The 71,210-nt window shown below is 51.9% G+C and overlaps 2 protein-coding genes across 7 annotated transcripts in view; both read left to right on the forward strand.

Moving 5' to 3' along the window:
- Positions 1-9,164: 9,164 nt before the first annotated feature.
- LOC139258360 (immunoglobulin superfamily member 1-like) lies at positions 9,165-45,523 on the forward strand. 5 transcript variants are annotated; one of them, XM_070874726.1, is made up of 9 exons: positions 9,172-9,443; positions 11,746-11,778; positions 12,404-12,712; positions 15,656-15,952; positions 29,782-30,084; positions 34,361-34,396; positions 37,579-37,659; positions 42,165-42,193; positions 44,399-45,523. In XM_070874726.1, exons 1-9 carry the CDS (start codon positions 9,413-9,415, stop codon positions 44,543-44,545), a joined length of 1,266 nt encoding a protein of 421 aa, XP_070730827.1. In that variant the 5' UTR covers positions 9,172-9,412; the 3' UTR covers positions 44,546-45,523. The 5 variants fall into 5 exon arrangements, with proteins under 5 accessions (XP_070730826.1, XP_070730829.1, XP_070730828.1 ...); XM_070874727.1 differs by lacking the exon at positions 37,579-37,659 and having other exon boundaries at positions 9,171-9,443; XM_070874729.1 differs by lacking the exon at positions 29,782-30,084 and having other exon boundaries at positions 9,171-9,443.
- Positions 45,524-69,373: 23,850 nt separating this feature from the next.
- rpp21 (ribonuclease P 21 subunit) overlaps positions 69,374-71,210 on the forward strand; it is an 18,947-nt gene continuing 17,110 nt past the window's right edge. For both annotated transcript variants that reach the window (XM_070874731.1, XM_070874730.1), the window contains exon 1: positions 69,374-69,472. The gene's annotated coding sequence lies outside the window, so the exon portion shown is untranslated. The remainder of the gene's footprint in view (positions 69,473-71,210) is intronic.

Genomic DNA, 71,210 nt, shown 5'->3' on the forward strand with positions numbered 1-71,210 from the left:
GTGTGTGTGTGAGTGTGTGAGTGTAAGTGTGAGTGTGAGTGTGTGAGTATGCGAGTGTGTGAGAGTAAGAGAATGAGTGAGTGTGCATGTGTACCCCCGAGCGGGAGCTGGGCCCACCCTGGGCGGTGCTGTCTCTCACTGGGTCTGGTTTGCTGGGTGACCCAGAGCTCGGACCATGAACCCACTGTGGCTGCAACTGAGTGAACCTTTGTTGTGTAACGGGGCGGAGACAGAGAGAGGCAGACGGCAGTTTAAACAATCTCAGTCCTTTATTGTGGTGTATTACAGTTCGACCCCGGGGTCACGACAGACCGACAACGACCCCCGACCCCAGGGTCATGACAGACAGACCCCGCCCCTGACACCGGGGTCACGACAGACCGCCAATGACCCCCGACCCTGGGGTCACGACAGACCGACAACGACCCTTGACCCCCTGGTCACGACAGACCCACCCCGACCCCTGACCCCAGGGTTACAAACTTCAACAACAGGGTCTATTGACCTCGAGTAGGCGGGGGTCCGTGTGCAGGGCACAACGATCTTCACACAGCACGGGAAGCGTGTGGGTCGTCTCTGCCGGGAGGGGGGGGTGCTGGCTCTCCGACCTTTCTTCCCCAGGCCCCCCCCCCACTGACCCCTTCACCCTCTACCCCCCCCCACCGACCCCTTCACCCTCTACCCCTCCCGCCTACCCCCACCGCAAACAAGTGTGCGCAAGGCCCCCTTTTAAATGTACGGAAATAGATCTTCCCCATTTCCCCCCCGCCCCAACCCATCTCCCCCACTCCCCCCCCCGCACTTCCCCACCCTCCCCAGCCCATCTCCCCCCTCCTCTGCACCCTCCCCATACCCACTCTTCTAAACCACTCCCTCTCCATCGCCCCCCTCCCCCTCCCCAGTGCGAGCTCGTTGAAAATATTTACATTTGGCACAACTCACTCCAATTCAGACTCTGGGTTTTGTTACAGAGTAAACAACCCACAGTTTCCGACCTGGGCTTCCAACACCCAACCCCCAAGGCCAAAGATTCCCATACCAGTCCCACGCCAGTGAATCCAATACTGCCAGATACAGAGTAAAGCTCCCTCAACACTGTCCCATCAAACACTCCCAGGGCAGGTACAAGGGGTTAGATACAGAGTAAAGCTCCCTCGACACTGTCCCATCAAACACTCCCAGGGCAGGTACAGCACGGGGTTAGATACAGAGTAAAGCTCCCTCTACACTGTCCCATCAAACACTCCCAGGGCAAGTACAGGGGGTTAGATACAGAGTAAAGCTCCCTCTACACTGTCCCATCAAACACTCCCAGGGCAGGTACAGGGGGTTAGATACAGAGTAAAGCTCCCTCTACACTGTCCCATCACACACTCCCAGGGCAGGTACAGGGGGTTAGATACAGAGTAAATCTCCCTCTACACTGTCCCATCACACACTCCCAGGGCAGGTACAGCACGGGGTTAGATACAGAGTAAAGCTCCCTCTACACTGTCCCATCACACACTCCCAGGGCAGGTACAGCACGGGTTAGATACAGAGTAAAGCTCCCTCTACACTGTCCCATCACACACTCCCAGGGCAGGTACAGGGGGTTAGATACAGAGTAAAGCTCCCTCTACACTGTCCCATCAAACACTCCCAGGGCAGGTACAGGGGGTTAGATACAGAGTAAAGCTCCCTCCCCCGACTGCCGTCCCCCACCCTGGGTTGAGAAGGGGGAGGGTATCGGGACCAGGATCTCCCCGCCCCTCCCCTGCCCTTCCCCCTCTAGCGACACAGCGCGTGCTTCACGCCGGACGCCTGCGTGTTGCGGTACTCCCCGAAACCATTGTGGTGGGGCAGCGGGAGGTCGGCGAGGGGGGCAGGGGCCGGCCAGGGTCGCGGGGTCGTGACCCCGGGCGATGTCTGGTTCCACGCAAGCTCGGTCTCCGGGCTGAGCTTTCCGTTCTGTGAGGTGGGAACAAACAACATGGTGGTCAGGTCAGCGAAGTGCCCTGTTACCCCGCAACATCACCCCGGCCCCCCAACCCCCTCCCCCTCACCCACCTCCCCCCCTCAACCCCCTCCCCGCCCTCCTCACACGTCGGATCTGAAAGACAGCATTTCCAAAAGCGCTCCCTCAATACTGCCCCTCCGACAGTGCGGGGCTCCCTCAGTACTGCCCCTCCAACAGTGCGGCGCTCCCTCAGTACTGCCCCTCCAATAGTGCGGCGCTCCCTCAGTACTGCCCCTCCATCAGAGCATCCCTCCCTCAGAACTGCCCCTCCGACAGTGCGACGCTCCCTCAGTACTGCGCCTCCAACAGTGCGTCCCTCCCTCAGTACTGCCCCTCTGACAGTGCGACGCTCCCTCAGTACTGCCCCTCCAACAGTGCGTCCCTCCCTCAGTACTGCCCCTCCGACAGTGCAGCACTCCCTCAGTACTGCCCCTCCGACAGTGCGGCACTCCCTCAGTACTGCCCCTCCGACAGTGCGGCACTTCCTCGGTACTGCCCCTCCGACAGTGCAGCGCTCCTTCAGTACTGCCCCTCCGACAGTGCGGCACTCCCTCAGTACTGCCGCTCCGACAGTGTGGCACTCCCTCGGTACTGCCCCTCCGACAGTGCGGCACTCCCTCAGCACTGCCCCTCTGACAGTGCGGCGCTCCCTCAGCACTGCCCCTCTGACAGTGCGGCGCTCCCTCAGTACTGCCCCTCCGACAGTGCGGCGCTCCCTCAGTACTGCCCCTCCGACAGTGAGGTGCTCCCTCAGTACTGCCCCTCCGACAGTGCAGCACTCCCTCAGTACTGCCCCTCTGACAGTGCGGCGCTCCCTCAGTACTGCCCCTCCGACAGCGCGGTGCTCCCTCTGTACTGCCCCTCCAACCGTACTGTGCTCCCTCAGTACTGCCCCTCCAAACCTCCCTGTAATCCCCTCCAGCCCCTACAATTATCATCCTGTTCAAATCCCTCCATGGCCCCTCGCACCTCCCTATCTCTGTAATCCCCTCCAGCCCCACAACCCCCGAGACGTCTGCGCTCGTCTAACTCTGCCCTCTTGATCATCCCTGATTATAATCGCTCCACCATTGGTGGCCGTGCCTTCAGCTGCCTGGGCCCCAAGCTCTGGAACTCCCTCCCTAGACCTCTCCACCTCCCTCACTCCTCCTTTAAGACACTCCTGAAAACTGACCTCGTTGACCCAGCTGTTGGTCACCTGCCCTAATCTCTCCTCATGAGGCTCGGTGTCAGATTTATTTCTCTTCTAACGCTCCTGTGGAGAACCTTGGGACGTTTCACTCTGTTAAAGGCGCTATACAAATACAGGTTATTGTTGCTCTTATAATTGTTGCCCTCTTGGCCTCCCATCCTGGCGAGCTGCCAAGTGACCATGTGACGTCGCCTTGTTAAACCACAGAACTCTTTATTTGGCCTGTCCCTTCCTGCGACAGACCACAGAACTGGTAACTGGAGGAAAGGGGAAGGTGAACATGACCCAATCATTCTCCTCTTCCAGCTGCTCACCCTCCGGAGTACGGGAACTCGAGCTCACAGTCCCACCACAGCTGGAGTCCTTGGGCTCTGTCCCCTCCCTCGTGTTGGAGACCGAGCCGCCTGGATCCACAGAGTCACAGCCCGATACAGCACAGACCCAGGCCCATTCGGCCCATCGTGCCTGTGCCGGCTCTGAAAGTGCTGTCCATTCGTTCCTGGGACGTGGCCATCACTGGCCAGGCCACCATTTATTGAGTGTCCCTAAGTCCCACTCCCAGCACTTTCCTCCCCAGCCTGGTTATGTTTTTTATCCCGTTTTAAGTCAAGATGAGACCACACCTGGAGTATTGTGTGCAGTTTTGGTCTCCTTACCTCAGGAAGGATATACTTGCCATAGAGGGAGTGCAGCGAAGGTTCACCAGACTGATTCCTGGGACGCAGGACTGTCGTATGAGGAGAGATTGGGTCGACTAGGCCTGTATTCACTGGAGTTTAGAAGAATGAGAGGGGATCTCATTGAAAGGTATAAAATTCTGACTGGGTTGGACAGACTGGATGCGGGGAGGATGTTTCCCCGGGCTGGGAAGTCTAGAACAAGGGGGTCACAGTCTCAGGATACGGGGTAGGAAATTTAGGACTGAGATGAGGAGAAATGTTTTCACTCAGAGGGTGGTGAACCTGTGGAATTCTCTACCACAGAAGGCTGTGGAGGCCAAGTCACTGAATATATTTAAGAGGGAGATCGATAGATATCTAGACACAAAAGACATCAAGGGGTATGGGGAAAAAACAGGAATATGGTGTTGGGATAGAGGACCAGCCATGACCATATTGAATGGCGGTGCAGACTCGAGGGGCCGAATGGCCTACTACTGCTCCGATTTTCTATGTTTCTAAGATCCGATGCTATTTGGACAGTCACCATTGAATCTGCTTCTATCACCATGTGAGGCACTGCGTTCCAGATCACAGCAACTCGCTGCGTCAAAACCAATCTCCCCGCTGGCTCCTCCCTCAATTACCTTCAATCCGTGTCCACTGGTTACCGACCCTCCTGTCCCTGGGAACAGTGTCTCCCCATCCACTCGATATAAACCCTTCATGATTGTGAACATTTCTATTTGATCTCTCCTTAGCCTTCTCTGCTCTGAACAAGCCCAGCTTCTCCAGTCTCTCCCCATCCCTGGGATCATTCTGGTCAATCTCCTCTGCACCCTCTCCAAGGCCCTGAATCCTTCCTGAAGTGCGGTGACCAGAATTGGATAATACTCCAGGCGAGGTCAACCAGCGATTGGTAACCATTTAGCACAACTCACCTCCTTTTGAACTCGACGCACCTATTTATTGGGCCATGGATACTGTAAGCTTTTTTAACAGCATTCACAACTTATCCTCTCAACATCAAAGATTGGTGCACATACTCCCCAGGTCTCTCTGTTCCGGCAACCCCAACACAATTGTATAATTTACTTTAAATTGTCTCTCCTCATTCTTCCTTTCAAAATCCGTCACTTCCCAATGCAGTGAGTAGGGCAGCAAATTGTATATTTCATTTTCAGGCAATGTTGCACTTAACGTGTTGTGGACAGTTTCAAGATGTCTGTTAGGCCCCTGTGTGAAAGAGACACTGGACCTTGGAGAGGGTACGGAGGGAGATTGACCTGAATGGTCCTGGGGATGAGGGACTTCAGTGACATGGGGAGACTGGAGAAGCTGGGCGTGTGTCCTTCGAGCAGAGAAGGTTCAGGGGAGATTGACCAGAATGGCACTCCGTCTTAAATGGGCGACCCCTAATTCTGACACTATGCCCCCTAGTTCTAGATTCCTCCCAAACTAATTGTAGCTCCAGCACTCACTTAAGAAAGGTACACACAGGGAACGTTTCACAATGTTACTTCCTCAGAAACATCATTCGCCTGTTTCTTAACTTCTCACTTTATCCACCACGTGATATCCAGGCCACTTATTTCCGTTCTCACAAGATCTGGGCACATTTATACTTAACCCGGTCCCCGGTCAGAGAAATAACCAGAAGATCATCGCTTCACAACCGCTGCCTGGGGTCTGAGTTCCTTTTCCCAGATGGTCTGCGTCTACATGCTCCTGATGCTCGCTAAGTCTTCCCCTGGTGTGAGAGGCTGGTGGAAACAAGCAGCAAGGAAGGTTTCTTCATCTGAACAGCCGCGCTGTTGGGATGTTGGAATGAGGAAGTTCCAGCTGCTGTTTAACAGATATCTCAATATTGCAGCTAAACCCAATTACTGCCTTTCTGCAGTTTACAAAGTGACCTGTGACGTGTTTGCGATGGTCATTGTATCTCGACTATCCCAACTCTCTGCTGGTCGGTCTCCCATCATCCATCCTCCGTATCTTCAGCTCATCCGAAGACCCGCTACCCAAATCCATCCCCTCCATGGCCCCTCGCCCCTCCCTATCTCTGTAACCTCCTCCAGCCCCTACCATTCTCATCCTCCTGTTCAAATCTCTCCATGGCCCCTCGCCCCTCCCTATCTCTGTAACCTCCTCCAGCCCATACAATTCTCATCCTCCTGTTCAAATCCCTCTATGTCCCTCGCTCCTCCATATCTCTGTGACTCTCTTATATTGATGGCCTCCAGTTATGCTCTTCCCCACAAGTGGAAACATTCTCTCTGTATCCACTCTAACAAAACCTTTCAGAATTTTACAGACCTCTATTTGGTCACCCCTCAGCCTTTTTTCAAGAGAAAAGAGACCCAGCCTGTCCATCTGTTCCTGATAGGTATACCCTCGCATTTCTGGTATCATCCTTGTGAATCTCCTCTGCACCCTCTCCAGTGCCTCTATATCCTTTTTATAATATTGCGACCAGAACTGTACACAGTATCCAAGTGTGGTCTAACCAAGGTTCGATACAGGTTTAATATAACTTCATTAATTTTCAATTCTATCCCTCTCGGAATAAACCCTAGTGCTTGGTTTGTTTTTTTATGGCCTTGTTAACCTGTGTCACTCCTTCAGGTGATTTGTATAATTATACTCCAGGATCCCATTATTTGTGGTCTCACCCAGGTATATGGAGACCAGAACTGTGCACAGTGCTCCAAGTGTGGTCTAATCCAGGTATATGGAGACCAGAACTGTGCACAGTGCTCCAAGTGTGGTCTAACTCAGGTATATGGAGACCAGAACTGTGCACAGTGCTCCAAGTGTGGTCTAACCCAGGTTTGAGACCTGAACAAACTCTCCCTTTACTCTCGTATCAGTGTCAGAGTCTGTCTCAGCCGTGGCTCAGTGGGCAGCACTCTCGTCTCTGAGTCTGAGGTTGTGGGTTTAAGGCCCACTCCAGAGACTTGAGCTCATCAATCTAGGCTGGCACTGCAGTGCAGTGCTGAGGGAGTGCCGCACTGTCGGAGGGGCAGTAATGAGGGAGCACCGCACTGTCGGTGGGGCAGTACTGAGGGAGTGCTGCACTGTCGGAGGGGCAGTAGTGTGGGACCACCACACTGTCGGAGGGACAGTACTGATGGAGCGCCGCACTGTGGGAGGGGCAGTACTGAGGGAGCGCCGCACTGTTAGAGGGGCAGTACTGAGGGAGTGCCGCACTGTCGGAGGGGCTCTACTGAGGGAGCGCCGCACTGTGGGAGGGGCAGTACTGAGGGAACGCCGCACTGTCGGAGGGGCATTACTGAGGGAACGCCGCACTGTCGGATTGTCACGACTGAGGGAGTGCTGCACTTTCGGAGGGACAGTACTGAGGGAGCGCCGCACTGTCGGAGGGGCAGTACTAAGGGAGTGCTGCACTGTGGGAGGGGCAGTACTGAGGGAGCGCCGCACTGTCGGAGGGGCAGTACTGAGGGAGCGCCGCACTGTGGGAGGGGCAGTACTGAGGGAGCGCCGCACTGTTAGAGGGGCAGTACGGGAACTCGAGCTCACAGTCCCACCACAGCTGGAGTCCTTGGGCTCTGTCCCCTCCCTCGTGTTGGAGACCGAGCCGCCTGGATCCACAGAGTCACAGCCCGATACAGCACAGACCCAGGCCCATTCGGCCCATCGTGCCTGTGCCGGCTCTGAAAGTGCTGTCCATTCGTTCCTGGGACGTGGCCATCACTGGCCAGGCCACCATTTATTGAGTGTCCCTAAGTCCCACTCCCAGCACTTTCCTCCCCAGCCTGGTTATGTTTTTTATCCCGTTTTAAGTCAAGATGAGACCACACCTGGAGTACTGTGTGCAGTTTTGGTCTCCTTACCTCAGGAAGGATATACTTGCCATAGAGGGAGTGCAGCGAAGGTTCACCAGACTGATTCCTGGGACGCAGGACTGTCGTATGAGGAGAGATTGGGTCGACTAGGCCTGTATTCACTGGAGTTTAGAAGAATGGGAGGGGATCTCATTGAAAGGTATAAAATTCTGACTGGGTTGGACAGACTGGATGTGGGGAGGATGTTTCCCGGGCTGGGAAGTCTAGAACAAGGGCTCACAGTCTCAGGATACGGGGTAGGAAATTTAGGACCGAGATGAGGAGAAATGTTTTCACTCAGAGGGTGGTGAACCTGTGGAATTCTCTACCACAGAAGGCTGTGGAGGCCAAGTCACTGAATATATTTAAGAGGGAGATCGATAGATATCTAGAAACAAAAGACATCAAGGGGTATGGGGAAAAAACAGGAATATGGTGTTGGGATAGAGGACCAGCCATGACCATATTGAATGGCGGTGCAGACTCGAGGGGCCGAATGGCCTACTACTGCTCCGATTTTCTATGTTTCTAAGATCCGATGCTATTTGGACAGTCACCATTGAATCTGCTTCTATCACCATGTGAGGCACTGCGTTCCAGATCACAGCAACTCACTGCGTCAAAACCAATCTCCCCGCTGGCTCCTCCCTCAATTAGCTTCAATCCGTGTCCACTGGTTACCGACCCTCCTGTCCCTGGGAACAGTGTCTCCCCATCCACTCGATATAAACCCTTCATGATTGTGAACATTTCTATTTGATCTCTCCTTAGCCTTCTCTGCTCTGAACAAGCCCAGCTTCTCCAGTCTCTCCCCATCCCTGGGACCATTCTGGTCAATCTCCTCTGCACCCTCTCCAAGGCCCTGAATCCTTCCTGAAGTGCGGTGACCAGAATTGGATAATACTCCAGGCGAGGTCAACCAGCGATTGGTAACCATTTAGCACAACTCACCTCCTTTTGAACTCGACGCACCTATTTATTGGGCCATGGATACTGTAAGCTTTTTTAACAGCATTCACAACTTATCCTCTCAACATCAAAGATTGGTGCACATACTCCCCAGGTCTCTCTGTTCCGGCAACCCCAATACAATTGTATCATTTACTTTAAATTGTCTCTCCTCATTCTTCCTTTCAAAATCCGTCACTTAGCAATGCAGTGAGTAGGGCAGTAAATTGTGTATTTCATTTTCAGGCAATGTTGCACTTAACGTGTTGTGGACAGTTTCAAGATGTCTGTAAGGCCCCTGTGTGAAAGAGACACTGGACCTTGGAGAGGGTACGGAGGGAGATTGACCTGAATGGTCCTGGGGATGAGGGACTTCAGTAACATGGGGAGACTGGAGAAGCTGGGCGTGTGTCCTTCGAGCAGAGAAGGTTAAGGGGAGATTGACCAGAACGGCACTCCGTCTTAAATGGGCGACCCCTTACTCTGACACTATGCCCCCTAGTTCTAGATTCCTCCCAAACTAATTGTACCTCCAGCACTCACTTAAGAAAGGTACACACAGGGAATGTTTCACAATGTTACTTCCTCAGAAACATCATTCGCCTGTTTCTTAACTTCTCACTTTATCCACCACGTGTTATCCAGGCCACTTATTTCCGTTCTCACAAGATCTGGGCACATTTATACTTAACCCGGTTCCCGGTCAGAGAAATAACCAGAAGATCATCGCTTCACAACCGCTGCCTGGGGTCTGAGTTCCTTTTCCCAGATGGTCTGCGTCTACATGCTCCTGATGCTCGGTAAGTCTTCCCCTGGTGTGAGAGGCTGGTAGAAACAAGCAGCAAGGAAGGTTTCTTCATTTGAACAGCCGCGCTGTCGGGATGTTGGAATGAAGAAGTTCCAGCTGCTGTTTAACAGATATCTCAATAGTGCAGCTAAACCCAATTACTGCCTTTCTGCAGTTTACAAAGTGACCTGTGACGTGTTTGCGATGGTCATTGTATCTCGACTATCCCAACTCTCTGCTTGTCGGTCTCCCATCATCCATCCTCCGTATCTTCAGCTCATCCGAAGACCCGCTACCCAAATCCATCCCCTCCATGGCCCCTCGCCCCTCCCTATCTCTGTAACCTCCTCCAGCCCCTACCATTCTCATCCTCCTGTTCAAATCTCTCCATGGCCCCTCGCCCCTCCCTATCTCTGTAACCTCCTCCAGCCCCTCAATTCTCATCCTCCTGTTCAAATCCCTCCATGGCCCCTCGCCCCTCCCTATCTCTGTAACCTCCTCCAGCCCCTCAATTCTCATCTTCCTGTTCAAATCCCTCCATGGCCCCTCGCTCCTCCCTATCTCTGTGACTATCTTATATTGATGGCTCTAATTATGCTCTTCCCCACAAGTGGAAACATTCTCTCTGTATCCACTCTATCAAAACCTTTCAGAATTTTACAGACCTCTATTAGGTCACCCCTCAGCCTTCTCTTTTCAAGAAAAATGGGACCCAGCCTGTTGACCTTTCCTGATAGGTAAACTCTCGCATTTCTGGTATCATCCTTGTAAATCTCCTCTGCACCCTCTCCAGTGCCTCGATATCATTTTTATAATATGGCGACCAGAACTGTACACAGTATCCAAGTGTGGTCTAACCAAGGTTCGATACAGATTTAGCATAACTTTCAATTCTATCCCTCTCGAAATAAACCCCAGTGCCTGGTTTGCTGATTTTTATGGCCTTGCTAACCTTGCAACTTTTAGTGATTGGTGTATTTGTACTGCGCGATCCTTTTGTTCCTCGACCCCACCCAGACTCACACCTCCAAGCAATAAGTGACCTCCCTATTCTTCCTAACATCATCATCATAGGCAGTCCCTCGGAATCGAGGAAGACTTGCTTCCACTTTGAAAGTGAGTTCTCAGGTGACTGAACAGTCCAATACGGGAATTAGTCTCTGTCACAGTTGGTTGAAGGAAAGGGTGTGTGGGGAGTCTGGTTTGCCGCACGCTCCTTCCGCTGCCTGCACTTGCTTTCTGCATGCTCTCGGCAACGGGACTCGAGGTGCTCAGCGCCCTCCCGGATGCTCTTCCTCCACTTCAGGCGGTCTTTGGCCAAGGACTCGCAGGTGTCGGTGGGGATGTTGCACTTTATCAGGGAGGATTTGAGGGTGTCCTTGAAACGTTTCAACTGCCCACCTGGGGCTCGCTTGCCGTGTAGGAGTTCCGAGTAGAGCGCTGGCTTTGGGAGTCTTGTGTCAGGCATGAGAACAATGTGGCCTGCCCAACGGAGCTGGTCAAGTGTGGTCAGTGCTTCGATGCTGGATACTTCGATGTAAGAGCTCACATTTATCTGTGTTGTCTTCATTTGTCAATGAAATGCCCATTCTGCAAGTGTTCTGTGATCTTAGTAAGGTGCTATGTAGATTGGCCATTACAGGCCCACTTTTATAATCTATGGGGGAGGAATTCGGGGGGTGGTAACGGGACCTGTCACAATCCTGGAACTCCCTCCCTAACAGCACTGTGGGAGCACCTTCACCACACGGACTGCAGCGGTTCAAGAAGGCGGCTCACCACCACCTTCTCCAGGGCGATTAGGGACGGGAAATAAATACCGGCCTTGCCTTTTGGCTAAGATCTGCATAACTAACCTGACCAGCCACCATGACCTCCGGGTGGTTTCTCCCTGGTCAGGAAGGTATATGCTTACATTTTTGTAAACAGGAGGTGGGTGGGATGGCTTGACCCATCCACCTCCACGGAGGTGTGTGGGGGACCTGACCTATCCACCTCCATGGCATGAACCTGGTATTGCAGTACTTCCAGGAACGGTGCAGTGGCTCTAGGCCTTTTGGCTAAGAGCATTGGCGCAGAGTGATCCTTGACTGGTGCAGGGTGACCTCTGGCGTTTGACAAAGAATTGTAACGATTGGAACGATTGGACACGAATTAAAAAAAAAAAAAAAAATAAAATAAAATAAATAAATAAATACCGGCCTTGCCGGAGACGCCCACATCCCAGGAACCAATTATTTAAACAATGCTGGTGTTGTTATTTTCTAACAGATTTCTTCTCTGTTTTGTTCCCCTATCTCTCTGCTCCATCGCAGTGTTCGCGCTTGGTCGCAGCAGTTATCAAGTCCGTGAGTATCTCACCTTCAGTTAAACTCTCGCGCCAGTGAATAACTGAGTGCAGCGCTCCCTCTGTACTGCCCCTCCAACAGTGCAGCACTCCCTCAGTACTGCCCCTCCGACAGTGCGGCGCTCCCTCAGTACTGCCCCTCCGACAGTGTAGCACTCCCTCAGTTCTCCCCTCCAACAGTGCGGCTCTCCCTCAGTACTGCCCCTCCGACAGTGCGGTGCTCCCTCAGTACTACCCCTCCAACAGTGCGGTGCTCCCTCAGTACTACCCCTCCGACAGTGCGGCACTCCCTCAGTACTGCGCCTCCGAGAGTGCAGAGTTCCCTCAGTACTGCATCTCCGACAGTGCGGCGCTCTCTCAGTACTGCCCCTCCGACAGTGCGGCGCTCTCTCAGTACTGCCCCTCCGACAGTGCGGCGCTCTCTCAGTACTGCCCCTCCGACAGTGCGGTGCTCTCTCAGTACTGCCCCTCCGACAGTGCGGCGCTCTCTCAGTACTGCCCCTCCGACAGTGCGGTGCTCTCTCAGTACTGCTTCTCCGAGAGTGCAGCGTTCCCTCAGCACTGCCCCTCTGACACTGCATCGCCCCCTCAGTACAGTGTGCCTGACATTTTCTTCTATTCTGCAGATGCCTTAGCCAAGCCGACCCTGACTCTGGATCCACCTGGAGGTGTTGTTCTACTGGGAGAAGAATTTTCCCTCACCTGTCACTTCCCTCTCACCCACTGCAATGTTGAATTATACATTAATAAGGAAAGTCAGTACATTGATCATTCCAGTGAATCAGACTACAGCGCCACCTTTAAGATTGATGAAGATGGAACCAGAACATTGAAAGGTCGCACCAACTACACCTGTCAATATACAAAATACTTCGAGAATAACCGTACCTGGGCATATTCACCACGCAGTGAGCCTGTGTGCTTAACTGTAACAGGTAAGGGAGATGCTCCCCCATTCTCAGTGCTGAAGTAACTCTAAGGGGGAGAAATTCGGGGCGTTTGCGGGGCACAAACGACATTTTACCTGTGCGCAGGGCCCCACGAACGACTCCCACCAAATTTACAGCACGGAAGGAGGCCTTTCGGCCCATCGTGTCCGAGCCGGCCGACCAAGAGCTATCCAGCCCAATCCCACTTTCCAGTTCTGGGTCCATAGCCCTGTAGGTTACAGCACTTCAAGTGTACATCCAGGTACTTTTTATTATGTCTGCAATTACCATTGAATAACTCCACGAGGCCTTGTACTGTGAGTAAGAGCTGTGTGACTTCAGTCCATTTAATATAGCTGCATAGTGAGGGGCAGCATGGCTGGCTGCCTTTTATATGCCCGTGCACACCAGGACAGGAAACCCTGGACCTCCAACAACAGCGCCCTCAAGTGGTACATCATACATAGTTACACAGTGAAGACAAAGAGTTTGCAGACATGACACTTTTTAAATGTGGTGAGGTTTCTGCCTCTACCACCCTTTCAGGCAGTGAGTTCCAGACCCCACCACCCTCTGGGTGAAGGAATTTCCCCTCAAATCCCCTCTAAACTCCCCCCAATTACTTTAAATCTCTGCCCCGTTGTTTATTGACCCCTTTGCTAAGGGAAATAGGTCCTTCCTATCCACTCTATCCAGGCCCCTCATAATTTTACACACCATTATCATAGGCAGTCCCTCGGGGTCGAGGATAACTTGCTTCCACACTAAAAATGAGATCTCAGGTGATTGATGAACTACATGTTGAAGGGTGACGATGTCTATGGGTGGATTTTTTAACGTGGGGTGGCCGTTGCACACCAGCCACCACACGGCTTGACGGAGCCAGGTCTTGGTCCAGTGGCGAGGGTTAACCAGGACGACTGGAGACCTGCTCTGCTGCATGTGCCAATACATACACACACACTGAAACATACTCCGACTGTCCTCCTTCCGTCCTCCTTCCCACAGGACCTCTCTCTACGTGGGATTCATCGTCCTCAATGTGAGCCTCACCACCTCACAGCCTCACTATTGGCCCGTGCTGGGCCTTCCATGATCTAACTGAATGACAGAACACTCTCCAGGGGATGAATAGCCTACACCTGTTCCTATGTTCCATTAAAACTCTCCTCAAAACCCACATCTTTGAACAAGCTTTTGCTCATCCCTCCTAATGTTTCCTTAGTTAGCTCGGTGTCCATGGTGTGAAGCCCCTTGTGCCAATTTTCCAGCTTAAAAGTCCTATATGAATGCAATTTGTTGATGTTCAGTGATTGCACTAACAGTAATGTAAGAAGGCCTGTACAGACAAACAATGCAGGAAGTTCACTGGGTGAGCCTGTAGTGTCTGTGACCACCAATGGTGGCTGTATGTTTGCTGCTGGAAAAGCGAAGGTGCCAATGAAAAAAGCACACCTCTTGACGTGTCAATCTGTGTCACTGGGAACACGAATGCACCTCATTGATATTACAAAGCTGTCACCAGAGATAGTCTGACTACAACAGCAGTGCTGTAATATAAATGTAGTGAGAGATTAGTCATCCTTTCAGAGAAGTTGCGATTAAAATAGTAAAATACATTTTCCTGATCAGTTGGCAGCCCTTTTAAGTGGGGCAGATGTGGATGAGGAAATCCCACGTTACAGACTATTATATTATTCTCCCCCATTGTTTGATCTGTGCCTTTTTTTTGCCTTGTCTGTAAACTCCTGTGTACTGGTGTTCTGTTCTGAGAATTATTATTTGTAAAGGGATATTAACCAGGCTTTACAACACATCAAGCCTTATGTGGGAGCCTTATAAACATTCATAAATGCTCAGTGAGGAAAAAATAACATTTAAATATTTTCAATCTAAAAATAAATCATGACCTTTAATAATTCATGCAGAGGAGTTCTTGTTTGGATTTGCAACTTTTAACCAATGTTGGCATCCATAAAAATAGCTGCGGGTGCTCTGAAATAACAGATAATATTCCCAGTGTACCTCATTCAGGTCTCCCCTCAGCCTCTTCTGTTCCAAAGAAAACAAACCCAGCCTATCTAATCTTTCCTCGTAGCTAAAATTCTCCAGTCCCGGCAACGTCCTCGTAAATCTCCTCTGTACCCTCTCCAGTGCAATCACATCCTTCCTGTAATGTGGTGACCAGAACTGCACGCAGTACTCCAGCTGTGGCCTAACCAGTGTTTTATACAGTTCAAGCATAACCTCCCTGCTCTTGTATTCTATACCTCGGCTAATAAAGGCAATTATTCCATGTGCCTTCTTAACCACCTTATCTAGCTGGCCTGCTACCTTCAGGGATCTGTGGACCTGCACTCCAAGGTCCCTTTGTTACTCTACACTTCTCAGTGTCCTATCATTGGATGTGTATTCCCTTGCCTTGCCTTCACGTTGGATCACGGGATCCGTGCCTCGATCTCACAGCCCAGCACTGCACATGAACCCACGGCTCATCGCTCCCCGGTGGTCCAGATCGGGACCCATTTCTCCGCCCGTAGAGTGGACTGCTAGGCCCCTCCCCCTTTGATGAAGAGGAGGGGCCTGTCTATGCTGCAGAGCTCCGACCCCATCCCCCCCCTCAGTGAACCATTCCTTCTCCCTCCCACCCCGCAGAGTAGGTGGAGCGATATTTTCTCAACCTGCCCTGCCACCTTCAGCGATCTGTGCAAATATCCCCAGGTCTCTCTGTTCGTGCACCCCCTGTAGGATTGTACCCTTTAGTTTATATTGCCTCTCCTCCTTCTTCCCACCAAAATGTTTCACTTCGCACTTTTCTGCATTAAACTTCATCTGCCACGTGTCCGCCCATTCCACCAGCCTCTCTCTGTCCTCTTGGTCTGTCACTCTCCTCCTCACTGTCACTATCCGTCCAAGTTTGGTGTCACCTGCCATTTCTTTCTATTCCAGATACACTTCCAAAGCCCACGATGTCTGTGGACCCACCCTCGGGTGTAGTGACGGTAGGGGAGGGGATTCAGATTACCTGCATCACCAGCTACCCAGCCCACAGGTCCGGCTTGTACAGAGGTCACAGCGATATTATTGACACACGGCATGTCTCAGGCTCCGAGGGGTCAGTCACATTCCCCATCACAGACCTCGAGCCCACGGATGGAGGAGCCTACATATGTGTCTTTGAGAAAACGGTAAAAGGGAGAGTATATCTCTCGCCCCTCAGTGACCCGGTGCAGGTAACTGTGACAGGTGGGTGACATATCGTTACCGGACTTCGTTCCTTGTTACCCCGGCAACAAAGGGTTCTTGGTCCTGTCACAATAACTTCCATGTGACTCGTGCCTCGGTGGTTATTCAACAGCAAGCTTCAACATCCATGTCAACCGTGGCTCAGTGGGCAGCACCCTCGGCTCTGGGTCAGCAGGTTGTAGGTTCAGGTCCCACTCCAGGGACTTGAGCTCATAAATCTAGGAGGAGCAGTACTGAGGGAGTGCCGCATTGTCACAGGAGCAGTACTGAGGGAGTGCTGCACTGACACAGGGGCAGTACTGAGGGTGTGCCGCATTGTCACAGGGGCAGGATTGAGGGAGTGCCGCACTGTCGGAGGGGCAATACTGAGGGAGTGCCGCACTGTCACAGAGACAGTACTGAGGGAGTGGCGCACTGTTGGAGGGACAGTACTAAGGGAGTGCTGCACTGTCGGAGAGGCAGTACTGAGGGAGTGCTGCACTGTCGGAGAGGCAGTACTGAGGGAGTGCCGCACTGTCGGAGAGGCAGTACTGAGGGAGTGCCGCACTGTCGGATGGGCAGTACTGAGGGAGTGCTGCACTGTCGGAGAGGCAGTACTGAGGGAGTGCCGCACTGTCGGAGAGGCAGTACTGAGGGAGTGCTGCACTGTCGGAGGGGCAGTACTGAGGGAGTGCTGCACTGTCGGAGGGGCAGTACTGAGGGAGTGCTGCTTTGTCATGGGCAGTGCTGAAGGAGCGCCGCAGTGTCGGAGGGGCAGTACTGAGGGAGCGTTGCTTTGTCATGGGCAGTGCTGAAGGAGCGCCGCAGTGTCGGAGAGGCAGTACTGAGGGAGTGCTGCTTTGTCATGGGCAGTGCTGAAGGAGCGCCGCAGTGTCGGAGGGGCAGTACTGAGGGAGCGCCGCACTGTCGGAGGGGCAGTACTGAGGGAGCACTGCACTGTCAGAGGAGCAGTACTGAGGGAGCGCCGCACTGTGGGAGGGGCAGTACTGAAGGAACGCCGCACTGTGGGAGGGGCAGTGCTCCCTCAGTACTGCACTGGGAGTGTCAGCCTAGATTTATGTGCTCAAGTATCTGGAGTGGGACTTGAACCCACAACCTTCTGACTCAGACGTGAGTGTGTTACCCACTGAGCCACGGCTGACACCATATTCTGAAGATTTTCGAACCGATGTTTAACTGTATATCTGGGGCTTGCTAGCATATCCAACACAAGAATGATAATGTGCTGCCTGTAAAGATTGCGGAAAGTGTTAAATGTTGGTGTTGGGAGAGATTGACGTGTCTTCGTACAGGAAACACAGGGAGTTAGTGGCAGGAACAGCCAGCAATTAGGGAGGCAAATGGCATGTTGGCCTTTATTGTAAGTGGGATGAAGTCGAAGAGTAAAGGGGGCCGAAATTCAGCCTCCCGAAAAGGGTCATGACTTCAGTTACCCCACTCCTGCTTTCTCTCCTTACCCCCTGATCCCTTTAGCTGTAAGGGACACATCTAACTCCCTTTTGAATGTGTCCAACGAACTGGACTCAACAACTTGCTGTGGTAGAGAATTCCACAGGTTCACAATTCTCTGGGTGAAAAAATTTCTCCTCATTTTGGTCCTAGATGGCTTACCCCTTATCCTTAGACTGTGACCACTGGTTCTGGACTTTCCCAACATCGGGAACATTCTTCCTGCATCTAACCTGTGTAAGGGGTTTTCACAGGGTTGTTGTTGTGCCTTGGGTGTCTCTCTCTGGGCTTCTGCCCTCACAGCTTATGCCTGGCCTGTGAGGTACCCTGAGTGCTGCAAGAGCACCCCTGGAGAGACTGTGTCCACAGCTTATGAAGGGGGTTTTTGAGACTCGTGCGTCCCCACAGCTTATGCCTAGCCTGTGAGGCACCTGTGAGTGTCAAACACTCCTAACCCCTTCTTCCCTAGCCTGTGACACACAGTTGAGCGTTTTCGAGGCGCTCCTAGCTTCCCTTACACGGTTCTGACATAAGACTCACGATCAGGAGATGTAATACAATAGAACTGAGACAAGGTGATTCCAAGAGGAACTTTAGGCTTCCAATTTATTTGGCAAGGTGTAACTCAACAAACAGCAATACACCAACAAAACAATCCCCCTAAATCCCACTAAACGGACACAACGAAAATCTTTACACCAGTTTAGCAGTACAATGCCCAACCTCCCACCTTTCCTGGCCTAACTGAGTTGGGAGTTCTGGGGACCAGAGGTTATACTCACTACTGTGCCTTCTGCAGTCTGGTGGTTTGTTTCTTCTATCTTCGGTGTCTTCGGACACTGGTTTTCCTTCCGTGTCGAGAGGCCTGTGGTTGTGGTTGTTGAATCACCAGGGCAGGGAAAATCATCACTCCTCTATTCCACTACGTCAGAAACCCTTTTTTATAGCCAGATTATCCAGTCCGCCTCTCCTGCTGAAGTCGATTCTTCTCATTGGTGGACTTTTGATTTTGAAAAATGCAGCGGTTTGAGGTTTTTAGGTTTTTTTCCCACTGATCTTAACCTACTCAAGGTTTGAGTGGGTGTTGATTGCATTGGCCTCCTGTAGCCATTGTGCTAGTCTGGCCTGAGCCAGATATTTCTATGCCTGATGAAAAAGGTGTTGGAATATGTATGTGGCATTGTTTAAATGCTAATGTTTTCAAGGGGCAAGTTTCGAGGGTATACAGTTCCCAGACAATTTGATTAGTTCCAATGTCCAAACTGGCCCTTTTGATATTGACTCCACCCCTTTTCTTGCAGACCTTTAAAAAAATCCCAAATTCGATTAAAGTTCGTAGTTTCTTCCATGTGCACTTTAGGATTTAAAACTTTCTGGTAAATAGTTCCAAATTAAATTCCCTTTCCTATGAGTCCAAACACTGAGGGGGGGGAGGGTCTCCATTTGTGTCCCAAAGTTTTCCTTCCATCGGTTTCAATTCACAGCACAGACTGATCCCACAGCCCTTTTCCTTCTGGGTAAAATGAGGGGGTTTTCGCCCTCCCCTACATAATCCCCCATCTGACACAGTCAGACACCACTCGAGTGTGTCAAAGTTCAGGGTGGTGAGAAAACCCTAGGTCTCCCAAATTGCCCAACTTTCCCCAGTTTAACTCTAAACTGATCCCGTCGATATATATCGTAATTCCTTTTAACGCGGTACTAAACACAGAAATCCAACAGGTTACAATACACGACAGCAACACCCATATATGTACTTAAGGTTACAGCAGTAATTGTACATTGAGTCTCATTTTGGTCTCAAACGTAAAACAAAGAAACCTGCCCTGCAAACTCCCCAGGAGCCATGTATGAAAACGCAGTCATCCCTGGAAATAACAAAACCGCCTAAGTGTCGCGGTCAAGCTTTGTTTACACGCCTTGAGTGTTTAGCAACGGCTCTCCTGGCTGTGTAGTAGCCTGAGGAACTGCGTTCTTTTTCTTTTTCTCCTGAGCTTACAGCTTGTAACTAGCAGATAAGCTACAATCAGGAGTTGGCCGATTACTAAGGCATGCGATCCCACCCGGATCCATGCAGGTATGTCTGCACGTATTCCCAAATCCCACCATGCTGGGGGTTTAATCTGGGCAATCTCCCCTGCTAGAATTTCAGTTTTCTGCTCCATGGTGTAAAAATGTTTTTGAGACAAATCCACTGCCTGGAGGAGGGCTGTAAGTTTCTCAGGTAGTGGGGCAATGGGATAGCCAAACTGGGCGACATATTGTTGTAGATGGCTGAGGTTGATTTGTACCGTGAGGTGAATCGTGGAAGGTTCAGGGATGGGTGTGATTCTGGTGTGTGCCACTTGAACCTCTGCCCTGGGTTTAAAGCAAAAGCTGCTGTACGGAATTGGACACCACCTTCCCGGTCCGTGTTCATACCGTTGGGCACTTGTGGTGACACAATATGTCCCACCACCTACATATGCTACCTGTGGAGGCATGTGGTTAGGGGCCATTACCTCCATTGTGCAATTGATAGGCTCTGCCCCAGCAGTGCTGAACCCGCATTGTGGCCTTGCAAAAGCGTTCAAGTGCTGGGGGCACAGGATTACCTGTGCTCCCCTGCTCCGACAACCCGAGAGGTCTGTACCTGTCACAGTGTGCTCCCACATTGTGACATAAGGTGGGACCTCTTGGAATCGAACATGCACCTCTCCACGAATGACTCCCACATTCTCCACTCGGTACAGGGGTGCTGGTCGTGGGGACACCCCCATCACGGGCATCCTGACCACCACACCCATGATGGTATGGTTTGACTTTCCACAGTCCACCGGTACCGGGTAGGCTTCCGACGCTACACGAAGTTGGCAAGCACTCAAAACATTATCGTAAGGGTGCAGTGCTGCTAAGTGCTGGTTGCTGATCCAGGAGGGGACCTGTCCCTGTCTCAGATCCTCGAGGTTACTCCGTCCCTCTCCCAGAAACCAGGCCCCATAGAGCACGAACACCTCATTTTGGGCGGCTTGATCGGAGGCGTTTCTATCCTCCCGCATCAAAGCGTTTACAGCCCTGGCCTGCGCCTCCAATTGAGAGATAATCTCCTTTAAGTGAACTGTCATTGCCACCTCTTCGTGGAGCGCGGATCCCACTACGGTATTCTCGTCCCCCAGGACTTTGCGCAGCTGATTCTTTAACCCATTTATCTGGAGGGCCAGCTGCATGTTATCCAAACTGTTTATGGCGGACGCCCCGGTGTTAAACCCCGTAAGAATGTCATTTCAAGTGCCACGCCTCTGCCTGCCCGGTTCGGCCCTATCCCACTGTTTATACAAGTCTGTCACTTTGACATCCCCGAAGTCCAGTTCATAGAACTTCCGGAACACCTCCCGCAGCAGAGCCTGGTATAACAGCTCGGTTTCCCGGGGACACCACGTAGGTAGGCGGACTTCTGTCAGATTTAGCACCACTGATGTCACCGTGCAGTGTACCCCCTGATAAAGTAGTTTCTCGGTAGGGACCAACACTAAACCATTCCCCGGCCCCCTGGTTGTTGTCAGGCACCAGTGTGGGACGGTGGGCTTGGCCGTGGGTGGGGGCTTCCTTTCCCGAACTACAAGTTCAGTGGCATTTACTGGTACCCGGGGATTAGGGATCACACACGCCTCCCCGCTGCGATCCCATCCCACCCCATCCCCGACATCCTGCCCCCACCTATAGAAAGCAATGGAGACCCCCTCTGAACACACGCGAGTGGATCCCCACATACACAAATAAATTCCTTGGTCGTACGCCCACCATTTCTCCCAGCACACCGTTACCCCGCCGGATGACCCCATGATGGTTCGGTAGGTATCATTATCCAGACGTTCCCAGTCCGAGTGTCGGTCTCACATGTCCCTCTTGAGCTTTCTGAGCCACCACCACCGTCCCAGAGGTATGTCCCCTTGGCAAGTTAGGCAGACCTTCCTGCCTTCTGTCACTCTCACTCTGGAAGTGGCCACAGTGATCTCCGGGCAGGGGATGGAGGCCTCTCTGTAGGTAAAGTCCTTATGGTTGGAGTACTTGGTGGAGTTCGATCCCAACCACCCAGGCCATCTCCCCTCGTGGGAGTAGGTGACCCGGCCATCCGCCGCCGGAGTCCCTTCTCCTGTGGTCACTGTCGGCGCTCTGCCCCCGGAGCATCCGAAAACTAGGGAGTCCTCGGTGTCCCCTCGGTGCCCGGTGCAGATCCTTAGCGATACCAGCATCACTAACGTCCAGTAGGGAGGTGTTGACATCTGAAAGGCAAGAAGAACATGGGCTTGCCTTGAGAGACCTCTCCAGGCTCAGCCCGCTTAACATGTTCCGAACATAAAATGCTGTACCCAACCGTCACTGCCTTACCTAAACACATATGCACACAACACAAAGTAACAAAACAGGAAGGGAAAATATACACACCGCCACCCGTCCCCGGGTGGCCAGGCTATATCCTGTCACTGTACAGGCGTCGTCGACCACTTGGCTGACCGTACCCTGGGGACCAGGATGTCCTCCGCTGAGGGTCCCGAGCCCCGGATAATCAGTGGGAGACCCTTGCTAGTGCAACAGAGCACCCTCCCTGTTGTCTTTCGCCGTATCAGTCTGGGGCGGGAGGCTAAGTTAACAGGGGACCACGGCGCCCTGGGCTGTGGCACTCTGTTACTCCTCCTTACTGTCGGTGCAGAGTCCCACGTTATGGGCTGCAGTGCCATCTCCTCCACCTCTTGGGCTAGCCCCAGCTGATCCACCATGGGAGGTTCAGCTTCCCCTTGAACCTTGCTAATGGTAGAGCCTTTCTCCCTACTTCTGTTAGTGGGCTGGGAACCTCTACCCAGTGGTGGGATAGCCTTACAGGAGCAGTGAACCAGCCCCGGCTGTAGAGCTTCAGGGCCCGCTGCCTCCTCCGGAGCCTCCAAATCCAACGGGGCCTGTTCTTCCCCCAGTGCCTGATTCCCTTCCCTTGCTCGTCCCCTCTGTTTTTTATCTCTTTGGGGTCAAACAATTTACACTGATTAATGTGATACCACTTCACCCGGCGAGGCAATCGAACCGCATAGACCATAGGGCTAGCCTTGTCGACTATGCTGTATGGTCCCATATATAATGCTTCAAAAACCCCGACCCGAGCATAGTTTCTCACCATGACCTGGTCCCCTATCTCCCATTCGTGGTGTTTGCTGGGTTCTAGCAGCAATCGGTTACTCTGATGCTGTCTGCCCATGTTACTAGCAGCCTGCCAGTGAATCTGTTTCAGGTGTTCAAACAGATTCCTGACGAAGCGGTCCCGGTTCACCTCTCGGAGCTGCCCTTCGGTGAGAACCGGCGCCAACACATGCACTGGGGTTCTCATGATCCGGCCCGTCATCAGCTCATGGGGTGAGTACCCTGTGCTCTTTGACTGACTGGCCCGGATTCCCATGAGGACCAACGGTAAGACCTCCACCCGCTTGTTCGGTGAGTCTCCCGTCTCCTTGCGCAGCCTTTCCTTTAGGGTCCGGTTCAGGCGTTCTACGGGGCCTGAGGACTGAGGGTTGTAGGCGACATGCCATTTGGCTCTTATCCCCAGTACCTTTAGGGTGGCCTGCATCACCTGGCCGGTGAAGTGGCTTCCTCGGTCGGACTCCACGATTTGAGGTAGACCCCACCGAGAGAACACCTCCCTCACCAGGATTTTTGCAGTCCCCACCGCGGTAGCTGTTCGGCAAGGGAAGGCTTCAACCCACTTGGAAAACACATCCACCAGGACAAGGCAGTATTTAAATCCTCCCTGGGCGGCCGGTAGGGGTCCGATGTAGTCGATCTGGATCGACTGCCATGGTCCCTCTACCCGCCTGACGTGTCCCATAGACGCCTTCCTTTTCTGAGGGTCTGGATTGTTTGCAGCGCAAACCAGACAGCCCGCACAGAAGTTGCGGACGTCTTCCCGGAGGTCTGGCCACCACCCTGCCTTTTCTACCCGTTGCCAGGTAGATTCTGGCCCAGGGTGTCCCGCACCTGGACCCTCATGGGCCAGCTGAAGGAATTCCCTCTGGTGTTGTGGCGGCACTACCCATTTGTCCCCTTTAAACAACATGCCTTCCCGCACAGCAATATCTACAGCACTGTATGGGCCCTCTGCCTTTTCCCCCCTTTTGATAGCAGCCAAGGCAGCCTTCAGGATCGGATCTTGCATCTGGACTACTTTAAGGTCCGGGGCCGCAGCCGCCCCTACGCTCCCTTGTGTCCCTGGCTTGCTTCTTGCTGCTGCTATCCTGCCTGCCTCATATGGGTCCCATGGGCGACCTGTGCGAGCACCTTCCTTTGCCAGCAGGTCTGCCTGCTGGTTACCTTCCCCCCGTGGCTCAGTTTTGGAGTGGGCCTTTACCTTATGGATATATACATCCCCGGTTTCTCCCACTGCAGCCACGATCTTTTCTAGCAGGGGTTTGGTCACAAGGGGCTTCCCATCTGCAGAGGTGTACCCCTGGCGTGACCAAATCGCCAGATACTCTGTACATGAATTGCAAGTGAACATGCTGTCTGAGCAAATCGTGTATGGGGTAGGGAATTCCTCGGGGTGTGTGACCACATACATCACCGCCGAGAGTTCCGCCTGCTGGGCGCTCAGGGTGCATGGGAGTTTAAGAGCGAAGGCAATTCCTGCCTTGGGGTCCCAAACTCCGCAGCCCGTGAGTCTTGTACCCGCGGACACTGAACTGGAGCCATCAACATAGATCTCGCGGCCTGTGGGGTGTATCCCTGCCCGAAATCCAAAGTTAATGTCCCATACTCCCTCCACAGAGCATCGATGCGGCTGCCCTGGATAGATTAAATTTGCTGCGAGCCTGGTCTCGCAGAGGCCCTTGACCTTTAAAGTCATTTGGGAGAGGAGGAGGGTCCAGCGAGTGATTCTAGCACTGCTCACTGTCCCGTCCTTAATCCTCCCGTCCAACAGCATCTGCGTCGGGGTATGATGGGTGAGGAGTGTAATGGGGGATATTCCGGTAAAGATCTGAGCTCTCTTTACTGCCCAGTGGGTGGCAAGCAAGTGCCTCTCACAATTAGAGTATCCCTTTTCTACCTCCGTGAGGACCCTGGAGGAGTACACCACTGGTCTCAGCTGACCGTTTCGCCCCTGGAGCAACACTGCACTTAAGCTGTCGCCACTGGCTGCCACCTCCAGGAAGAATTCCTCCCCCCCATCAATTGCCCCTAGGGCTGGTGCTACCTGCAGGTCTCTCTTAAGACGGACAAATGCTGCCTCACAGCCCTTGTCCCATTCCCACTCGACCCCCTTATGTAGGAGTCTGAGCAGAGGGGCAGCAGTGGCTGCATAGTCCTCGATGAAGTCCCTACAGTAGCCAGTGATTCCCAGGAAAGACCTTACCCCCGACACATCCCTAGGGACAGGGAGTTCCTGCACTGCCTTTCTTCTAGCCTCATCAATGGCCCTTTCTCCTGCCCTTATCGTCAGGCCCAGGAATTTTACCTCTCCTAGACCTATCTGGGCTTTCTTGGGGTTAACTTTAAAACCTCCTTCCTTCAGTAAGACCAGCAGTTCGGCCAGCAGTGGACCATGTTCCTCACTGCTGTCTGTGAACAACAACAGGTCGTCCACATACTGGACCAGCTGGTGTGGCTGGCTGAAGCCTTTTAAGCAGTTCGCCATGCATTGGTGAAAGATGCTGGGACTATTATGAAAGCCCTGTGGGAGGCAGCTCCATGTATACTGCTGTTCCCGGAAGGTGAAGGCAAACTTGTACTGGTCTTCCCTCCGTACAGGGATAGACCAGAACCCGTTGGATATGTCCAACACTGTGAACGTGGTTGCGGATGCAGGGATTTCCCCGATCAGATCCGCAACCGCCGCTACTGTGGGGGCATAAGCTGGGATGTTTTTATTGAGCACCCTATAATCCACCGTAGCCCTCCAAGAATTGTCCGGTTTCCTAACCGGCCAAAGCGGGGAGTTGACATGGGTGGCTATGGGTCTCAAAACACCCTGCTCGACAAGCGAGCTTAAAGCTGTCTCCAAGTCTGCTTCTGCCTCTCGGGGAAAGCCATACTGCTTTTGCGGGCGCGACATGGGATCCCCATCTATTCGAACCTCCACTCCTGTGACTCTCCCACAGTCGTGTTTATGGGTGGCAAATGCTGCAAGATTTGCTTGCACATAGGCCCGGTACTCGGCCGGGGTGTTACAGACCAGAACCTCCAGGTCGTAACCCCCTTTTGGCTTCATTGTACACAGAGTCCCTTTTCCCTGTTTCTTATCAATAACCATGACTTCTCCCTCTGCTCCCGTGCCCACTGTGCCCCATAGACAGTGATTCCTCAAGTCTACTAGGATCTGGCGAGCGATGATAAAATCAGCCCCCAAAATCCCTTTTCCCACCTGCTCCCAGTTCATCAGGACGCACTTCCATTGTGTTTGGAGTGCTCCTAAACGAACTGCAAGCGGGACTGAGAAAAACCCAGCCTTCTCATTACCTGTGAACCCAACTAGTTGATACGGCACCCCATTTGATAGAGGTGAGGTTGCGGGGTCCTCCGAATGGACTATCGTGCTGGAAGCACCAGTGTCCAAAAGGTAGGTACCCAATACACCCTCAACCTCCATCTTGACCCAGGGTCGTCCCCAGGGGTCATATTCTAGTGGGCACAGGTATGCAGGCTGGGTCTGGGCTAGTCACGGCCTCTGTACTGGCAGGGTTGCTGGTGCTTCCCTGCCTGTTGCCGTGGCTACCTTCCCAGTCCCCTCCAGCGCTGTCCTCACTGCAGCTACTATCTGGTCAAGGGATAGTGAGGAGCTCACTCCACTTCCCCCACTCTGGGCGGCTCCTGAAGGACTTCTCCCCCCATATCTCTTTACTGGGCTCCTGCAATCCCTTTTAAAATGCCCAGCTTTCCCGCACCCGTAGCACACTCCCTCCTTATCAATCGAGCGGCCACCCTCCTGGTGCCATTCCCTTTTGGGAATCGAGTTGGGTTTTACTTAATTTACCCGACCTTTGGAGGTTTTCTCCTCCTCCCCTCCTCCATTCCGTTGGACCAGTGCCAGTTGCCTGACCACTGCTTCCTCGGTGAGGTTGGGGTCCCGGGAATCGAACCACAGTTCTGCCCTGGCCTTGAGCCGGGGCAAGCAGTTTGCCACCAGCATCCTCAGCCAGCGGCCAGTCTGTACCGCGGAAAGATTCGCCCGGTCGAGGAGCTCCCCACAGGCTGCATGGTATACCACCCACAGCCTGTCCGCAAATGCCTGCGGGGTTTCCCCTGCGAGCTGCCTTGTCCTTTCGACCCGTTCGAAAGGACTGCCGTCATCGAAGCCCATAGCCTCAAGGACGGCCCTCTGGACCTCAGTAAATGTACGCTGTCCCCTCCGGCATTCTGCCGGTAGGGCCTGGTACAATTTGCTGTCCAGAGAGAAGAGCAGCAGCTTGGCTGTCTCTTCCTCGTCGCACCCATTAATATCCCCTGCCTGCATCACCTCCATGAAGTGGATAGATGGGTCCCCACTGCGAGTGAGTTTGGCCAAATGGGCCACCATGGCCCTGAGTGATTGAATTCCATGGGGAATAATAAAGTCGCTTTCCAGCGCTCCCCGACCTTGGCCACCTCCCTGTGGAGGACCGTACTTGCGCTGCCTGACCGGGCACATCCGCCCTGGTTCAGGATCTTTCTGCGCTGGTCCCTCTACCTCCAGCTATCCCATCATACCCGGTGCAGCAGACAGTGCCTGGTCGCCTGATCCAGCCTTTAACTGACCCTCGGCTGGAGCCTCACATCCCTGCTGCCGAGCGGGACACATTGGTCCTGCCCCCAGCCCTGGGAATGCTACTACCTGCATGCCCCGCCCCTCCTGGTACCCCACCAGACAAACCACCGGTGCCTCAGGAGGTGGTCGGGCGTCTCTTGCCTTTGGATTCTCCTCTACCCCCCAATACTCTCCTTTGTCCCCTGTGGACCCTCCAGGTCCTATCAGGGCGACCATCCCCTTTGCCTGGGATAGAGCGTGGGTGAGAGTTTTAATCCTCTCCTGGCAGGGACCGTGATCTGCGAACTCACTGCTACTGGCCACTTTATAGGCTGCCTGTACGTCTTTTAATTTATTCTCCAGTTCCCAAATTTTCTGGGTGTGCCGAGAATTCTGTTCCCGGAGGGACCCCTCACTACCCTTGGCCTCAGTGACCTGACACTGAAGATAGTCCCGGCTATTTCGGAAGGTCTCCTCCAACTGCCGGTTCCTTTGCTGCTCCCCAGCTAATTCGGCCAGCAGGTTGTCCCCAACCGCAGCCCGGATAGCAGAGAGCTCCTCTGATTTCTGAAGACTCTGTTCCAAGTCCTTCACCCGCTGGTCGAGCTTTCGGACTTGGCGGGTGAGGCAGATAAGCCAGATGGCCTTTTCCACCTTGTGGTTGTGGTCCTTCCCTGCTGTCCACTGGGCAGCAGCATCCACTGGGCGCTCTGCCCGAGTGAGGGCTTGCACCCAAGGTTTGGTGAGGTTCACCTTGCCAAAAATGTATGAGGAAATTCTCTCCTCCATTTTAGTTTCCTCTCTTATCACCTCATCTGTTATATTAACATCTCCTGTTTGCTTATGTCCCATCTGGGTCGCCATGTTCTGTAAGGGATTTTCACAGGGTTGTTGTTGTGCCTTGGGTGTCTCTCTCTGGGCTTCTGCCCTCACAGCTTATGCCTGGCCTGTGAGGTACCCTGAGTGCTGCAAGAGCACCCCTGGAGAGACTGTGTCCACAGCTTATGAAGGGGGTTTTTGAGACTCGTGCGTCCCCACAGCTTATGCCTAGCCTGTGAGGCACCTGTGAGTGTCAAACACTCCTAACCCCTTCTTCCCTAGCCTGTGACACACAGTTGAGCGTTTTCGAGGCGCTCCTAGCTTCCCTTACACGGTTCTGACATAAGACTCACGATCAGGAGATGTAATACAATAGAACTGAGACAAGGTGATTCCAAGAGGAACTTTAGGCTTCCAATTTATTTGGCAAGGTGTAACTCAACAAACAGCAATACACCAACAAAACAATCCCCCTAAACGGACACAACGAAAATCTTTACACCAGTTTAGCAGTACAATGCCCAACCTCCCACCTTTCCTGGCCTAACTGAGTTGGGAGTTCTGGGGACCAGAGGTTATACTCACTACTGTGCCTTCTGCAGTCTGGTGGTTTGTTTCTTCTATCTTCGGTGTCTTCGGACACTGGTTTTCCTTCCGTGTCGAGAGGCCTGTGGTTGTGGTTGTTGAATCACCAGGGCAGGGAAAATCATCACTCCTCTATTCCACTACGTCAGAAACCCTTTTTTATAGCCAGATTATCCAGTCCGCCTCTCCTGCTGAAGTCGATTCTTCTCATTGGTGGACTTTTGATTTTGAAAAATGCAGCGGTTTGAGGTTTTTAGGTTTTTTTCCCACTGATCTTAACCTACTCAAGGTTTGAGTGGGTGTTGATTGCATTGGCCTCCTGTAGCCATTGTGCTAGTCTGGCCTGAGCCAGATATTTCTATGCCTGATGAAAAAGGTGTTGGAATATGTATGTGGCATTGTTTAAATGCTAATGTTTTCAAGGGGCAAGTTTCGAGGGTATACAGTTCCCAGACAATTTGATTAGTTCCAATGTCCAAACTGGCCCTTTTGATATTGACTCCACCCCTTTTCTTGCAGACCTTTAAAAAAATCCCAAATTCGATTAAAGTTCGTAGTTTCTTCCATGTGCACTTTAGGATTTAAAACTTTCTGGTAGATAGTTCCAAATTAAATTCCCTTTCCTATGAGTCCAAACACTGAGGGGGGGGAGGGTCTCCATTTGTGTCCCAAAGTTTTCCTTCCATCGGTTTCAATTCACAGCACAGACTGATCCCACAGCCCTTTTCCTTCTGGGTAAAATGAGGGGGTTTTCGTCCTCCCCTACACCTGTCCAGTCCCGTCATAATTTTATATGTTTCTATGAGATCCCCCTCATTCTTCTCAATTCCAATAAGCCAAGTCGATCCAGTCTTTCTTCATATGTCAGTCCTGCCATCCCAGGAATCAGTCTGGTGAACCTTCGCTGCACTCCCTCAATAGCAAGAATGTCCTTCCTCAGATTAAGAGACCAAAACTGAACACAATATTCAAGGTGAGGTCTCACCAAGGCCCTGTACAACTGCAGTAAGACCTCCCGACTCCTCCTGAGATCGATAGATTTTTGGATATTAAAGGAATCGAGGGATATGGGAAACGGGCGGGAAAGTGGAGTTGAGGTCAAAGATCAGCCGTGATCTCATTGAATGGCGGAGCAGGCTTGAGGGGCCGAATGGCCGACTCCTGCTCCTAATTCTTATGTTCTCTTATGTTTTGGGAGTTAATATTCAGTCCCGTATCTGTGCCTGTCCCATTACAGATACACTCCCAAGGGCCGGTATTTCCATCGATCCGGAATCTGGTGTGGTGGGCCGAGGGAAGCCCTTTCACATTACCTGCACAAGCCCCGTGCTCCTCCGCTCGGGGGGCCGGTTTGTCTTATACCGAGACGGTGCGGAGAATCCCACAGAGGCTCAGGATGTGTCCGGATCTGACCGCTCGGCCTCATTCCCCCTCACGGGCACCAACCAGACCCAGAACTACACCTGTGCCTACGGAAGGATGGTCAAAGAGAGAGTGTATCTCTCGCCCCGCAGTGACACGCTGCAGGTAAAGGTGACAGGTGAGACCCACTTCATGCATTGATGGGAAAGGGCCTGCATTTCTATAGCGCCTTTCAACACCTCGGGACTGGAGTTGGAGGGGCAGTACTGAGGGAGCACCGCACTGTCGGAGGGGCAGTACTGAGGGAGCACCGCACTGTCGGAGGGGTAGTACTGAGGGAGCACCGCACTGTCGGAGGGGTAGTACTGAGGGAGCACCGCACTGTCGGAGGGGCAGTACTGAGGGAGCACCGCACTGTCGGAGGGGCAGTACTGAGGGAGCACCGCACTGTCGGAGGGGTAGTACTGAGGGAGCACCGCACTGTCGGAGGGGTAGTACTGAGGGAGCACCGCACTGTCGGAGGGGCAGTACTGAGGGAGCACCGCACTGTCGGAGGGGCAGTACTGAGGGAGCACCGCACTGTCGGAGGGGCAGTACTGAGGGAGTGCCGCACTGTCGGAGGGGCAGTACTGAGGGAGCACCGCACTGTCGGAGGGGTAGTACTGAGGGAGCACCTCACTGTCGGAGGGGTAGTACTGAGGGAGCACCTCACTGTCGGAGGGGTAGTACTGGGGGAGCACCGCACTGTGGCAGTACTGAGGGAACGCCGCACTGAGGGAGCGCCGCACTATCAGAGGGGTAGTACTGAGGGAATGCTGCACTGTGGGAGGGGTAGTACTGAGGGAACGCCGCACTGTGGGAGGGGCAGTGCTCCCTCAGTACTGCACTGGGAGTGTCAGCCTAGATTTATGTGCTCAAGTCTCTGGAGTGGGACTTGAACCCACAACCTTCTGACTCAGAGGTGAGTGTGTTACCCACTGAGCCACGGCTGACACCATATTCTGAAGATTTTCGAACCGATGTTTAACTGTATATCTGGGGCTTGCTAGCATATCCAACACAAGAATGATAATGTGCTGCCTGTAAAGATTGCGGAAAGTGTTAAATGTTGGTGTTGGGAGAGATTGACGTGTCTTCGTACAGGAAACACAGGGAGTTAGTGGCAGGAACAGCCAGCAATTAGGGAGGCAAATAGCATGTTGGCCTTTATTGTAAGTGGGATGAAGTCGAAGAGTAAAGGGGGCCAAAATTCAGCCTCCCGAAAAGGCCCCTTACCGGGGGAGTGGAGCAGCCACCGATTTGCAGCCGATTGGCAGCCGGCAGCCAAATTCACCGCGGGGGGATTCTCCGGCGGTCCCCACTTCTGCCGACCGTCCTAAATGTGTCATCAATGGGCGCACCGCCGATCTCCGTATCTCCGGCCGAATTCACCTGTGACAATCTCCGTTCGGCCGTGCGGTGCCTCCAACAGTTTTGTGAGGAAGAATATACCTGCCTTGGAGGTGGTGCAACGGAGGTTCACCAGACTGATTCCTGGGATGAGAGGGTTGTCTTATGAGGAGTGATTGAGCAGAATGGGCCCATACTCTCCGGAGTTTAGAAGAATGAAACAGAGAAAATAGGTGCAGGAGCAGGCCATTCGGCCCTTCGAGCCTGCACCGCCATTCAATATGATCATGACTTCAGTACCCAACTCCTGCTTTCTCTCCATACCCCCTGATCCCTTTAGCCATAAGGGACACATCTAACTCACTTTTGAATATGTCCAACGAACTGGACGCAACAACTTGCTGTGGTAGAGAATACCACAGGTTCACAATTCTCGAGGTGAAAAAGTTTCTCCTCATCTCGGCCCTAAATGGCTTACCCCTTATCCTTAGACTGTGACCCCTGGTTCTGGACTTTCCCCAACATCGGGAACATTCTTCCTGCATCTAACCTGTCCAGGCCCGTCATAATTTTATATGTTTCTATGAGATCCCCTCTCATCCTTCTAAACTCCACTGAATATAAGCCTAGTCGATCCAGTCTCTCCTCATATGTCAGTCCTGCCATCCCTGGAATCAGTCTGGTGAACCTTCGCTGCACTCCCTCAATAGCAAGAATGTCCTTCCTCAGATTAGGAGACCGAAACTGAATACACTATTCAAGGTGAGGCCTCACCAAGGCCCTGTACAACTGCAGTAAGACCTCCCTGCTCCTAAACTCAAATCCTCTCGCTATGAAGGCCAGAATGCCATTTGCTTTCTTTACTGCCTGTTGTACCTGCATGCCTACCTTCAGTGACTGATGTACCATGACATCCAGGTCTCGTTGCACCTCCCCTTTTACTAATCTGTCACCGTTCAGATAATAATCTGCCTTCCTGTTTTTGCCTCCAAAGTGGATAACCTCACATTTATCCACATTATACTGCATCTGCCATGCATTTGCCCACTCACCTAACCTGTCCAATTCAACCTGCAGCCTCCAAGCATCCTCCTCACAGCTCACACTGCCACCCATTTGCAAACTTGGAGATATTACATTCAATTCCTTCGTCCAAATCATTAATGTATATTGTAAATAGCTTGGGTCCCAGCACTGAACCTTGCGGCACCCCACTAGTCACTGGCTGCCATTCTGAAAAGGACCCGTTTATTCCCACTGTTTGCTTCCTGTCTGCCAACCAGTTCTCTACCAACGTCAGTACATTACCACCAAACCATGTGCCTTAATTTTGCACACTAATCTCTTGTGTGGGACCTTATCAATAGCCTTTTGAAAGTCCAAATATACCACATCCACTGGTTTTCCCTTGTCCACTCTCCTCGTTACATCCTCATAAAACTATAGAAGATTTGTCAAGCATGATTTCTCTTTCATAAATCCATGCTCACTTGGACCGATCCTGTCACTGCTTTCCAAATGCGCTGCTATTACATCTTTAATCATTGATTCCAACATTTTCCCCACCACCAATGTCAGGCTAACCGGTCTATCATTCTCTGTTTTCTCTCTCCCTCCTTTTTTAAAAAGTGGGGTTATATTAGCTACCCTCCAATCCATAGGTACTGATCCAGAGTCCATGGAATTTTGGAAAATGACCACCAATGCATCTACTATTTCTAGGGCCACTTCCTTAAGTACTCTGGGATGCAGACTGTCAGGCCCTGGGGATTTATCAGCCTTCAGGCCCATCAGTTTCCCTAACACCATTTCCTGACTAATAAGGATTTCCCTCAGTTCCTCCTTCTCGCTAGACCCTCGGTCCCCTCGTATTTTCGAGAGGTTATTCGTGTCGTCCTTTGGGAAGACAGAACCAAAGTATTTGTTCAATTGTCTGCCATTTCCTTGTTCCCCATTATGAATTCACCTGATTCTGACTGCAAGGGACCTACATTCGTCTTCACTAATCTTTTTCTCTTCATATATCTATAGAAATTTTTGCAGTCAGTTTTTATGTTCCCTGCAAGCTTACTCTCATAATCTATTTCCCCCCTCCTAAACCCTTAGTCCTCCTCTGCTGAATTTTAAATTTCTCCCAGTCCTTAGGTTTGCTGCTTTTTCTGGCCAATTTATATGCCTCTTCCTTGGATTTAACACTATCCCTAATTTCCCTTGTTAGCCACAGTTGAGCCACCTTTCCTGTTTTATTTTTATGCCAGACAGGGATGTACAATAGTTGTAGTTCATCCATGTGATCTTTAAATGAGAAGAGATCTGATTGAAACATACAAGATTCTGAGGGGGATTGACAGGGTAGATGCTGAGAGGATGTTTCCCGGAGCTGGAGAGTCTAGAACCAGGGGACACAGTCTCAGGATAAGGGGTCGGCCATTTAGGACTGAGATGAGGAGAATTTTCTTCACTCAGAGGGTGGTGAATCTTTGGAATTCTCTGCCCCAGAGGGCTGTGGAGGCTCAGGACTGAGATCGATAGATTTTTGGATATTAAAGGAATCGAGGGATATGGGAAACGGGCGGGAAAGTGGAGTTGAGGTCGAAGATCAGCCGTGATCTCATTGAATGGCAGAGCAGGCTTGAGGGGCCGAATGGCCGACTCCTGCTCCTAATTCTTATGTTCTCTTTTGTTTTGGGAGTTAATATTCAGTCCCGTGTCTGTGCCTGTCCCATTACAGATACACCCCCACGGGCTGGTATTTCCATCGATCCAGAATCTGGTGTGTTGGGCCGAGGGAAGCCCTTTCACATTACCTGCACAAGCCCCGTGCTCCTCCGCTCGGGGGGCCGGTTTGTCTTATACCGAGACGGTGCGGAGAATCCCACAGAGGCTCAGGATGTGTCCGGATCTGACCGCTCGGCCTCATTCCCCCTCACGGGCACCAACCAGACCTGGAACTACACCTGTGCCTCCGGAAGGACGGTCAAAGAGAGAGTGTATCTCTCGCCCTGCAGTGACACGCTGCAGGTAACAATATATCTGTTTTGTGACAAGGATCTTTGTCGTTTCAGGTACGTCCACGGAAAACGCTCTGAGTCGGAAACAAGGTACAAAGCAAACTACACATTGTCTCCATAATCCCGCTCTCTTAGAACGTGGCAGGTGGTCGGGGTGAACGTCAGAGAGAGATCTCTGCCTCAGCAAGTCACAGGAACAGGAGGCCCATTCAGCCCCTCGAGCCTGTTACACAGGAACAGGAGGCCCATTCAGCCCCTCAAGCCTGTTTCACAGGAACAGGAGGCCCATTCAGCCCCTCGAGCCTGTTACACAGGAACAGGAGGAGGCCCATTCAGCCCCTCGAGCCTGTTACACAGGAACAGGAGGAGGCTCATTCAGCCCCTCGAGCCAGTTACACAGGGACAGGAGGCCCATTCAGCCCCTCGAGCCTGTTACACAGGAACAGGAGGCCCATTCAGCCCCTCGAGCCTGTTACACAGGAACAGGAGGAGGCTCATTCAGCCCCTCGAGCCAGTTACACAGGGACAGGAGGCCCATTCAGCCCCTCGAGCCTGTTACACAGGAACAGGAGGCCCATTCAGCCTTTCGAGCCTGTTACACAGGAACAGGAGGCCCATTCAGCCCCTCGAGCCTGTTACACAGGAACAGGAGGCCCATTCAGCCCCTCGTCCATGTTAGACAGGAACAGGAGGAGGCCAATTCAGCCCCTCGAGCCTGTTACATGGGAACAGGAGGCCCATTCAGCCCCTCGTCCATGTTAGACAGGAACAGGAGGAGGCCCATTCAGCCCCTCGAGCCTGTTACACAGGAACAGGAGGCCCATTCAGCCCCTCGAGCCTGTTACATGGGAACAGGAGGCCCATTCAGCCCCTCGTCCATGTTAGACAGGAACAGGAGGAGGCCCATTCAGCCCCTCGAGCCTGTTACACAGGAACAGAAGGAGGCCCAGTCAGCCCCTCGAGCCTGTTACACAGGAACAGGAGGAGGCCCATTCAGCCCCTCGAGCCTGTTACACAGGAACAGGAGGAGGCCCGTTCAGCCCCTCGAGCCTGTTACACAGGAACAGGAGGAGGCCCATTCAGCCCTTCGAGCCTGTTACACAGGAACAGGAGGAGGCCCATTCAGCCCCTCGAGCCTGTTACACAGGAACAGGAGGAGGCCCATTCAGCCCTTCGAGCCTGCTACATTAGACCCCACTTGGGGCACTGTGCACAGTTCTGGACACCATATAACTTGGTTAGACCACACTTGGAGCACAGTGTACAGTTCTGGTCTCCATATTATAAAAAGGATATAGAGGCACTGGAGAGGGTGCAGAGAAGATTTACAAGGATGACACACAAAAATACCTATCCAGAAAGGATGAACAGGCTGGGTCTCTTTTCTCTTGAAAAAGGAAGGCTGAGGGGTGACCTAATAGAGGTTTTTAGAATCATGAAAAGTTTTGATAGAGTAGAAACAGAGAGAATGTTTCCACTTGTGGGGAAGAGCATAACTAGAGGCCATCAATAATCAGATAGTCACCAAGAAACCCAATGAGGAATTCAGAAGAAATTATTTACCCAGAGAGTGGTGAGAATGTGGAACTTGCTCCCACAGGGAGTGGTTGAGGCGAATAGTATCAATGCATTTAAGAAAAGAAAGATTTAACTTACATAGCGCCTTTCACGACCACCGGACATCTCAAAGCGCCTTACAACCAATGAAATACTTTTCGAGTGTAGTCACTGTTGTAATGTGGCAAACACGGCAGCCAATTTGTGCACAGCAAGCTCCCACAAACAGCAATGTGAAAATGACCAGACAATCTGTTTGTATCATGTTGAGTGAAGGATAAATATTGGCCCCAGGACACCGGGGATAATTCCCCAGATTTTCTTCAACATAGTGCCATGGGATCTTTTACATCCACCTGAGAGGGCAGATGGGGCCTCGGTTTAACACCTCATCCGAAAGACGGCACCTCTGACAGTGCAGCACTCCCTCAGTACTGCCCCTCCCAACAGTGCAGCACTCCCTCAGTACTGCCCCTCCCAACAGTGCAGCACTCCCTCAGTACTGCCCCTCCCAACAGTGCAGCACTCCCTCAGTACTGCCCCTCCGACACTGCAGCACTCCCTCAGTACTGCCCCTCCGACACTGCAGCACTCCCTCAGTACTGCCCCTCCGACACTGCAGCACTCCCTCAGTACTGCTCCTCCGACAGTGCAGCACTCCCTCAGTACTGCCCCTCCGACAGTGCAGCACTCCCTCAGTACTGACCCTCCGACAGTGCAGCACTCCCTCAGTACCGCCCGCCGACAGTGCAGCACTCCCTCAGTACTGCCCCTCCGACAGTGCAGCACTCCCTCAGCACTGCCCCCCGACAGTGCAGCACTCCCTCAGCGCTGCCCCTCCAATAGTGCGGCACTCCCTCAGTACTGCTCCTCCGACAGTGCAGCACTCCCTCAGCACTGCCCCTCCGACAGTGCGGCACTCCTTCAGTACTGCCCCTCCGACAGTGCGGCGCTCCCTCAGTACTGCCCCTCCGATAGTGCAGCACTCCCTCAGTACCGCCCCCCGACAGTGCAGCACTCCCTCAGTACTGCCCCTCTGACAGTGCATCGCTCCCTCAGTACTGCCCCTCCGATAGTGTGGCACTCTCTCAGTACTGCCCCTCCGATAGTGTGGCACTCTCTCAGTACTGCCCCTCCGACAGTGCGGCGCTCCCTCAGTACTGCCCCTCCGATAGTGTGGCACTCTCTCAGCACTGCCCCTCCGACAGTGCACTCCCTCAGCACTGCCCCTCCGACAGTGCACTCTCTCAGTACTGCCCCTCCGACAGTGCAGCACTCCCTCAGCACTGCCCCTCCGATAGTGTGGCACTCTCTCAGCACTGCCCCTCCGACAGTGCACTCCCTCAGCACTGCCCCTCCGACAGTGCACTCCCTCAGCACTGCACTGGAGGATCAGCCTAGATTTAGTTGCTCAGGTTCCTGGAGTGGGATTTGAACCCACAACCTCTGACCCAGGGGCCAGTACTGAGAGTGCAACCCACTGAGCCACTAGCTGAGGGGAGCCTCGACAAGTTTATGAGGGAGAAGGGAATAGAGGGTTACGCTGATAGATTTAGATGAGGAAAGACGGGAGAAGGCTCGAGTGGAGTATAAACGCCGGCATGGACTGGTTGGGCCGAATGGTTTGTTTCTGTACCTTATATCCTGTGTAATCCCACGTGTAGAAGCTCTCTATTTTGCGAGGTATTATTTATTCTTGTTCAATACTCTGACAGTGTGGCTGAGCGCTGGGTGTGTGGTGGCGATATTAGTCTTTCTGCTCCTGGGCCTCGCCTGTTTCATCTTCTATAAGAAACGTAAGTAACACTTTACATCTCGCTGGTGATCCAATAATGCAAAGAGCGATTGTTCCCTCAGCAATTACTGTGGGCACATCCTCCCAACACACTTTAACCTCTCCACCCTCCGTAGCTTAGGAGATTTCACAAGTCGTATCAGCACGCTCAGGGTATAGGATTTATCAGCATTCCCGCCTCTGAGTCAGAAGGTCGTGGGTTCGAGTCTCCACTCCAGAGACTCGAGCCTCATAATCCAGACCCACACTCCCCGGGGCCAGTACTGAGGGAGCAACGCACTGTCGGGGGTAGATGTATATACTCTAGGTCTCAAGCCCCATAATCCCACACTCCCCGGGGCCAGTACTGAGGGAGCAACGCACTGTCAGGGGTCGATGTATATACTCCAGGTCTCGAGCCCCATAATCCCACACTCCCCGGGATCAGTACTGAGGGAACACTGCACTGTCGTGGGTAGATGTATATACTCCAGGTCTCGAGCCCCATAATCCCACACTCCCCGGGTCAGTACTGAGGGAGCACCCCACTGTCGGGGGTAGATGTATATACTCCAGGTCTCGAGCCCCATAATCCCACACTTCCCAGGGCCAGTACTGAGGTAACGCCGCACTGTCGGGGGTCGATGTATATACTCTAGGTCTCGAGCCCCATAATCCCACACTTCCCAGGGCCAGTACTGAGGTAACGCCGCACTGTCGGGGGTCGATGTATATACTCTAGGTCTCGAGCCCCATAATCTCACATTCCCCGGGGCCAGGACTGAGGGAACGCTGCGTTTATCTACTCTGTCCAGCTTCTCCAGTCTATCCACGTAACTGAATTCCCTCATCCCTGGAACCATTGTTGTAAATCTCCTCTGCACCCTCTCTAAGGCCTTCACATCCTTCCTAAAGTGCGGTGCCCAGAATTGGACACAATACTCCAGTTGGGGCGTGTTGTGTATCTGTAAAGCATACATTCCCATGTTCTGCCACCAAGGCGCTCATCCCCTGAAGTTCCAAGGGATCCCAGCATCCCTTGGGAGCACTGTATATAAGTCGGCCCCTAAGGCCTGTTCCTCACTCTGGAGTGTCTTATTAAAGACTGAGGTCACTGATACTTTAACCTCACTGTGTGCAGCCTCATCTGTGTTAGGAACACAATAACTGGCGACGAGAATACGAATCCAACGCAAAGATGCAACAAACAGTGGGCATCCTGGAGAAGTTCTCGGAGGGTGAGGACTGGAAAGCCTATGTCGAACGGCTAGACCAGTACTTTGTAGCCAATGAGCTGGACGGAGAAGGAAGCGCTGCAAAAAGGAGAGTGGTCCTCCACACGGTCTGCGGGGTTACTGACCGACAGGCTCATGAAGAATCTTCTGGCTCCGGTGAAACCCACAGATAAGTCGTATGAGGAGCTGTGTACACTGCTTCAGGAGCATCTTAACCCGAGGGAGAGCGTGCTGATGGCGAGGTATCGGTTCTACACGTGCCAGCGATCTGAAGGTCAGGAAGTGGCGAGCTACTTTGCCAAGCTAAGGCGACTTGCAGGACAATGTGAGTTTGATGGCTACCTGGAGCAAATGCTCAGATACTTTTTTTGTACTGAGCATTGGCCATGAGACCATCCTATGAAAACTTTTGATTGTAGAGACACCGGCCCTCAGTAAGGCCATTGCGATAGCACAGGCGTTTATGTCGACCAGTGATAACACCAAACAAATCTCTCAGCACACAAGTGCTAGCAATGTTCATAAATTAACTGGAACTGTGTTTGCGAGCAGGAATGTACAGGGCCGAACCCACGAGTCTGCAACTACCAGCAGGCCTCAGGTGACCCAGATGACTCAGAGTCCCCAACAAAGGATAAATGTAAGGCAATTCACACCTTGTTGGCGTTGTGGAGGCTCCCATTCAGCCTATTCATGCCGCTTCAAAGGGTATGTTTGCAAGAGCTGTGGAACAATGGGGCACCTCCAACGAGCTTGCAAACGAGCTGCAAGCTCTGCAAAACCTGCTAACCACCACGTGGCAGAGGAAGATCGGTCCATGGTGGATCAAAGCAACTTCGAGCCTCAGAGAGAGGAGGCAAATGCTGAAGTACACGGTGTGCACACATTTTCGACGAAATGTCCACCTATAATGCTGAACGTAAAATTGAATGGCTTACCCGTAGCCATGGAACTGGACACTGGCGCTAGCCAATCCATCATGAGTAAAAAGATGTTTGAGAGACTGTGGTGCAACAAGACCAGCCCTGAGCCCCATCCACACGAAACTGAGAACGTACACCAAAGAGCTTATCACTGTCCTGGGCAGCGCCATGGTCAAGGTCACCTACGAGGGCACGATGCACAAACTGCCACTCTGGATTGTCCCGGGCGATGGCCCCACACTGCTTGGAAGGAGCTGGCTGGGAAAAATCCGCTGGAACAGAGATGACATCCGAGCGCTACCACATGTCGATGAGGCCTCATGTACCCAGGTTCTTAACAAATTTCCTTCCCTTTTTGAGCCAAGCATTGGAAACTTTTCCGGGGCGAAGGTGCAGCTCCACTTGTTCCCAGAGGCACGACCCATTCACCACAAGGCGCGAGCGGGAGCTCACATGATGAGGGAGAGTGTGGAAATCAAGCTGGACAGGCTGCAATGCGAGGGCATCATCTCCCCAGTGGAATTCAGCGAGTGGGCCAACCCGATTGCTCCTGTACTCAAAAGTCATGACACGGTCAGAATTTGCGGCGATTCTAAAGTAACTATTAATCGTTTCTTGCTGCAGGACCAATAACCGCTACCTAAGGCAGATGACCTATTTGCGACGCTGGCAGGAGGCAAGACGTTCACCAAGTTCGTCCTGACTTCGGCCGACACGACGCAGGAGCTGGAGGAGTCTTCGAAGGGCCTCACCTGCATCAACACGCACAAGGGACTGTTCATCTACAACAGATGCCCGTTGGAATTCGGTCGGCTGCAGCGATCTTCCAGAGAAACATGGAGAGCCTACTCAAGTTGGTACCACACACGGTGGTCTTTCAGGACGACATATTGGTCACGGGTCGGGACACCGCCGAGCACCTACAAAACTTGGAGGAGGTCCTCCAGCGACTGGATCGCGTAGGGCTGCGGCTGAAGAGGTTGAAATGCGTCTTCATGGCAACAGAAGTGGAGTTTTTTGGGGGGAAAGATCGTGGTGGACGGCATTCGGGCCAACAGATGCCAAGACAGAGGCTATCAGGAACGTGCCCAGGCCACAGAACGTCATGGAGCTGCGGTCGTTCCTGGGACTCCTCAATTATTTTGGGAACTTCCTACCAGGGTTAAGCACCCTTTTAGAGCCACGACATGTGTTATTGTGCAAAGGTGAGAACTGGGTATGGGGGAAAAAAACAATTAATTGCTTTTGAGAAAGCCAGAAACATTTTATGCTCCAACAAGCTGCTTGTATTGTATAACCCGTGTAAAAGACGTGTGTTAGCATGTGACGCATCGTCGTACGGAGTCGGGTGTGTATTACAACAAGCTAACGTTGCGGGGAAGTTTCAACCTGTCGCCTATGCTTCCAGGAGCTTGTCGAAGGCCGAGAGGGCCTACAGCATGATTGAGAAAGAGGCATTCGCGTGTGTGTTCGGGGTAAAGAAAATGCATCAGTACCTGTTTGGCCTTAAATTTGAGCTAGAAACCGATCACAAGCCCCTCACATCCCTGTTCGCTGAAATCAAGGGGATAAATACTAATGCCTCAGCCCGCATACAAAGGTGGGCACTCGCGCTATCAGCGTACAACTATACCATCCGCCACAGGCCAGGCACCGAGAACTGTGCGGATGCTCTCAGTCGGCTACCATTGCCCACCACGGGGGTGAAAATGGCGCAGCCTGCAAACTTGTTGATGGTGGTGCAGCCCGCAGACTTGTTCATGGTCATGGAAGCGTTTGAAAATAATAAATCACCTGTCACGGCCCACCAGATTAGGACTTGGACCAGCCAAGTTCCTATGATGTCCCTAGTAAAAAAACTGTGCACTGCATGGGAGCTGGGCCAGCATCCCCGTTGAAATGCAAGAGCCAATCAATCCGTTCCAGCAGCGAAAGGACGAGCTGTCCATTCAGGCAGACTGCCTGTTGTGGGGTAACCGCGTAGTGCTACGTCTAATTCTGCCCTCCTGACCATCCCTGATTATAATCGCTCCACCATCGGTAGCCGTGCCTTCAGCTGCCTGGGCCCCAAGCTCTGGAACTCCCTCCCTAAACCTCGACACCTCTCTACCTCTCTTTCTTCCTTTAAGTCGCTCCTTAAAATCTATCTCTGACCCAGCTTTTGGTCACCTGCACTAATTTCTACTTATGCAGCTTGGTGTCAAATTATTTTAACTCGTAATACTCCTGTGAAGCACCTTGGGACGTTTCACTACGTTAAAGGCGCTATATAAATACAAGTTTTTGTTGCACTAAGAACATGAAAACACACAAGAACTTAAAGTTAAGTCTCGCCTGGATTAAACCTACTCTTTTTCTCCCCTTGCTAGATGCCGCGGTTTCTCGTACAGATCACACCGTGAGTATATGAGACAGACATTTGTTACATGGGAGTCTGTTGCTGGGGATTGATGTTCGAGCTGATTTTAGACCCTGTTAATTTAATCGTTTGTTCCAGCAGCAATTAGCCGTGTCTGCAGCTGCAAGAGCTTTAGCAGGAAACTGCGTCTGCTGACTCACTGTGTCAGCTGTTGCTCAGTGGAAAGCACCCTTGCCTCTGAGTCAGAAGGTTGTGGGTTCAGGTCTCACTCCAGGGACTTCAGCACATAAATCTGAGCTGACACTCCCAGTGCAGTGCTGAGGGAGCACCGCACTGTCGGAGGGGCAGTACTGAGGGAGCACCGCACTGTCGGAGGGGCAGTACTGAGGGAGCACCGCACTGTCGGAGGGGCAGTACTGAGGGAGCACCGCACTGTCGGAGGGGCAGTGCTGAGGGAGTGCCGCACTGTCAGAGGGGCAGTGCTGAGTGAGCGCCGCACTGTGGGAGGGGCAGTACTGAGGGAGTGTTGCACTGTCAGAGGGGAAGTACTGAGGGAGTGTTGCACTGTGCGAGGGGCAGTACTGAGGGAGTGCTGCACTGTGGGAGGGGGATTAATGAGGGAGTGTTGCACTGTCGGAGGGAGAGTACTGAGGGAGCGCTGCACTGTGGGAGGGGAAGTACTGAGGGAGTGTTGCACTGTGCGAGGGGCAGTACTGAGGGAGTGCTGCACTGTGGGAGGGGGATTAATGAGGGAGTGTTGCACTGTCGGAGGGAGAGTACTGAGGGAGCGCTGCACTGTGGGAGGGGAAGTACTGAGGGAGTGTTGCACTATCGGAGGGAGAGGACTGAGGGAGCGCTGCACTGTCGGAGGGGCAGTACTGAGGGAGTGTTGCACTGTCGGAGGGGCAGTACTGAGGGAGCGCTGCACTGTGGGAGGGGCAGTACTGAGGGAGTGTTGCACTGTCGGAGGGGCAGTACTGAGGGAGTGTTGCACTATCGGAGGGAGAGGACTGAGGGAGCGCTGCACTGTCGGAGGGGCAGTACTGAGGGAGTGTTGCACTGTCGGAGGGGCAGTACTGAGGGAGCGCTGCACTGTGGGAGGGGCAGTACTGAGGGAGTGTTGCACTGTCGGAGGGAGAGTACTGAGGGAGTGTTGCACTGTCGGAGGGAGAGTACTGAGGGAGCGCTGCACTGTCGGAGGGGCAGTACTGAGGGAGCGCTGCACTGTGGGAGGGGAAGTACTGAGGGAGTGTTGCACTGTGGGAGGGGCAGTACTGAGGGAGCGCTGCACTGTGGCAGGGGCAGTACTGAGGGAGTGTTGCACTGTCGGAGGGAGAGTACTGAGGGAGTGTTGCACTGTCGGAGGGAGAGTACTGAGGGAGCGCTGCACTGTCGGAGGGGCAGTACTGAGGGAGCGCTGCACTGTGGGAGGGGAACTACTGAGGGAGTGTTGCACTGTGGGAGGGGCAGTACTGAGGGAGCGCTGCACTGTGGGAGGGGAAGTACTGAGGGAGTGTTGCACTGTGGGAGGGGCAGTACTGAGGGAGCGCTGCACTGTCGGAGGGAGAGTACTGAGGGAGTGTTGCACTGTGGGAGGGGCAGTACTGAACGAGCGCTGAACTGTGGTAAGTGCCGTCTTTCAGATGAGACGTTAAACCGAGGCCCCGACCGCCCTCTCAGGTGGACATAAAAGATCCCAGGGGCACTTTTTCGAAGAAGAATCCTCCCCGGTCTCCTGGGCCCAATATTTATCCCTCAGTTAACATCACTAAAGACAGATTATCTGGTCATTATCATGTGGCTGCCTGTAGGATCTTGCTGTGCGCAAATTGGCTGCCGCGTTTCCCCATTACAACAGTGAGCGCACTTCAAAAAGTGCTTCATTGGCTGTGACGCGCTTTGAGACATCCGGTGCTGGTGAAAGGCGCTTTATAAATGCAAATCTTTCTCTGAGTGCGAGCATTTAGAAAGTTATTTATCAAGCTTCCCCTCTGGGGAGTAATTGGGTTAAAATCTCCAGTGCACGTCGGAAGTTCAGGTGGGAGAAGGAGTCAGGTTCAGGATGGAATTGGATAAATATTTGAAGGGGCAGAATTTGCGGGGCTGTGGGGATAGAGCGGGGGGAGGGGGGGGGGCGGGGGAGGGGGGAGTGATGGGATCGCTCTGTCAAAGAGCAGCCACAGGCTCGATGGGCCGATGGGTCTCCTCCTGTGCCGTGTGATTCAGCGACTTTGTCTCCTGCAGGACCCAGGTCCCGCGGAGCGCGAGGTGGTCTACGCCTGTCTGAGGGCTGACCCTCTCAGTCGGGGAGCGGTGGGAGCCAATCCCCAGGGTCCGTCGCGCCCAGCCCACCTGGACACCTGTGTGTACGCGGAGATGAGGGTGAGATAGGAGAGCAGAGATCCAGCGGAGGCGGAACGATCAGAACCCGAATCCCACCCAATGGGGAAAAGGACACAACGTTGCCCAGACGCTTCATCGACAACTACAGTCGCATTTGGAACCTGTTGACGCTGCAATGTATGCACCTGCGTGCGTGCTCACGGGTCTGTGGAGCCCCTCTTCCATTATATAAAGAGGTTGCTCCTCGATTTCTGGCTGCACTTCAGTCCCACGCTCCTGATCTTTGGGCACTCGGTGCGGAGGGGAGCGGGCAGGTTGGAAGGCCTCCTCGTGGGACTGCTCCTGGGCCTGGCCAAGGTGGCCATTAACCGGTCCAGGCAGCGGGCGGTCGAGGGGGTCGTTCAGCCCCACCTGCCTGCCTGCTTCTCTTCCGCGGTTACATCCGAGCCAGGGTGTCCCTGGAGATGGAGCACACGGTGTCCACTGATACGCTCGCGGCCTTCCACGAGAGGTGGGCGCCGGAGGGACTGGAGTGCATCATCACCCCCCGGCAACCAAATTTTAATTTGACCGGTTAAGGTTCCTTTAAAGTTTTATTGTTAATTTGTGGGTTCTGGTGTCCCTGTAATAAGTTGCACTCGGCTTTATCTGTTAATTAAAATAGTTGTAGAGTTGTTGCATTGTGAGTGGCTCAGCCAGTCATGTGATGTTCACACGACTCAATAAAACCCCAGCCAGTTGGGTCCAACTCATCCACGATGAGGTCTGCAGTTGTGAGCCCGGTGGATGAACTGGTAATGTGTTGTGTGATTGTTAAACCTTTGTTAATAAACCAACTAGTTCTTCATAGCAAATGTGTTGCTTAAAGAACCAATGAACAAACACATTACAGGCGCTATATCAATGGAAAATGACACCAATTACCATATTATTTTGCTGATGCGTTTCCCCTGTATTTAGCTTGTTGTCGTTGGTTTTTCTGTCTGCTGTACAATATTCTTATATTAAAACAAACTCCCCCACCAATATTTCCCTTCCATTGTACTTCATTGGCTGTAAAGCTTGTCGTGAAAGGCGCTATAGAAATGCTCGTCTTTGGGAAGAAATTATTATTGCAAGGGGGATGGAGTATAAAAGTACAACTGCACAGGGTATTGGTGAGGCCACATCTTGGAGTACTGCGTACAGTTTTGGTCTCTGTATTTAAGGAGGGATATACTTGTCTTGGAGGTGGTTCAGAGAAGGTTCACCAGGTTGATTCCTGAGATGAGGGGGTTGTCTTTTGAAGAAAGGTTGAGCAGGTTGGGGCTCTACTCATTGGGGTTTAGAAGAATGAGGTGAAACCCCCCCCCCCGGTGAAACGGCCAGACTCCCTGTACAATATCCCCCGTATATCTCCATCCATGTATAACTCCCCCCCCAGTGCCTGTGAAACTCTATTGTGCCCAGTGTGTGACTCACCTACCTGGGTGTGGGTCCAAAGCAACGTCCTCTTTAATTTGGTTCACTTCATGTCAAGACAAAGAGCTGGAACTCGATAATGTGCTCCCCCTCCCCCGCACCAAGCACAAAATGGCTCCCCTTCCCCACCGGTGGTGGCAGTGTTGTGCACGGATGAGCCAGAGGTGACCAGCGGGATTGACGACTGCACTCCCTCCGTGGATGGGATGTAGGTGATCCTGGCAGGATAGAAGAAACATGGGTGAGTAGCACAGGTGGAAACAAACTCCTTTCCGCACCTCGGAGCGTCCCAATGTACGTTACAGCCCTCATCATCATCATAGGCAGTCCCTCGGAACCGAGGAAGACTTGCTTCCACTCAAAGTGAGTTTGCAGGTGACTAAAGAGTCCAATACGGAATTACAGTCTCTGGCACAGGTGGGACAGACATTGGTTGAAGGAAAGGGTGGGTGGGACTGGTTTGCCTGAGGAAAAGGGTGTTTGAAGACCAGGCCCTCAAAACTGCCACCAAGCTCATGGTCTACAGGGCTGAAGTAATACCCGCCCTCCTGTATGGCTCAGAGACATGGACCATGTTCAGTAAACACCACAAGTCAGAGAAACATAGAAACAGAGAAAATAGGTGCAGGAGCAGGCCATTCAGCCCTTCTAGCCAGCAGCGCCATTCAATGAGTTCATGGCTGAACATGCAACTTCAGTACCCCCTTCCTGCTTTCACGCCATACCCCTTGATCCCCCGAGTAGCAAGGACTTCATCTAACTCCCTTTTGAATATATTTAGTGAATTGGCCTCAACTACTTTCTGTGGTAGAGAATTCCACAGGTTCACCACTCTCTGGGTGAAGACGTTCCTCCGCATCTCGGTCCTAAATGGCTTACTCCTTATCCTTAGACTGTGACCTCTGGTTCTGGACTTCCCCAACATTGGGAACATTCTTCCTGCATCCAATCTGTCCAAACCCGTCAGAATTTTAAACGTTTCTATGAGGTCCCCTCTCACTCTTCTGAACTCCAGTGAATACAAGCCCAGTTGATCCAGTCTTTCTTGATAGGTCAGTCCCACCATCCCGGGAATCAGTCTGGTGAATCTTCGCTGCACTCCCTCAATAGCAAGAATGTCCTTCCTCAAGTTAGGAGACCAAAATTGTACACAATACTCCAGGTGTGGCCTCACCAAGGCCCTGTACAACTGTAGCAACACCTCCCTGCCCCTGTACTCAAATCTCCTCGCTATGAAGGCCAACATGCCATTTGCTTTCTTAACCGCCTGCTGTACCTGCATGCCAACCTTCAATGACTGATGTACCATGACACCCAGGTCTCGTTGCACCTTCCCTTTTCCTAATCTGTCACCATTCAGATAATAGTCTGTCTCTCTGTTTTTACCACCAAAGTGGATAACCTCACATTTATCCACATTATACTTCATCTGCCACGCATTTGCCCACTCACCTAACCTATCCAAGTCACTCTGCAGCCTCATAGCATCCTCCTCGCAGCTCACACTGCCACCCAACTTAGTGTCATCCGCAAATTTGGAGATACTACATTTAATCCCCTCGTCTAAATCATTAATGTACAATGTAAACAACTGGGGCCCCAGCACAGAACCCTGCGGTACCCCACTAGTCACTGCCTGCCATTCCGAAAAGTACCCATTTACTCCTACTCTTTGCTTCCTGTCTGACAACCAGTTCTCAATCCACGTCAGCACACTACCCCCAATCCCATGTGCTTTAACTTTGCACATTAATCACTTGTGTGGGACCTTGTCGAAAGCCTTCTGAAAGTCCAAATATACCACATCAACTGGTACTCCTTTGTCCACTTTATTGGAAACATCCTCAAAAAATTCCAGAAGATTTGTCAAGCATGATCTCCCTTTCACAAATCCATGCTGACTTGGACCTATCATGTCACCATTTTCCAAATGCGCTGCTATGACATCCTTAATAATTGATTCCATCATTTTACCCACTACTGAGGTCAGGCTGACCGGTCTATAATTCCCTGCTTTCTCTCTCCCTCCTTTTTTAAAAAGTGGGGTTACATTGGCTACCCTCCACTCGATAGGAACTGATCCAGAGTCAATGGAATGTTGGAAAATGACTGTCAATGCATCCGCTATTTCCAAGGCCACCTCCTTAAGTACTCTGGGATGCAGTCCATCAGGCCCTGGGGATTTATCGGCCTTCAATCCCATCAATTTCCCCAACACAATTTCCCAACTAATAAAGATTTCCCTCAGTTCCTCCTCCTTACTAGACCCTCTGACCACTTTTATATCCGGAAGGTTGTTTGTGTCCTCCTTAGTGAATACTGAACCAAAGTACTTGTTCAATTGGTCTGCCATTTCTTTGTTCCCCGTTATGACTTCCCCTGATTCTGACTGCAGGGGACCTACGTTTGTCTTTACTAACCTTTTTCTCTTTACATACCTATAGAAACTTTTGCAATCCGCCTTAATGTTCCCTGCAAGCTTCTTCTCGTACTCCATTTTCCCTGCCCTAATCAAACCCTTTGTCCTCCTCTGCTGAGTTCGAAATTTCTCCCAGTCCCCAGTTTCGCTGCTATTTCTGGCCAATTTGTATGCCATTTCCTTGGCTTTAATACTATCCCTGATTTCCCTAGATAGCCACGGTTGAGCCACCTTCCCTTTTTTATTTTTACACCAGACAGGAATGTACAATTGTTGTAATTCATCCATGCGGTCTCTAAATGTCTGCCATTGCCCATCCACAGTCAACCCCTTAAGTATCATTAGCCAATTCATGCCTCATACCTTCAAAGTTACCCTTCTTTAAGTTCTGGACCATGGTCTCTGAATTAACTGTTTCATTCTCCATCCTAATGCAGAATTCCACCATATTATGGTCACTCTTCCCCAAGGGGCCTCGCACAATGAGATTGCTAATTAATCCTCTCTCATTACACAACACCCAGTCTAAGATGGCCTCCCCCCTAGTTGGTTCCTCGACATATTGGTCTAGAAAACCATCCCTTATGCACTCCAGGAAATCCTCCTCCATCGTATTGCTGGAGAAATACCAACAACAATGTCTCTGCAAGATCCTACAAATCCCCTGGGAGGTCAGGCGCACTAACGTTCGCGTCCTCATCCAGGCCAACATCCCCAGCATTGAAGCACTGACCACACTTGACCAGCTCCGCTGGGCAGGGCCACATTGTCCACATGCCTGACATGAGTCTCCCAAAGCAAGCGCTCTACTCGGAACTCCTTCACGGCAAATGAGCCAAAGGTGGGCAGAGGAAACGTTACAGGGACACCCTCAAAGCCTCCCTGATAAAGTGCAACATCCCCACTGACACCTGGGAGTCCCTGGCCAAAGACCAGTCCGCCCTAAGTGGAGGAAGTGCATCCGGGAGGGCGCTGAGCACCTCGAGTCTCGTCGCCGAGAGCATGCAGAAACCAAGCGCAGGCAGTGGAAGGAGCGTGCGGCAAACCTGTCCCACCCTCCCCTTCCCTCAGCGACTGTCTGTCCCACCTGTGACAGGGACTGTGGGTCAGACACCTAAGGACCCATTAGCATGGATAGAGGATTGGCTAACTAACAGAGAACAGAGAGTGGGGATAAATGGGTCATTGTCGGGTTGGTAATCAGTAACTAGTGGGGTGCCGCAGGGATCAGTGCTGGGGCCCCAACTATTTACAATCTGTATTAACGGCTTGGAAGAAGGGACCGAGTGTAACGGAGCCAAGTTTGCTGACGATACAAAGATGGGAGGAAAAGCAATGTGTGAGGAGGACACAAAAAACCTGCAAAAGGACAGAGACAGGCTCAGTGAGGGGAAACATTTGTCAGATGGAGTATAATGTGGGAAAGTGTGAGCTCAGGCACTTTGACAGAAACAATCAAAGAGCAAGTTGTGATTTAAATGGAGAAAGATTGCAAAGTGCAGCAGTACAGCGGGACCTGGGGGGACTTGTGCAGGAAACACAAAAGGATAGTGTGCAGCAAGTGATGAGGGAGGACACTCCCATTGGCTGCCTCTCGCCAGGCTCACGTCACACACCCCAGCAACACGCTTCCCATTGGCGGGGGACCGACACGTCAATCAGCGTGGCCCCGCCCCCTCCATTGTCAGGCGCGACCGAATGTTATGCTAATGAGGCCCTCCCCGCCGAGCCGTTGAGAAAGGCGGGAACCGCCTGTCAATCAGTCTCCATCCAGAGACAGGGTGATGGTCAGCACGTGGGCCCGCCCACCAATCAGGAGGCAGCCAGCCGACGCCTGGCCAATAGCAGCGCGGCGGGAGAGCCCCGGGCCGCCAAACCATCACGTGACGGGCGGAGAGGCGGCGCGCTGATTGGTTGAGGGGGGAAAGGGACGGGCGGGAGCAGCCAAAAAGCGTGGCTCTGACTGAGCGGCATGGCCGCTGAGGACCGGGGAACATCCCCTTCCCTCTCACCTCTCTCTCCCGCCCCGCATCACACTAGCGGCCACTCGCTCCCCGGCAGACCGCCTCCATGAGCGCCGCTCCGGGGAGAATGGCGTCGTCGCTTCTCTCCCCTCCCTCCTCCCTCGTGCCCCGCTCGCCATTGGCCGAAATCCACCGACGTCACAATTCCTCCGCCTTGCGATTGGCTGCCCGCACTGTCAATCCGCCTCGAGGGTCGCTCAGACGACGTCACAATGCCGGCGTCGCCTAGCTATTGGCTGACGGCCCTGTCAATCAGTCTGGATGGAGGGCCCGCCCCCTCCCTGCTCTCACCGGTTGGGGGAGGGAGCGCGAGGACATGATTAGCATAACGGTCCTCCGCGGGGCAGGGGGCGGGGCCGCGCTGATTGACGTGGCCGGCTCCGCCAATAGGAGGCCTGTTGCTAGGGGTGGTGACGTCTTCTGCACCTCACCCACCCAGAACCAAAACTCCTCAATCCCCACCCCAGACTCAATCCTTGCCCGCTTCTAAATGTTCATCCTCCATCAGCGCCAACTTGCCCCAAACCCCGCCGCCTGCGCCCTCTTCCCCCTTGCCCGTCGCTCCCAGCCTCACTGGCCTGCACTGTCTCCCTGGGCACCAACGTTGACATCCCTCCATGTCTTCACCTGGGCATCCCTCGCCTCCCTCTGCCAGCCTCGCCTGCCTCCCCGCCAGCCCTCGCACTCTCGCCTGATGAGGCTTTTGTGCCTCTGGCAGGAGCCTGCTCCGACATTCAATAAGGTCGCGGCCCATCTGAAACCCTCACCACATTTAAAAAGTGCCTGGATGTGCACTTGAAGTGCCGTGACCTGCAGGGCTACGGAGCGAGAGCTGGAAAGTGGGATTCGGCTGGGTAGCCTCTTGTTGGCCTGTTCGGACACAATGGGCCGAAATGGCCTCCTTCAGTGCTGTAAACTTCTGTCATTCTATGAGCTGCCAAATTTTTGCGAGCTGTGATAAAGGGAGACATTCTTCACCTGGAATATTGTGTTCAGTTTTGGTCTCCTAATCTGAGGAAGGACGTTCTTGCTATTGAGGGAGTGCAGCGAAGGTTCACCAGACTGATTCCCGGGATGGCAGGACTTGACATATGAGGAGAGACTGGATCGACTGGGCCTGTATTCACTGGAGTTTAGAAGGATGAGAGGGGATCTCATCGAAACATAGAAGATTCTGACGGGGTTGGACAGGTTAGATGCAGGAAGAATGTTCCTGATGAAGTCCAGAACCAGGGCCAGTCTAAGGATAAGGGGTAAGCCATTTAGGACCGAGATGAAGAGAAACTTCTTCACTCAGAGAGTTGTTAACCTGTGGAATTCCCTGCCGCAGAGAGTTGTTCATGCCAGTTCACTGGATATATTCAAGCGGGAGTTGGATATGGACCTTGCGGCCAAAGAGATCAAGAGGTATGGAGAGAAAGCAGGAAAGGAGTACTGAGGTGAATGATCAGCCATGATCTGATTGAATGGTGGTGCAGGCTCGAAGGGCCGAATGGCCTACTCCTGCACCTATTTGCAAACATGGGGCTAGACTTTTCACTTGGTGGCTAAGGCCGAAAAAAATGGGCCTTGTTCCAACGATGCGGGACGTATCGCCCGTGCTGATCGCCGGCTCAAGGCCAATTTTGTTTTTGCGATTTTCCACTCGGCCTTACCCCAGCGATGTCAAATGTGCGATGTGATTACTCGGCGATCTCACGATCGCCAAAAGAAAATGGAAGTAAATGAAAAAAAACGTTCCCTTGCAACGCATTACTGCGCATGTGTAGGTTGATTTTTTTTTCAGGTTGATGCTCTTTCCCGCGTTTTGAGAGGTCAGAGGTCGTCACACATGCTCAGAAGCTCTGTGAGGGTCTGTGAGAGAGAGAGAGAGAGGAGAAATGAGAAAGGAAGTGAGATTTGACAAAGCACTTACCAGAGAAAAATACTACCCTTAATTCAAACAATGGAGGGTTCATTAGAAAGGCGAAGGGCCAAGCCCTTCAGCGAGGAGGCCAATGAGGCCCTTGTTCACATTGTCAGCACGAGGTGGGAGAATCTGACACGGGCTGGGCATGGGAAACCGCCACCCCATGCATATCGGAGGATTTGGGCAGAGATTGCCAACGTGGTCACGTTGGCATCTAATGAAGCGCGGATATCAGACCAGCGCTGCCAAAGATGGAACAGCCGACTGGCAGCTGCAAGAGTAAGTTGAAATTTATATTTGAAATCATCCATATTTATTATTTAATGATGTCTGGAAATTCTAACTCGAATCTGCAATGTTATCTTGTAATTTTTAAACATAACTAAATTAGGATTAAATTATGATTACATTTATGCACCGCAATATAAATTTGAATGTTACAGTATGAAATATCTTATTCCTATGCAATGTAATGCAAATTTGTAATTGAACATATAAATCTGTCGGTCTTCAATGTTTATTGCCAAATCCATTTGCTTATGCCGTGCAATGTTACCTTATCTATTACAGAAGAAGATATCTATCAACTAACGCGAGCAACGCAGGACAGGCGGGAGCTGTGCCATGCTGCAGTCTCTTACTGCTTACAAAGAGCTTGCAGTGGCCTTGGTGGGGCCAGAAAGCCGTTCGGTCACAACCCGTGGTGTGGCCGAACCCACCCTTGAGTCACGTTAGTAATGAGAACTGTGCATTGTGCAATGTGTGAATCAATAGTAAATATTTGTTACGCGGGTAATCCTATGCAATGATACTTTAATTTGATATATAATTGAGTTATACTATTGAGATGTACTATTGATCTTCAAATGAGGTCATGTTAGGCCTGATGAGCGCTTGTGCATATGGGCTAATGGTAATGTTTTGAGTTCTTGAAAAATTGAGATGAATTGATTTGAATTTATAAACGTTGTTTATAACTTCCATTTGTCTTTTAAAGGTCAACAAGTATCAGTGGAGTCAGTGGCCACATCCACTGAACCTTGAGGAACCTCCCAGGAGGATGAGCCAGAGGAGGAGCCAGTACAGACTCCTGCTGCTGCTGTGCATGAGCAGGAGGAGGAGGAGGAGGGGGAGGAGGAGGAGCAGGAGGAGGTGGAGGAGGAGGAGGAGGAGGAGGTGGAGGTGGAGGAGGAGCAGGAGGAGGAGGAGGAGGAGGAGGAGGAGGAGGAAGAGGTAGAGGTAGAGGTAGAGGTGGAGGAGGTGGAGGAGGAGGGGAGGAGGAGGTGGAGGTGGAGGAGGAGGAGGAGGAGGGGGAGCAGGAGGAGGAGGGGGAGCAGGAGGAGGAGGAGGGGGAGGAGGAGGAGCAGGAGGAGGAGGAGGAGGGGGAGGAGGAGGAGCAGGAGGAGGGGGAGGAGGAGGAGGAGGAGGAGGAGCAGGAGGAGGAGGAGAGGAAGGAGGAGGGGAGGAGGAGGAGGAGGAACAGGAGGAGGGGAGGAGGAGGAGGACGTGGAGGAGGAGGAGGAGGGGGAGGACGAGGAAGAGGAAGAAGAGGAGATTTTTTTGCGGTGGGGGGAACAACCTGCGGCCATCTCTTTTGAGACAGATGAGGCACCGGGACCAAGTGCAGGCGGTGATGCCAAGGCCCGTGACATTGCAGACGCTGACCCCACGGCGGTCCGGTCAGCGTGATATGCACTCGCCTACCACAGAGGACCAGACGGAGAGCTTACTTTCCCTGTGCAGGCAGATGGTCGCGATCGGTCGCGACCTTATCCAGGGGTTCGTGGGTTTCTCAGTCAATTGGAGCCCGTTCTCCACAACCTGGAGCGAGTTCTGCTCGCGCTTCTCCAGCTGGTCTTCTGAGTAGTGACAGACTGCTCGGGAGACGTTGGAGGCGATTAGGGAGCAGACAGTCACAACAAATGCCCCACGGCATGCGTTGTTGGCTGGACACGGCGCTACACCCCAAGGTGTCGTGTCCACTCGCAGCGAGACCCCAAGCACACAAGTGAGTACGGAGGACACAGTTCCTCCTGACTCGGAAGTAGAGCCTGAGGCTTCTGCTCCCGCTCCGTTACCCCCACCACGGCAGGAAGTCTTGCTGTCCCACTCTGCACGACATCTTGGTGTCGGTCTGCGTCGACCAAAACGGGCGGGTGGGGTGAGAACACGGGGTGGGACAGGATCTGGAGGGAAACGTGGCTGCAGGTAGGGAGGGGGGAGTGTTTTTCAATAGTTCCGTTGTTACATAAATATTCACTTGTTATTGTCACTTTACCATTCTCTCGTTATACTTACTAAAATGGTCACTTGTTATCAATACTTAAATGTTCACTTGTTATCATCAGTTAAATGGTCACTTGTCATTATTGCTTAAATGGCCACTTGTTATCATCAGTTAAATAGTCACTTATTATTAAATGGCCACTTGTTATTAATACTTCAATGTTCAATTTCTCCTTCTAATGTTTTGGGGATTTGAGGGAAGGGTAGGTTGGTGCAGGGGGTGGGGGGTTGGAGAGAGGGTGTTGTTCATTAGTTAAAAAAAAATTTTGTTTCTTAATTTTAAAAAAGTTTTTCTACAACTTTTGTACCTTCTCTCTGAGTTACATTAGTTTTAAAACGTACAGTTTTTCATGCTCATTTGTTTATTCTGTTTCCCCACGGAAATGAAACTTTTGATCAACCGTAACTGTAATTGAACGTGTTGTGTATCTGTAAAGCATGCACTCCCATGTTCCGCCACCAGGGAGTGCATCTCCTGAAGTCCCAAGGGATCCCAGCATCCCTTGGGAGCACTGCACATAAGCCGGCCCCTAAGGCCTGTTCCTCACTCTGGAGTGCCTTAATAAAGACTGTTACTTTACTTTTACTTTTACTTTAACCTCCCTGTGTGCAGTCCCATCTGTGTTAGGAACACAACAACTGGCAATGAGTATATGAATCCAACGCAAAGATGCAGCAAACTGTGGACATCCTGGAGAAGTTCTCGGAGGGTGATGACTGGGAAGCCGATGTCGAACGGCTAGACCAGTACTTTGTAGCCAACGAGCTGGACGGAGAAGGAGGCGCTGCAAAAAGGAGAGCGGTCCTCCTCACGGTCTGCGGGGCACCGACCTACAGCCTCATGAAGAATCTTCTGTCTCCGGTGAAACCCACAGATATGGCGTATGAGGAGCTGTGTACACTGGTTCAGGGGCATCTTAACCCGAGGGAGAGCGTGCTGATGACGAGGTACCGGTTCTACACGTGCCAGCGATCTGAAGGTCAAGAAGTGGCGAGCTACGTCGCCGAGCTAAGGCGACTTGCAGGACAATGTGCATTTGATGGCTACCTGGAAGAAATGCTCAGAGACTTTTTTGTACTGGGCATTGGCCACGAGACCATCCTACGAAAACTTTTGACTGTAGAGACACCGACCCTCAGTAAGGCCATTGCGAGAGCACAGGCATTTATGTCCACCAGTGATAACACCAAACAAAACACACAAGTGCTAGCAATGTTCATAAATTAACTGAACTGTGTTTGCGAGCAGAAATGGACAGGGCAGAAACCACGAGTCTGCAACTGCCAGCAGGCCTCAGGTGACCCAGATGACTCAGACTCCTCAACAAAGGATGAATACAAGGCAATTCACACCTTGTTGGCGTTGTGGAGGCTTCCATTCAGCCTATTCATGCCGCTTCAAAGGGTATGTTTGCAAGAGCTGTGGAACAATGGGGAACCTCCAACGAGCTTGTAGATAAGCTGCAAGCTCTGCAAAACCTGCTAACCATCACGTGGCAGAGGAAGATTGGCCCATGGTGGATCAAAGCAATTTCGAGCCTCAGAGAGAGGAGGCAGATGCTGAAGTACTCAGGGTGCACACATTTTCAACAAAATGTCCACCTATAATGCTAAATGTAAAATTGAATGGCTTACCCGTAGCCATGGAACTGGATACTGGCGCTAGCCAATCCATCATGAGTGAAAAGATGTTTGAGAGACTGTGGTGCAACAAGGCACTCAGACCAGCCCTGAGCCCCATCCACATGAAACTGAGAACGTACACCAAAGAGCTTATCACTGTCCTGGGCAGCGCCATGGTCAAGGTCACCTATGAGAGCACGGTGCATGAACTGTCACTCTGGATTGTCCCGAGCGATGGCCCCACACTGGAAGGAGCTGGCTGGGCAAAATCTGCTGGAACTGGGATGACATCCGAGCACTATCAAATGTCGATGAGGCCTCATGTACCTAGGTTCTTAACAAATTTCCTTCCCTTTTTGAGCCAGGCATTGGAAACTTTTCCGGGGAGAAGGTGCGGATCCACTTGGTCCCAGAGGCACGACCCATTCACCACAAGGCGCGAGCGGTACCTCACATGATGAGGGAGACAGTGGAAATCGAGCTGGACAAGCTGCAATGCAAGGGCATCATCTCCAGTGGAATTCAGCGAGTGGGCCAACCCGATTGTTCCAGTACTCAAAAGTGATGGCACAGTCAGGATTTGCGGCGATTATCAAGTAACTATTAATCGTTACTCGCTACAGGACCAATACCAGCTACCGAAGGCAGATGACCTATTTGCGACGCTGGCAGCAGGCAAGATGTTCACCAAGCTCGACCTGACTTCGGGCTACACGACGCAGGAGCTGGAGGAGTCTTTCAAAGGGCCTCACCTGGATCAACACGCACAAGGGACTGTTCATCTACAACAGATGCCCGTTTGGAATTCGGTCGGCTGCAGCGATCTGCAGAGAAACATGGAGAGCCTACTCAAATCGGTACCACGCACAGTGGTTTTTCAGGACGACATATTGGTCGCGGGTCGGGACACCGGCGAGCACCTACAAAACCTGGAGGAGGTCCTCTAGCGACTGGATCGTGTAGGGCTGCGGCTGAAGAGGTCGAAATGCGTCTTCATGGCAACAGAAGTGGAGTTTTTGGGGAGAAAGATCACAGCGGATGGCATTAGGCCCACAGACGCTAAGACAGAGGCTATCAGGAACGTGCCCAGGCCACAGAACGTCACAGAGCTGCAGTTGTTCCTGGGACTCCTCAACTATTTTGGGAACTTCCTACCGGTGTTAAGCACCTCTTAGAGCCACTACATGTGTTATTGTGTAAAGGTGAGAACTGGGTATGGGGAAAAAAAACACGTAATTGCTTTTGAGAAAGCCAGAAACATTTTATGCTCCAACAAGCTGCTTGTATTGTATAATTCATGTAAAAGACGTGTGCTAGCATGTGATGCGTCGTCGTACGGAGTCGGGTGTGTATTACAATAAGCTAATGTTGCGGGGAAGTTGCAACCTGTCGCCTATGCTTCCAGGAGCTTGTCTCAGGCCGAGAGAGCCGACAGCATGATCGAGAAAGAGGCATTAGCGTGTGTGTTCGGGGTAAAGAAAATGCATCAGTACCTGTTTGGCCTCAAATTTGAGCTAGAAACTGATCACAAGCCCCTCACATCCCTGTTCGCTGAAAACAAGGGGATAAATACTAATGCCTCAGCCCGCATACAAAGGTGGGCACTCGCGCTATCATCGTACAACTATACCATCTGCCACAGGCCAGGCACCGAGAACTGTGCGGATGCTCTCAGTCGGCTACCATTGCCCACCACGTGGGTGGAAATGACGCAGCCTGAGAACTTGTTGATGGTGGCTCAGCCCGCAGACTTGTTGATGGTCATGGAAGCGTTAGAAAATCATAAATCACCTGTCACGGCCCACCAGATTAGGACTTGGACCAGCCAAGATCCTCTGCTGTCCCTAGTAAAAAAACTGTGTACTGCATGGGAGCTGGGCCAGCATCCCCGTTGAAATGCAAGAGCTAATCAAGCCGTTCCAGAGGTGAAAGGACGAGCTGTCCATTCAGGCAGACTGCCTGTTGTGGGGTAACCGCGTAGTGCTACCCAAAAAGGGCAGGGAGACGTTCATCTCAAATCTCCACAGCACACACCCGGGTATAGTAATGATGAAAGCAATAGCCAGATCCCACGTGTGGTGGCCCGGTATCGACTCTGACTTAGTGTCCTGTGTATGGCAATGCAGCGTGTGTGCTCAGTTGAGCAACGCGCCCAGAGAGGCGCCACTAAGTTTGTGCTCCTGGCCGTCCAGACCATAGTCAAGGATCCATGTCGACTATGAGGGCCCGTTTCTCAGTAAAATGTTCCTGGTCGTGGGAGATGTTTTTTCAAAATGGATTAAATGTGAAATAATGTCGGGAAGCACCGCCACCGCCACCATTGAAAGCCTGAGGGCCATGTTTGGCACCCACGGCCTGCCTGACATACTGGTCAGTGACAACCGGCCATATTTTACCATTGCCGAATTTAAAGAATTCATGACCCTCAATGGGATCAAACATGTCACCTCGGCCCCGTTTAAACCAGCCTCCAATGGGCAGGCAGAGCGGGCAGTACAAACCATCAAACAGAGCCTGAAATGAGTCAGAGAAGGCTCACTCCAAGCCGGCCTGTCCCGAGTACTGCTCAGCTACCACACGAGACCCCACTCGCTCACAAGGGTGCCCCCGGCTGAGCTACTCATGAAAAGGACACTTAAAACCAGACTCTCGCTGGTTCACCCCAACCTACATGATCAGGAAGAGAGCAGGCGGCAGCAACGAAATGTAAACGATTGTCGCGCCACTGTGTCACGGGAAATTGATCTGTGTATGTGCTAAACTGTGGACATGGTCCCAAGTGGATCGCGGGCACGGTGATAGCTAAAGAAGGGAGTAGGGTGTTTGTAGTCAAACTAGACAATGGACAAATTTGCAGAAAGCACCTGGACCAAACGAGGCTGTGGTTCACAGACAGCCCTGAACAATCCACAGCAGACACCACCTTTGTCGAGCCCACAACACACACCCAAAGGATCAATGACACCACGTCGGACCAGGAAATCGAACCCATCACGCCCAACAGCCCAGCAAGGCCAGGCTCACCCAGCAGCCCTGCAGGGCCAACAACACACCAGCCCAGCGAGGGCACAGCCAACACACCAGAACAGACATTTGTACCGAGGCAGTCCACCAGGGAAAGAAAAGCTTCCAACCGCCTCACCTTGTAAATAGTTTTCACTTTGACTTTGCGGGGGGAGTAATGTTGGTATCTGTAAAGCATGCACTCCCATGTTCCGCCACCAGGGAGTGCATCCTCTGAAGTCCCAAGGGATCCCAGCATCCCTTGGGAGCACTGTATATAAGCCGGCCCCTAAGGCCTGTTCTTCACTCTGGAGTGTCTTAATAAAGACTGAGGTCACTGTTACTTTAACCTCCCTGTGTCCAGTCTCATCTGTGATAGGAACACAACAGAACGTTTGAATATCAACAATAATAGTTCATGCAAAGCGTCCATTAATGAGCTGCTGACGCAAAAGCTTAGCGGCCATGTAACTGCCACTGGCTACTGGTCTTCGGGAAAGGTGAGGTGGTACCGGGGCTAGATCACCATGCTGATTAAGCTCCCCTATGTCCTCGCCCGTGTCCTCTCCCGCCTGTTCCTCCTCTTCATCCTCGCCGGCTGCCTCTTCTGTCTCATCTCCTTCTGGAGGTGGACCTGCACATGATCTGGCATTATTTGTCCTCTCTTTATAGCTAGGTTATGCAGCATGCAACACACCACAATAAACTCTGCTACCTGATCAGTGTGGTACTGGAGGCTGCCTCCGGAATGATCCAGGCATCTGAAGCATTGCTTTAGGACTCCTATTGTCTTTTTAACGATGTTGCGAGTCGCTATGTGACTTTCATTGTACCGTTTCTGTGTTTCAGTGACAGGGTTATGCAGAGGGGTCATGAGCCAACTGGCAAGGCCATATTCTTTATCCCCCAGCATCCAACTGTGACCTTCTGGCTGATTGACAAACAGGTCAGGGATAGCACTTTCACGTAAGATGTGCGCATCATGGATGCTGCCAGGAAATGTAGCATTTACTGTCATAATTGTTTGATTGTAGTCAACAACAAGCTGCACATTTAGTGAGTGGAACCCCTTTCTGTTACGAAACACCTCTGCGTTCTTTAAGGGTGCTTTCAGGGCAATGTGCCTGCAGTCTATTGCTCCCTGCACCTTGGGGAAGTCTGCTATTCTCGAGAAACCCAAAGCCCTCTCGGTCTGTGCCTCCCTGGTCATTGGGAAGCTGATGAAGTCCATCCTGCGAGCATAAAGGGCTTCAGTCACCTGTCGAATGCAGCAGTGTGTAGCGTGCTGAGAGATATGGCAGATGTCGCCAGCTGAAGCCTGAAAAGATCCCGATGCGTTAAAGGCTAGGGTGGCAGTAACCTTCACTTCAACGGACAGTGCGGTTCTGATGGTGCTGGAGGCTGCAGATCACCCTTGACGAGTTGACATATCTCATCGATGACCTGCTTCTGGAATTGTGGCCTCCTAAGACAAGTGTTTTCAGACAAGTTCAGGTAGGATTGCTTTAACAAGTACCTTCGTTGGGTGTACGGTCTCCTTCTCTGTCTTCGTCTCCGTCTATACATTACTCTGCCACCTCTTCGATTGATCCTTTCAGTAACCAGTGTGTAAGCAGTTGCAATTAAAGGCAGGGAAAGCATAGGCCCCATCACTATCGATAATTACTTTCACTAATTTTAATAATCTCTCTACTCTATACTCTCTAATCACTGTACTCTGCACTCTCTGTACTCTCTACGCTGTGTACCAGTCAGTTTGATAGCCCCCAACAATATCAGTAAATAACTTCACTATGTAAAAACTATTTACAAAATAATTCCAATATATGAAAACTATTTACCAAAAATAAGTTGATAATACCTATTTATATTCCCTGTCCCAAATATCTGAGTACAATTTTCTTCAATTTTACTCTCGAAATAACTCACAATTAATTCTCCACCCTTCCTCCGAAGTTCAAAATGATGTCCGTAGTGCCCATTTCCTTCTCTTAGCCCCAGAAAAAGCAACTATTTCTCAGCACTCTTTTGGGCCTTGTATTGGCCCAGCGAAGTGCATGTTAGGTGCTGAAACTTGGGATGGGCCTTGTGTGGGCGATCATCTCGGCGATCAAAGTGGAAACTTAGGCACCTGTTTTTCCGGCGATATTTTGGGCCTCGTTTCCATTTTTTGCTCAAAATGGGCGATAGATGGGCCATAGATGGGCGATGTGAAGTGGAAAGTCTAGCCCTTTCTTCTATATTGCTTACTTGGTACAATGTGTTTCCATTTGTCACGTCGTATTGTGGTATTGATAACACAAACCCTATTACATTCTGATGTCTGGTTACACACCTATTCTTAGGGACCCAGGCATGGCTTTTCCTCCATACCTCACAGGCTTGGGTATCATTCTTGCCCAATGTCCATTCAGCAAATACATCATTGGTTATCCAATCCGGCACCTCCCCATTCTGGAGTTGTTCTAGGTTATGTTCTACCGCATTGAACATCCAAGCCCCATATCCTGCACAAACTATCTCAGCCGCCATCCTTTTACTCATAGTTTGTCCTGCCTGGTTTACCAAATTTATCGTTTTTGCATGGTCCAGCAATGTATGGGCAACCTGTAGCAGTTCCCATTCCATCCCGTCCCCTAGCTGGGCCTGTATTCTCTCGTTATCATCTCCCCTTTGCAGCAGTCCTTTTAAGGTCTGTGTGAGGGTGATGACCTGCTCTTCTATTGTTTGAAGATCTATTGTATTAACCGTCGCAATGCCCACCGTGTATCCTGCACCCACCATTTCTAATATTCCCCTCTTTCTCCACCCACCTTTCCGTTTTTGTTCGGCTTTTTTACGCTGAACTTCATAGTCTTGGATTCGGGCCCCTCAAGGGCTCTTAGGATTAGGTTTTTATATAAGCTTATAGTTTTCTGACCACAAAACAGTGAGATAGTTATATCTGTTAGGTTTAATAATATCATAATTACCCTTTGGTGTACCCCGAAGTGGATTTTGTCTTTAGTTCTTTTCATTACCAATCCTCCGCTTGCCCCCTGTGTCATGTTTGGGCATCTTGGGGATTCTGTGGTCATTGTGGTTGGGACTATTGTGGTGGTTGGGATCTCTATCTTACACATGAACATTCCCCATAAGGAACCATTACCACGTTGTGATTCCCTGATGGGTATGAGGGTAGTCCCCTCTGCCTCTCTGGTGAGGTTACATCTTACCCACACACACTTGTGTGGATTTCCTTGGTCCGAGCCACTCATGCATGTCCATGATTGGTTCTGCCATGAGTATCCCTTATCTGGGCTTGTCCATTCCACTTCAAGTCGCCCCCTTTGGCATTTTCCACAAAAGATTGAGTTTGTAGTGGAAATATTTTCTTGATAGCCATCTGAGCAACTTACTGCTGGGTGGTGGTATAAGCTGGGGTTACCCAGTATTCTTCCTACTAGGACTAGGGTTGTGTAAAACACAACATGTTTTCCTGGTCATCACCGGTCAGTTAGGGTCTCATGTTACACATAACGTTTTAACTGTGTCCAATGTTTCCATCGTCCGGTTCCACCTATCGCCACGTACACGCACGTGTCGCTTACCATTATTACCTGTTGAGGGCCTGTCCATTTTGGTGAGAATCCAGGCTTTTCGGGGTTTATTTTTACCATTACCTTGCTCCCAACCTGTGGTATCTGAGCCTTTTGTTCCTTGGTGCCAGTTTCCAAGTCCTTGATCACTTGATGATCCCTGGCGTGAGCCTTCAGATCGTGTAATTATTTACATAATTCCATCACAAATCTCCTTACTCGCTCCCAGTAGGGTCCAACGTCATCACTCCCCATCACTAGAACCTCAGGTAATCTCATTGCCCGTCCTGTCATTAGTTCGAAAGGCGTGAGAGTCCGATGGGCCGGTTTGGGGTCGCCCTTAACTTCATTAAAATTCGGGGCAGCATATGTACCCATCCCTTTCCTGTCTCATCGATCACCTTGGCCAATGCGTTCTTCAGGGTCCTATTCATTTGTTCTACTAATCCGGATGATTGCGGACGATAGGGGATATGGAATTTCTGCCTGATTCCCAGTAGGGCACATGCTTGTTTCATGACTTTACCTGTGAAGTGTGTACTCTGATCTGAATCTATCTGTAGGGGCATTCCCCACCTAGGTATAATTTCTTGTGCTAATATTCTCGCCACCGTCTCAGCTGAGCAATTTCTAGTTGCGAAAGCTTCTACCCATTTTGTGAATTGACCTATTATAACCAAACAATACGTTTTTCCCTGGTGATGGCAGTGGGCCCGTGAAGTCTATCTGCGGGTTTTCCCATGGTCTCTTTGGTCAGGGTTGGTGTCCCATTCTGACCTTTATTTTCCCACCTGGGTTATGCTTTGCGCATGTTAAGCACTTCCTACAGTAATTTTCTATATCTCTTCCCATTCCCTTCCACCACCAGCATCGGGACATTGAACTCGTCATGCTGGTCTTACCTGTGTGTGCATACCCGTGGTATATACTCAATAAGTTTTGTCGTATGCAGTCTGGGGCTACCACATTACAATCTTTCCTCCAGATTCCGTCCACGCCTTGTTTAGCTTCCTGTCTTTTCCATTCATCTTTTTCCTGATGTTGGGTTGCCTCCTGTACTTTAAACACATTTACTTCTTCCGGCCGAAACGCACAAGCGCTTATTTTAGCCCGTAGGCCCCCTGCTTCTGCCACTCATTTAGCTGCCTCATCCGCCCATGCATTCCCTTGCTGATGTCTGTCACTGATTTTCTTATGGGCCTTGATCTTTATTATTGCACATTCCTGGGGCTGGAGGGAAGCCTTTACCAGTTCCTTAACTATGTTCTCGTGTTGAATTGGTCCTCCCACCGATGTCATATAACCTTGCCGACTCCAGGCTACCATATAATCGTGGACCACCCCAAACGCGTATCGGCTGTCTGTATATATTTACCCTTTTACCTTTTGCCTGTTTGAGGGCTTCTGTTAGGGCGACTAATTTGGCCACTTGGGCCGAGAGGCTCCCTTCTAACTGCCCTATTCCCCATGTTTGCCCTTCACCATCTACTACCGCCCACCCTGTTCGGGGCGTTCCGTTGATGTACCAACGGGACCCATTTATATAAAGGTCCATGTCTGCTCACTCGAGTGGCTCTTCCTTTATCGAGCTACTTTGCTCTGACCCCTCTATCGGGTTACATTCATGATCCTAGCCTTCTGTAATGATCCACCCTGCGGGGTTTTTACCGCTATCTTTTACTATCGTTACTGTGCCGCTCGGAGGTATTAGTACCACCTCTCACATCGCCCTTCTTGTGTCTGACACTGTTCTCCGTCTCCCTGTGTTTAGTAGCTCTACCGGGGTATGTTGCGTATGTAGGATAATTTGTCCTGACATTACTATGGGTTCACTAATTCTGACTGCCCAGGTTGCAGTCGAAAGCAGCAACACCTCTAGATAATCCTGCAGCTACAGGTTGTTGCTTAGTGGAGTAATACACCACCGGTTGTTGCCTGTCCCCATGTTGCTGGGTCACCACCGCATTATAGTGGTTTTTGCTGTGGTGATTATAAATGTGGAAGGGCTTATTCCGGTCCGATAGTCCCAGGGCGGGGGCACTCATGAGGGTCTGTTTCAGCTGTTGAAACACTGCTTCTTGTTCAGAGCCCCAGTCTACCGGCACTTGGGAGGGTTTTCCCCCTTTTAACATATCTTGTATGGGCTGAGCCATTTCTGCATATCCCGGGATAAAGTTCTGACAGTAATTATACAGTCCTAATACCTGTCTGACCCCCTTTATAGTCCCTGGCTTTGGCATCATCCTAATGGCCTCCTTTCTATTCTCAGGCATCTGCCTTTTCCCTTGTGTTACTACGTACACTAGGTACGTGACTTGGCCCTTCCCTATCTGGGTCTTTTTTGGGTTAGCTTTCAGCCCTGCCTGTTGTACGGTCTCAAGCACCGTGGACAATGCCAGCACGTGCTGTTTCTCCGTGGCGGACGCTATAAGAATGTTGTCCACATATTGCAAGAGGGTACTTCGTTCCCCTACAGCTATTGGCACCAGGACCCCAGTCAGCGTCCGGTGGAATATACTCAGGCTGTTATGGAATCCTTGGGGCACTCTAGTCCATGTATACTGCTTTCCTCTTACAGTGAAGGCCAACTTCCCTTGTGACTCCTTGTCCAAAATCTATTTGCTGTATCCAATTCGGTGAATATTTTATGTTCCGGGCCCAGGCCATTGAAAATCGTTGTCAGGCTGGCCACAATCGGGTGCTCCCGGGATGTAACTTTATTTAAGGCGGTATAGTCTATAGTCAGCCTATATGAGGATTCTGGTTTCTTTACTGGCCATACTGGTAAGTTAGTCGTAGCCATTGTTTGTCTCACCACCCCTTGCCTTTCCAATTCTTTCACTATCTGAAGGACAGCTGCTTCAGCGTCAGGTTTCAGCGGGTATTGCCAGTGGGTTTTATGTTCTGGGCCTGGGATCTTGACTGGCTCGGGCCCTACTAACCCACAGTTCTGTTTGTGTTGGGCCCATAGGGCAGGGTACAGGGTATAACTGATATATACTTCCCCAGGCACCCTTTGTTTCCCACTCGGGATCTATTGGAGGGATCCCGGCCACCCGCTGCTGCTGATGGCCCGGGTGGTTCCATTTACACTGAGTTTGGTGCTTGTCTCCCCAGACTACTCGGTTACGCTGGGGGTCTATTAGCACTCCTATTTCTCTTAATGTTTCTATTCCTAATATGGTGCCTTCGGGATTGGGGCAGTACCAAAACTGGGTGGGTAGTATTATCCCCTGTACTTCCAATAGTACAATTTCACTTAAAGTTGCCTTTCTGTTACCTCCTCCCACTCCTTGTATGCTGATCGTTTCCTTGGTAAGTGGGTAAGTCTAGATTAGTTATGGATATTGACGCTCCCGTGTCTATCAGCATCTCGCATTGCCGGCCCCCTAACACTGCGCTAACAAACATTCTTGGGTCCTCTCTTTGTGGTCCCACATCTTCACCGGGGGCCAGTGAGCCCTATTGAGTGGCTGCCAACCGTAGCATACTTATGATGTCCTCGTTAGAAAGCGTCTCTTGTCGGGTGGATGGCCGCGGAGGCTGCTGAGCTTCTCTAAGGAGCACTACCACTTCTCCCCTGGACAGGGGTGGTTCTCCTCCTGGGACTGCTCTAATCTGTCCGGGTCCCTGTCCTTCCACACCTCCCCCCTTAGCCCAGCATTTCCTCGCTGTATGGCCTAGTTTGTCACAGTTCTGGCACTTCGGCCTTGATTGTCTGCCCCTCCCTTGAGCCCCTTTTTTCTGCTGGCATTCTCTACTAAAGTGGCCTTCTTTTCCACAATTAAAACAAGTCAAGGGGGCTGTTCGTAGTTTTCCTTCCTCACTCGTTCCTTCCACAGCTGCTGCCACTGCGGCCACGTGTGCTTCTACCGTGGCTACTTTCCTTTTCTGAGTAGCATCCAGCTCAGATGCCCATCTGGACAAGTCGTCATAGTTTTGCCTTGTGACTAGCCCTGTTTTTAATACGTCTTGGTGTGCAGTACTTAACCCGTCTTTGTATATTTTTAGGATTGCTTGATTATCCCTGGTGTGGTTCAGTATTTCCGAATACGCTTGGAAGCTCAACCATTTCCGCTCTGCGTAGTCATGTGTGGATTCCCCCTTGTTTTGAGTGACCCCCCATGATTATTCCCCAGTTTATGGGTATTGCTCCTGCTACCCGAGTTACGTCTACTTTAAACACCTGATATTCTGCCTCCGACTGTGCAACAGTGGAGGCTATCAGCACACACCAAGTGCTGTCTCTGTATCGTTGTCCCAATTTCTTCAGTCATTTTTGCTCCTACTAATGCTTCCACATCTCGGTTGTGAAGGCTGTGGCATATTATTTCCCGTATTTTTTGCCAAAACTCTTCAGTACTTCGTCTTCTCTCTAACTTGGGTAACATTTGTAATAACTTCAATGTGTCCCCGGGTGTCAGTGACACATAGGTGGTTTATATCCGAGGGGCCACGGTGGGTATAGAGGGCATGCCCGGGTTGCCTCCGGCAGCCAGTACCACTGGGACAGTTGGGGTGCCGGGTACAGATTCTACCTTGATCGGGGCTGCCCGAACCTTCTGGTATGGGGGAGGCCCACCTTCTCTTCCCCAATCGTCATAGTGTGGGTTATATTTGCGAGCCTCATCGGCCAACTCATCCCACTCTGGTCCCCCACGGTTCTCGATTTATTCACTTGGGGGATATATTGGTACACCACGGTGCAGGCAGTGGGGTAGATGGTGCTGTAGCTCGCCCAGTTACTGCTGCACATTTTGTACCATTCTTACTGCTTGCTTCCGCCTCTTGCAACTTTTTTCTGTATTATCTGATCCTTTCTTTCCATCTCTTTATTTTGTTCCTGATAGCAGGCGAATACTACCATATGAGCCCGGTCCCCTTTATTTCTTGGCTGGCATACCCAGCACATTGCCTGCCTCTCCGGTGGGTCATCTGGTTGCAATCCCTTTTTCTTCATTCCCTCAATTAGTTTCACGTTTTTATCTGCTTGCATTTTCCCTATAGATCCCTCGGGACCCCAGTCATATTCGCTGGCCATTTCCATCGCTAAGGGGATACCTTTCCCTTAGTGGGCTACTCTTGTACCTCCGTCGTGTCTCCTGACCGATACTTGTTCCTTAGTACCGTGCCCCGGTTGACTGCGTTCGAGACTATCATATCCCAAGTCATCCTTATTCCTTGGTCTCCGTCCTCGCCGTGGTTCATTTATATGTTCTTTCTCCAGATTTCCTCCTTTCCCGCAAACAGTGTAACAGCTCTAACTTGTAGGTGGTATTTAAAACGTACTCACCCCAACAGCTGCCACGTCATTTTGGGGTTAGTGAGTCTGTATCCTGCCGACTACACCAGTTCATGGGGGAATCGCCTTTCTCCTCCCTTAACAAACCCCGATTCAACAGATGGACACCTTGGATAAGTTTCAATGACTTTAATTCCAACACGTGAAGGGGGAGCATCTCATTTCTCAGCCCCTGAGAAAGGATCTCCAACAAGCTGTTCAAATTGCACCTTTACAGGGTTTAGCACATGGACAGACCTGAACAGTGATGTGATTGGTTGTAGCAATGCATCACCAAATACCCGTTTGTTCCCTCCTTCCAAGTGTCACTCGCCTTATATTATATTGTTCCCTTAAGCCCGAGGGCAATGAGTGGTCACCTTGTGTACGTGCAGTTTTAAGCATACCTTCTGTTTAGCCAGCTCAGGGCGACATAATAGCCAGATAACATCTTTGATAATCAATCTTGCTCTTGCAGTTATCGGCCAGTTGCTGTACCTCCTGTGCTTTCTCCATCCACCACCTGTTCTTTAGGTCCCGGGTTTTTTGTTGGACCATTTCCTTTAGCCGTCTGTAATGCGGTTTTGCTGCTCCCGAGTTGGGTTGTTGCTTAAGGCTCAGAAATGCCCTGCGCTGCGAGACCATGCGCTCCATCCCGCCCGTCCCACACGACTGTGATCCCTTGTGTATCCCAACATAGTCACTGTCCACCCCACCCGAAAACCTGGCCATCTCCTGCCAGAGGCACAAAACCCTCACCAGGCGAGAGTGCGAGGGCTGGCGGGGAGGGAGGCGAGGCTGGCAGAGGGAGGCGAGGGATGCCCAGGTGAAGACATAGAGGGATGGGTAGAGGAGGATATCAACGTTAACGTTGGTGCCCAAGGAGACAGTGCAGGCCAGTGAGGCCGGGAGCGACGGGCAAGGGGGAAGAGGGCGCAGGCGGCGGGGTTTGGGGCAAGTTGGCGCTGATGGAGGATGAACATTTAGAAGCGGGCAAGGATTGAGTCTGGGGTGGGGATTGAGGAGTTTTGGTCCTGGGTGGGTGAGGTGCAGAAGACGTCACCGCCCCTAGCAACAGGCCTCCTATTGGCGGCCCCGCCCCCTGCCCCGCGGAGGACCGTTATGCTAATCATGCCCTCGCGCTCCCTCCCCCAACCGGTGAGAGCAAGGAGGGGGCGGGCCCTCCATCCAGACTGATTGACAGGGCCGGCAGCCAATCGCAAGGAGACTCTGGCTTGTGACGTCGGTTGATTTCGGCCAATGGCGAGCGGGGCACGAGGGAGGAGGGCGGGGAGAGAAGCGACGACGCCATTCTCCCCGGAGCGGCGCGCATGGAGGCGGTCTGCCGGGGAGCGAGTGGCCGCTGGTGTGATGCGGGGCGGGAGAGAGAGGTGAGAGTGAAGGGGATGTTCTCCGGTCCTCAGCGGCCATGTCGCTCAGTCAGAGCCACGCTTTCCGTCCGTCGATGGAGATGATGGAAGTTGGCTGCTCCCGCCTGCCACCCCCGGCCGCCGCTTTCCCCCCTCAACCAATCAGCGCGCCGCCTCCCCGCCCGTCACGTGATGGTTTGGCGGCCCGGGGCTCTCCCGCCGCGCTGCTATTGGCTGGGCGTCGGCTGGCTGCCTCCTGATTGGTGGGCGGGCCCACGTGCTGACCATCACCCTGTCTCTGGATGGAGACTGATTGACAGGCGGTTCCCGCCTTTCTCAACGGCTCGGCGGGGAGGGCCTCATTAGCATAACGGTCGGTCGCGCCTGACAATGGCGGGGGCGGGGCCACGCTGATTGACGTGTCGGCCCCCCACCAATGGGAAGCGTGTTGCTGGGGTGTGTGACGTGGAGCCCGGCGAGAGGCAGCCAATGGGAGTGTCCTCCCTCATCACTTGCTGCACACTATCCTTTTGTGTTTCCTGCACAAGTCCCCCCAGGTCCCGCTGTACTGCCGCACTTTGCAATCTTTCTCCATTTAAATCACAACTTGCTCTTTGATTGTTTCTGCCAAAGTGCCTGAGCTCACACTTTCCCACATTATACTCCATCTGACAAATGTTTCCCCTCACTGAGCCTGTCTCTGTCCTTTTGCAGGTTTTTTGTGTCCTCCTCACACATTGCTTTTCCTCCCATCTTTGTATCGTCAGCAAACTTGGCTCCGTTACACTCGGTCCCTTCTTCCAAGCCGTTAATACAGATTGTAAATAGTTGGGGCCCCAGCACTGATCCCTGCGGCACCCCACTAGTTACTGATTACCAACCCGACAATGACCCATTTATCCCCACTCTCTGTTCTCTGTTAGTTAGCCAATCCTCTATCCATGCTAATGGGTCCTTAGGTGTCTGACCCACAGTCCCTGTCACAGGTGGGACAGACAGTCGCTGAGGGAAGGGGAGGGTGGGACAGGTTTGCCGCACGCTCCTTCCACTGCCTGCGCTTGGTTTCTGCATGCTCTCGGCGACGAGACTCGAGGTGCTCAGCGCCCTCCCGGATGCACTTCCTCCACTTAGGGCGGACTGGTCTTTGGCCAGGGACTCCCAGGTGTCAGTGGGGATGTTGCACTTTATCAGGGAGGCTTTGAGGGTGTCCCTGTAACGTTTCCTCTGCCAACTTTGGCTCATTTGCCGTGAAGGAGTTCCGAGCAGAGCGCTTGCTTTGGGAGACTCGTGTCAGGCATGTGGACAATGTGACCTGCCCAGTGGAGCTGGTCAAGTGTGGTCAGTGCTTTAATGCTGGGGATGTTGGTCTGGACGAGGACACTAATGTTAGTGCGCCTGTCCTCCCAGGGGATTTGTAGGATCTTGCGGAGACATCGTTGGTGGTATTTCTCCAGTGACTTGCGGTGTCTACTGTACATGGTCCATGTCTCTGAGCCATACAGGAGGGCGGGTATTACTACAGCCCTGTAGACCATGAGCTTGGTGGCAGTTTTGAGGGCCTGGTCTTCGAACACTCTTTTCCTCAGGGAAACCAGTCACACCCACCCTTTCCTTCAACCAATGTCTGTCCCACCTGTGCCAGAGACTGTAATTCAGTATTGGACTTCCACTTGCTTTGAGTGGAAGCAAGTCTTCCTCGATTCCGAGGGACTGCCTATGATGATGATGAGGGCTGTAACCTACATTGGGACGCTCCGAG

The sequence above is a fragment of the Pristiophorus japonicus genome, unplaced genomic scaffold (assembly GCF_044704955.1).
Source record: "Pristiophorus japonicus isolate sPriJap1 unplaced genomic scaffold, sPriJap1.hap1 HAP1_SCAFFOLD_943, whole genome shotgun sequence".
In the NCBI taxonomy this organism is placed as follows: domain Eukaryota; kingdom Metazoa; phylum Chordata; class Chondrichthyes; family Pristiophoridae; genus Pristiophorus; species Pristiophorus japonicus.

Excerpts from the sequence above, each read along its gene's own strand:
- LOC139258360 (XM_070874725.1), top strand. The coding sequence starts at position 9,413 with ATGGTCTGCGTCTACATGCTCCTGATGCTCG. Across the intron at positions 11,779-12,403 it reads TCGCAGCAGTTATCAAGTCC|ATGCCTTAGCCAAGCCGACC; the intron begins GTGAGTATCTCA and ends TCTATTCTGCAG. Across the intron at positions 15,953-29,781 it reads GGTGCAGGTAACTGTGACAG|ATACACTCCCAAGGGCCGGT; the intron begins GTGGGTGACATA and ends GTCCCATTACAG.